We start from the raw sequence: 63,729 nt of genomic DNA, 5'->3' as shown, positions 1-63,729 counted from the left end.
TCTGAGAGTGGCTACACAGATTGTACACTCTCAGAGTTGCAGTCAGGGGTGTCACAAGGGGGGGGGGGGGGGGAAGAGGGACTGAGTTACTAGGGCCCAAGGTGGAGGGGCCTGGATTTTATACTTTAGCTATTGAAAAATAGCAGATATACAAGCTGACAGCGCGTCAGTACCGTGCTGCAAGCTTGTAGATCTGCTATTTTTGAAAAGTTGTGAAAATGTGTGCAAATCTATATATTATATTTTTTAAGCGAACATTTGTAACTCAAGTGTTGCTTCTGGGGGGTCCCTGGAACTAAATATTTTGAGATGGGGGTCTGTGGCCAAATACCTATAATTGTGGGGCTGTCCTGGACATGAAAAAATGTGAGCACCACTGACATAGAAACATAGGTTTAAAAAAAAAATATATATATTTCAAGGATTTGAAATAATCAAAGACTTGCACACATTTTCACGATTTTTCAAAAATAGCAGATCTACAAGCTTGCATCGCGGCACTTGGTGCTGCACTGTGAGCTTGTATATCTGCTATTTTTCAATAGTTAACCCAGTACCCAGGGCCTGGAATTTGGTGCGACACCCCTGGTTACAGTGTTTATCTATCAGCAGATAAAAGCAGACAATGAAGCGTCCAGTAGATGCAGCATGGCAGGATGGCGTAGGAGGCGCTTCAGTCTCAATCCATTTATCCTGCTGAAGGGTCCTTGAGCGAAGATGAGCCAAACTAAATCTACTGCTCACTCATTAGAAATGGTTCAAAATGAGCACGTCAGCGAAATATCCCTGAAATATGAATGTGTACGTACGGTATATGAAGCTGATGAATTACAACGGGAACTGGGCCACCTCGTTGCTAAATTTGAAAGAGCGAAAACGTGTTCCATCCCACCTGAAGTGAAAGTGACCATAACTGCCCCCCCCTCCCCCCCTTTAGATGTAGGCAAGGAAATCAATTACCTCTGCACCAAACCCTTTCTTAAAAACAAGCCTAAAAAGGCCCATTCCCCAAATAACAGATAAAAAAAATCTCTTTCTACAGATATTTTTCCATTCAAGTGGATGGTAGATACAGATAAAAAAATATCTATCACAGATCTTTTTTTTTATCTGTTATCTGGCCCAGTGGGAATGGGCCTTTAGTGTGGACACATTTTAAGTATTTAGTGATCCTAAAACTAACTGCTATAATCAGTATGTTCTTAGTCATTTATACTTATTATAGTATTAGTTAAAATGTTTTTACTTCAGCAATTTTTTTTTTTTTTTGTGATTTCAGGAAACGAGAGATTTCAGGTTCTACTTATGAAGAGTGTTTCGAAAAGGACCATGTGGTTTATAGTTGCGTGCCTATGTGTCTCACACGAAAAATAGCAGATCTACAACCTCACAGCGCATTGCACTGCGACCTGTTGTGTGCTTGTAGATCTGCTATGCTCTGCACACCAGCAGAAGCACGCAACCACTAAATCAAGCTTTCGAGTCTTTCCCAGTTGTCATTGTCTCCATCAGAGACCATGTGTGTGTGTGTGTGTGTGTGTGTGTGTGTGTGTGTGTGTGTGTGTGTGTGTGTGTGTGTGTGTGTGCGTGCGTGCGTGCATGCGTGCGTGCGTGCGCATGCGTGCGTGTGTGTGTGTCCCCTTGTAAGTTGTAGGGTGTCTGCTGTGATTCTTACATTCCCATGATGCAGCTCTGCATACCAAGCCCTAAACCACAGCCCAAACAGGTGTGTGATTGTGTCTGTGTGCATTTGTGTGCACATGTGCTCAATGTATGACTATGGGAACACACACACAGTAAATCATCATCAGTGTTCAATGAATGCTGCGAGTGAACAAATGGATACATTAACACACTGGTAAAATTTAGTATTAGTATTTCAAAACATATAAAAAAGAAAAGAAATCCACGAAAAGCTAAGATTTTCAATGTAATTTCATTAATAAATAAAAGAAAAATCTAAGAAATTCCATAAATTAGAAAACCAATGTCTAAGAAGTAGTAAAAACAGACGTTCTACTAGCTCACACTTAGCTAGATCTGCTGTTTTTTGTTTGTGTCAAATAGTGTATATTCTAAAGATAAGATATAGATAGAGATAAAATAGATAGAAAGACAAACTGTGAGGGGCACGGTGGCTAGAAGGTCCTGGGTTCGATTCCCGCCGGGGGAAGTTGTGGGCGCTGGGGGCGTGTTCCTCCACCCGTGTCATCAGCACCCACACCCTAGGTGGGGTTGGCGATAGGGCCTTTCTGTGTTGAGTTTGCATGTTCTCCCCGTGTCTCCTTGGGCATAGGCCCTCACACAAAAACATGCAGTAGTCCTGGTTTCTATACTACCTCCCCCTAGCCAGCCGGGTGCTCCCCAATGTCCCCTGGCGCGGCAGGGGGAGAGCGGAAACCAGGACTACAGGTTAGGTAGTCACTGGGTGAGAAAAATGGGTTACAAAAACCATGGGATAAAAAGACAAACTGTACTGTTTGTCAGTGGTTTTCAAAGTGGGGTCCGGGCGGGTCCCCCCAGGGATTCCCAACGAAATTAGTTAGGCTAATATAGCATCTGTTTAACCACTTTAACCCTATTTTATAAAGAATTGAGTAAGAGCTGGAATAATTTTCAAAAGGCCTTAATGCAAATCTTCTCTTATGGGGATCCTGGAACAAAATATTTTAAACAGGGATCCGTGGGCAAGTACATACGTAATTACGCATGTATTTGGGTGTCCTTGACATGAAAATGTTTGAGAACCACTGCTGTGTATGTGCATGCGGTGTGGGTGTAGGTGTGAGTGCATGGGTGCGTGGGTGTATATGTGTGTGACTGTGTGTGTGCGTGTGTGTGATGTTGCAAGCCACCAAACCATTCTTCAACCCCACCCTTGCCCAAACAGAGTAAGGAGCGCCTCCTGGGCAAATATTTAAAGTCAAAACAGTCCGGGCCCATAAAAAGCTGGGTGGTGGTGGTGTCGGCGGTGGTGGAGTGGAGGGGAGGGGAGGGGTGGCGCTGGTGTGGCTACATCTGTCAGGGGGAGAGGAGGAGGGGGGCGAGAGATGAGAGAAGAGGAATGGGAGGGGAGAGGCAGCAGCTGCCGAAACGAGTCTGGACACTGTTGACGCCAACACCTGTCTGTACTGGAGACACACACACAGCAAATGTCCAGCCAGCCAGCTATAGCCACAGCACGTGCACGCACGCACGCACACACACACACATACATGCACACACATATACGCTCATTGATACTGTATATTGATAGGTTATATTTTGTACACTCAAGAGTTTAAAGGAACACTGAAGATTGTCTTGTGTACATGCACATATTTTGGACCACACACACATAAAAGGTGGTCCCTGGCTGACAGAGAGCTATCTGTCCATCTATGTGCGTGTGTGTGTGTGTGTGTGTGTGTGTGTGTGTGTGTGTGTGTGTGTGTGTGTGTGTGTGTGCGTGCGTGCGTGCGTGCGTGCGTGCGTGCGTGCGTGTGTGTGTCTAATATCACGCTATTATCTATTTTTATGTAGCAATAGAATTCATTATTCACACACATAAAAGACACGCAGACACAAAGGCACACACACACACACACACACACACACACACACACACACACACACACACACACATACACACACACACCTAGCCCAGTGTAGTTTACCACACCCCTCTCCTCTGGCTGACCCCCATCTGCTGCCTCCCTGGGGAGTGCGAGAGTGTGTGTGTGTGTGTGCGTGTGCGTGTGTGTGTGTGTGTGTGTGTGTGTGTGTGTGTGTGTGTGTGTGTGTGTGATGGTGGGAGGTCAGGGGAGGGGGCAAGCAGGCGTTGGCTCAGGCCGGCCCTCGGTCAACAGCTGCTAGGCTTCTCATGCTGTGGTCCTGGCCGCAGCAGGGCAGAGGGGCAGAGAGGCCGGCAGCTGGCCGGGAACAAGGCAAAAGGCTAAGGGCCAGAGAGGATAGGACCCGTTGTTGGACCAGGAGGACGCGGAAGCAGAGTTCTGGCCAAGCCTTCGACTGGGTCAGGGGGTAGAATTTGGGGCTTGTAGGCTGGCATAAAGGCCAGACATATACTTGGGGCTTTGGATGAGAGAGAGAGGAAAGGGTTTAGCAGCAGGTGACAGGGAGGTGATGAGGCCGGATATCAGCTGGTACAGGTTAGAGCAAGGGGCCCCTAGGGGGTCCTCAGAGTTACTACAGGGGGGCCTCCAAATCTTTGTGTGGTAGAAACCGTTTTTCCTCCTTTTTTATATTAACCACTTGAACTCTAGTGTCCATATTCTGAGAACTTTAGCCAAAAAATAGCAGCTCACAAAATAGCAGCTTGTAGATCGTCTATTTTTGGCAAAGAGGTTTGGTGTAGAGGGGGAAAGGAGCAGACAAAGTACAGAGTGGAAGGTCAAGTTATTAAGTATTTACGGTTCAAGTGGTTAAATATCTGAAGACACAAATTGACATGAATCCAAAATACATTGACGATTGTGCTGTCAAACAATGAAACTATACAGAATCTATGAACAGGTTGAGGGGGTCCCTGCTTCATCTCTCAACTAAGGGGTCCTTGGCCTGAAAACGTTGAAGACCCCTGGGTTAGAGCCATTTGGGTCCTATATCGATCCCGATTCTGTAGAGTCCATAACAATTACAGATGTTTTGACCAGCATTTTGGTAAAACAAAGTCAGTGAATTCAAATCAAACTTAAAAGCGTTCAATAAATTTGAACATATAACCAAATAAAAGCTAATGTGTGCCGCAAAGGGGACCATTGTGAGCTTATTGGTCTATAGATCTATTTATATATAGCACTCAAAATAGGGACACCAGGTTGAAAGTGGTTTAACATCATTAAGAACACATCGGCTGCATAATTGCCAATACCGATATTGATAAGTCCACGGACGATATATCAGAGACCAGACCAATTTAGTAATGGGGCCAGACTTCTAACCTCTAGCACAGGGATGTATCTTCCACTTCTTTCTGTGTTTATGTATTTTCATGATAAACAGGTGACACAAATTAACAATAATCTCAGGCGATACAAGACACACACAGGATATTACTTCAAAATAAAATGAACACATCGGTAAAGTAACACCCAAGTTCAATACAGAAAATAGGAAACAATACATTTTTCAAAATTTAATGTTTCGTCTATTCAAAGATTTCTATCTTCTCTTATGGGGATCCTGCAGGGACAAAGCATTTTCAAATAAGGGGTCCGTGGTCAAAGACATTGGGGGTCGTTGACATGAAAATGCTTTCGAACCACCGGTCTATTCCATTCCATGTGAGGTAGTGCGGGTAGTCTGCGGGGAGGCTGTAGGCTAGTGTGTGTGTGTTGTGTTGGAGGGACAGTAGTGCTGAGTGAGGGGGGGTGGGGGGATGACATGTGAGGAGGGTTGTAGGGGGGGGGGGGAGACAGCTGTTAACAGCCTCAGCGGTCACACAACAACAGCAGCAGCATTCACACATCTGCTGCACCCAGCCCTGTTTTACTGGCTGCCAGGCCACCGCTTCAGGGCGGGGGGTGAGGGAGAAGGAAATAGGAGGAGGGACGAGCTGCGTGTGTGTGTGTGTGTGTGTGTGTGTGTGTGTGTGTGTGTGTGTGTGTGTGTGTGTGTGTGTGTGTGTGTGTGTGTGTGTCAGAGAGAGAGTGAATAGAGGAGGTGGGGTGGGTGAGCAAGTGAGCAAAATCAACTTTATTGTCTGTCACCGAGAGACACATGACACCTGTGACTCATGCATTCCCCGAGGGAAGCTGGAGTGAAGGGACAACTGGAACAGAGCAGGCAGGCGTCACCTTGCTCAAGAGCACTTTGGCAGCTCTGTGGTGGGTGAATATGAACTGCTGGTGATCCAGCATTCACTATCAAAATTTAATCAATTGAGTCCCATTTCATAATGTACTGTATACGGTATATTCTTTTATCTGTAAATGTGCAGAATCTCTGAGTGACCTTCTGACCGATTACGGTATTATGACATCACATTTATGACAAAGGACAGAGACACAGAGATGCATATATGGGCATTAAAGGGACGCAAACAGAAAGGTACAACAGGTACAACGGGTAATGCATAACCTGATGGGCATCTGTTCCCAATGGGCATCGGCCTAGTTTCACACATTTTAAAAGATAGCAAAACAATCTCATAATGTGTTGCATCATAAAATGGAAAATAAATATTATTTTTTGAGCAGTGCAATCCACTCCTATGTTTCACTTCGTGTTAACCCAAACATTAGCACAGACCAATCAAAAGCTGTTCTGATCATGATGTCATGTAATAGGCAAACAAGAACGGGAAAGTCCCGAAAGCGCGAAGCCCGAAAGCGCGAAGTGGGGAAATGTCTCCTACCGCACCGTTAGCGCGAAGTGGGGAAATGTCTCCTACCGCACCGATATTGTATGGTAGTACAGCTCCTTGTGAACGTTGATAATATGCAGTGCTCGATATTGTATGGTAGTACAATGTCTCTCTTTTCATTCACATGCTCCACTGTGCACGCACTGAGCACGAATATGCAGTGCTGTCTGCACTCAGCTTGTCTCGCAAAATAGCTGATCTGCAAGCTCACAACACGTCGCATCCACGAGACAACGTGAGCTTGTAGATCATTTCTCTGCCTTCAGCCCTTCACAATAAGGGTCCAGGAAGATATATTGTGTGGTAGTACAATAGTTTCGACAGGGGGCACCCTTTTTCATTTAGTCAAATATATTGTGTGGTTGTGTAGTTTCTTACGGCTTAAAATGTCCTCACGCCTCCCCTCTCGTTCGCGCTAACGGTGCGGTAGGAGACATTTCCCCACTTCGCGCTTTCGGGCTTCGCGCAAAAGGTACGCACCCACAAGAACAACAGACCAATCGAACGCCAGTTTGACCATACCGTCATGGACACAGAGGCTTGCGATTGGTTTGTCAGTTTCACAACATGTTTAACAAATAAAATTGCACCGTTCACAGCCTTTGATTGGTCCGTGCTATGTAGACGTCATGGACTCATAGGAGCTGAATATTACCTGTGATCTGAGAGAGTAACCACACTTGCACAGATTGTGCTTATTGTCACAGGTCCCAGGTAACACATAGCTCACATAAGCTTAAAAAGCATTTAATAACAAAATAATTAGCACCGTACAGCCTTTTATGAGGCCATTCAAACTCATACGAGCTGAATATTACCTTTGATCTGACATAGTAACCACACTTGCACAGATTGTGCTTATTGTCACAGGTCCCAGGTAACACATAGTTCACATAAGCTAATGTGTGCCTATCAACACTGATTTGCACCGCTCACTACGCACCAGTGCGATTTCTTTTGTATAGTTGTATATATTTCAATGATAACATGTGGTTCCATCTTAAGTGCACAAAGTGAAAGTGCACAGTGATTTTAACCAGCCTTAAGCAATTTAACCATAAGATATAGTGATCATGCCAACAGATGACTGACATGGGTGTTATGTTATGGAATGAGACTGCTCATGCATTTTTATTTATTTTATGAGGAAACCCTCTTCTCTGACACACGACAAGTCTAAACCCAAAGCACCCGTGACTAACCAAACAAGAAGAGAGAGCCAGAGAGACATTTCCCCTTTTTTTCAAGTAATGATAACTGTGAAGATAAGTGGGATGCAAACAGGCAAGCAGGCCTGTATGCATGTTAACTCACTCCACAGAGAAATAAACATGCTCTACCATCCCACTCCATCTATTTGCTACATTGTAAAATCCTGAGTGTTTTGGGCTATTTAACAAGTGGAACCAAATGCCACTTGTACACTCAGAGTTAAATAGACACCATGGGAAAACATTGGGCCACACAGGACAATTTACACAGCAGCGAAAAAGCATGCAACAGCTACAGTAGCAAGAACAGCAGTGGTTCTCAAAGTGGATTCCAGGGACTCTCTGGGTTCCTTTAGGGGTGTCTTTGACCCATACAAGTCTGTAACTTTGACAGTGTACAAATGGAACCAAATGGTCCATTTGGTTCCATTTGTATACTGTCAGAGTTAAGGGGAGACCTTCAAATTTGAAAGTTTGAGAAACACTGTTCTACAGCATACTGAAATGATATCATGTAATCATCACGCCAAAGTGGTTTCTGAGAAAAGATGTAAAGGTGCACAGAGAGAGAGGAGACTAGTAAGGACATTGAGAGATGAACACATACAGTCACACAACATGCACTGTAAAGGGTCCATTTGGTTAGAGTTACAAATACTGAGAGGATTTTACTGCGTGGCTTAAATGTTCTATTGTCATGTAGAGGCCTTTGTGTCCGAGGTGTCTGCTGTCCTGGGAACACAAAAGGAACACCACTGTGCATAAGAATAGACATAGGGGAGAGCGGGGTAAACTGAGACACCGGGTAAACTGAGACGCTCCATTTATCTTGGCAATGGAACACATTTGTGGCCATGTGACCATTATATTTTCAAGCCCCTTGAATTTCCCACTTGTCATGAAAAGAGAGACCTGATAGTGCTGTAGAAAACATGCTTTTTTCACAAAAATGTGTTTTTTGCATGTAAAAGTAAATTTTCTTGCTGTCAACATAATCAGCTGTTGTGTCAAAGCAAATTGATGCAGGGAGAACATTTTATATCATACATGTTGATGAACTACCAACTTATAAATCCATGTGATAGATGCTAGCTGAAGATTACCCTGAATTGATAAAAATATCCCTTTTCCCAAAATGTGGCTGTGGGGTAAAGTGAGACAATTGCTTCGGGGTAAAGTGAGACTATCCTTAACATGAAAGACAGGGAGAAAGCTGTAAAAACCTAATTAAAGGGTGTACCAAACTAGTCTCAATTGATTCTTATGTATTTTCCCCTGTAGAATCCATTTTTGATATATATTTCTTTGTATTGTGCATAATTAATGAGATAATTAGCATATTTGACTAAATATGCGAATGATTTCATTAGTTATGCACAATACAACAATATACTTTGCAGAAATAGATTCTACAGGAAGAATTACATAAGGATCAACTGAGGAAAGTTTGGTAAACCCTTCTATACATTTTTTATAGGGTTTTTAGTTTTTTCCTTCTGCCCATGTGTCACATTATTTGACACATGGGTGGAAATGACAGGACAAAGCCTATTAAAAGAATGTCTGCTATGTACATTTTTGTATTGCGCATATTTAACCCGGTTAACCGGGTTTTTGTGTTTTTATGGTAGTTTTAAAGTGAAAAAAGTGAGTGGATCACTTTACCCCGTTGATTTCTCTGGTCTGTCTCAGTTTACCCCGGTCCTGGGGTAAACTGAGACACAAGACCACTTTTTTTTAAAACAATCATATTTTCTCTGCCTTTTGTCTTGAATATGTTCTGATAACTTCCATTGTTAGGAAACATCCCAAATTACTGGGAAATGTGTATATTTTTACTGATATATCTTTTAGTTCGCCTCTAGGGGAGAAAATGTAAAAAGTGTCTCAGTTTACCCCGCTCTCCCCTACATAGAGAAGTGGTGCAGAAAAGACACCGTTTGTGGGGCATCTATGGATCTCTGTGCATGTGGGCGCCAGCATGTGTGTCTCCCAGGGCTGGGCGATATGGACAAAATCAAATATCGCTATATTTTTTTGAAAATATCGAATATGTCGATATGATATTGTGAAGATAATACAAAAATAGTTCTCTGAAATGTTCCAAAATAGCACATCTACAAGCTCACAATGCGTTGTAAATGCGACACATTTTTTTTTATGAATAAAACAAGGCAGACAACACCTATCCAAAATCCCAGACGACATCTAGTCTCATATCACTATATTGATATAACCACTTACCTGTAAATCCCAGCGTCTGTATAGGGGAAACCTTCACAGGAAATAGCTGATCAAAATGTTAAAGATGTTTAATGTAGAGCAAAAACAGAAGAGACACTAGTATAGAGACCAGAGGGACTTCCCTCACAATCAATATATTGCGTACTACCCAACCCTAGTGTCTCCTCCAACAACTGCAGTCGGCTGAAGAGTAACTGGAACGCTAGTCCCAAAACACTGTCGCCCCCATTTTCTTCGTGGACCACACACACCCAGTGGTTCTTCTATTCCAGTGGTTCTCAAACTTGGGGCCGGTACCCCAAGTGGGGTCCCCAAATTATTTTGTGGGGTCCCCAGATGTGGTAAACAAACCAACACAGAGTATAAGTGTATACAGGGTATCTGCACATTTATAAAGTGACAATTTAAGGACTTTAGAGACCGTTTTAATACCAAACTGGCCAAACTGTCAAATATTAAGCAAGCAAGAGGCGAACATTGTGAAAATAGTTGATTTACATGCTCACGCGTTGCGAGGCGTTGTGAGCATGTAGATCTGCTATTTTCACCATATTTATCTGTGGAACCGAGTCACAGTAATACCTACAATTCCAAGTGCTTGTCAGGGTGGGGGTCCCCAGTTCAAATATGTTTATTTTGGGGGTCGCGGCCTAAAAAGGTTTGAGAACTCCTGTTCTATTCGTTTTACAAGGTTTAGGTTAGGTTAGGTTATAAGCATACTGTAGTTTTGCCAGGGTTACGTTTAGAAATACTTGGTGGCGACCATTCCGAGGTCATCGGAATTTGACCCCGAGGCGAGCAGGTTTTGGGGGCGAACGTTTTGTGTTCAGCTGAAGAAGGATGAATTTGGTTGTCCATTAACTCTGTTTCCTCTGCCAGAACAATGCAGAGGCTGGAGCAGGACAAAGAGCCTTCACTGTGTGATTCAAATGTGACAGGGGGGGGAGTGTGGGGGGGTAGAGGTGAATTGGAGAGGCGAGTTCGTGTTGAAGGGACATCACGCGAGTTGGCTGATGAGGGGTGAGGCCTGTGTGTTGCGATGCCGCCGCGACTCGACCCAAATCGCCAGGCCCCCCGACCACAGGGCAGGGCAGCGGTGCCCGCAGGCCTGCTGAGGCGGGCACTAACCACTCATCAGCATAGTCACACAGTTCTGGGGAAGTCTAGGCCCGGTGCCAGCTGCCACTGTGTGTGTGTGTGTGTGTGTGTGTGTGTGTGTGTGTGTGTGTGTGTGTGTGTGTGTGTGTGTGTGTGTGTGTGTGTGTGTGTGTGTGTGTGCGTGCGTGCGTGTGTTGCATGGACAATGTTGAATGGTTGTCACTGACCTGGAGCGCATTCATGCATGCATGTGTGTGTGTGTGTGTGTGTGCATATGTGCACACGCCTGCGTGTGTGTTTGTTTCAAGGTGACACAATCTATTCAACAGGATGACCTTAATTCTGGATTGGCGTGAAGTTCGGCCAAGCAGTTTGTACACAAGGCCCCCACCCCGCCCCCCCAAAGGTCCGGTTTCACAGCCGCCATTCTCTCTTTCACATCAGCACTATCGTTGTTTAACCACCCTCTTTTCATGTCTTAGGGCCTCTAGAATAGCTGTGTGTGTGTGTGCGTGAGTGTGTGCGTGTGTGTGTGTGTGTGTGTGTGTGTGTGTGTGTGTGTGTGAGTGTGTCTGTGCACGCGTGTATGTGTGAGAGAGAGAGTGAGATGTCTTTAGATCTTGTGGGTGCATTCAGATGTAGGCAAATGCGAGAGGAAGCTTTGGGCAGAGGCAGGGAAATGAGCTCCAGGTGATGCTGTGGTGTAGGCCTACTTCTACATGTGGTCATGGAGAATATTAATAGAACACACTGAAACACACACAAGGTCAAGGACACACCAACAGGTGTGTGTGTGTGTGTGTGTGTGTGTGTGTGTGTGTGTGTGTGTGTGTGAGAGAGGGTCAAGGACACTCAACAGTGGTTCTTGTATGTTGTATTTGTTTTACTGAAGTTAAGGTAGGGCATTCAACAAGTATTCGAATATTCGAATATCAAAGTCACTATTCGACGTTGTTCACCAAAGTCGAATATTTGCTTTTTTTTTCTCTCTTTAAAAAAGATTATAGTTTATCAAGCTTGGCTAGATAGGAAGTCATAAGAATGAGTTGTCAATGCCCCTGGTGGATGAATTTGTTTGTTATTTGCTCTATACCAGGGCTTCTCAAGCCTTCTTAGGCCCTGACCCCCAAAATAAACATATTTGAACTGGGGACCCCCACCCTGACAAGCACTTGGAATTGTAGGTATTATATTTAATGTGACTCGGTTCCGCAGAGAAATATTGTGAAAATAGCAGATCTACATGCTCACAACGCCTCGCGTTGCGAGGCGTTGTGAGCATGTATATCGTCTATTTTCACAGAGGCGTTGTGAGCATGTAGATCGTCTATTTTCACAATGTTCGCCTTTTGCTTACTTAATATTTGACAGTTTGGCCAGTCCTGTCGAATATTCGAATACTTTGAGGTCGAATAATTCGAATACTAAAAATCACTATTCGTGAATGCCCTAGGTTAAGGTTAGGAATAATGTTATTTTTAGGCATAGTTTTACTGATGTTAGGTTTAGGAATATCTGGTGGCGACCATTCCGAGGTGTATTCATTTATTATATTTATCACATAAATAAAGATTTATTTATATTACGGTATATTGCTTCATTAATTTATTTTGATTTACTATAATTTTACACTATTCTAGCCTATAAATTCTGTGTTGTAAAACGTCCTTGCTTGCCATGGCTAAATAGTATTTTTGATAGGTTTCATTTTGAACAGTCTTTTGTACTGTCTGATAGACATGTGAACATGACAAATGGCTGGTGAGGAAAATACCTGGCTTTCAAGTAACATTATTTCCTCAATGTGTGTTCCTGCTTCTCAGATTCCTGTGGACAGACCCAATCTGGTCTAGGCCTACTTTATGTTAACTGGCCACAGAGACCGACTTTCAACGCTCATTCACGGCTGAATGGCTCCCTCTAGTGTTTATGTAAGGAACAATGTAAGCTGGTAGGCCTACTAAAGCTTACAAGTAGAGGCAAAACCTCCAATATTAACAAACTTTTGTGTGTGTGTGTGTGTGTGTGTTCCCTTGACTGGTTAGTATAATGACTCTTGCAAGGAGTACTATACAAACAATGTTGAATAATCATGAACACGCACCACGCACAGACACACGCCAAGGCACAATACATGCTCATTCTCTCACAAGCACATGTACGTACACACTCACAATGTCAAAGCATACTGAAGTGAACACCATATTGTTTACTGGCTACAATAACAGCAGTAAGGTACCATATTACAGTACATATATTTACATGTACAGACCTAACACAGTAGCATGTGTACAGTGCATAACTCAACTCGGTAGACAAAACCCAGAGGAAGAGAGACTGACATATTTGTGCAAATGTGCGTTTGTATCCATGGGCGGCACCATAATAGCTACAATCAGTTGGATCGATGGAAGTTGAAAGTGGGTTGGAGTCTGGTTTTAATGGTGGATCTGGAGTGCCAGTTTGAACTTTACCCCGTTCCTTGAACATAACATTTCTCCTCTGGTTTGTTTTGATGGCCCAAGCATACAAATAGGTATGAAATCTTAACTGCACAATTACATTTTTCCTCATGCAAAATATCCTTGTATTACTGACCATATGGTATCCCCGAGGTACTGGCTTAACAATTCAGGAAACTTTAATCACAAGAATATCTCGACACCACACACTTGGATTTGGAAATTAGCTTTAAGCTTGCAGGTCACAGCTTTTCAGCCAGAACCTTTACAGAGTTCAATGTCATAAAAATTAACCAATTTCTTAAAATTACCATGGCCACAAATATCAATATTATATCATCATGAAGTGAGACATATGGAACTGTATTCACACTGTATGTTACAGGTTGTATGACCTTTCATACACGCTCCACGAGACAGTCTGGTCAAGCAACCCAGTCTGGGTTAGAGGCCATACAATTTGAGCCAATAAAGACAATATGCAGTTGAAGGCCCACAGCGTCAATCTTAGCTCTTAAATAAATAAATCCCCTTAAATGTTAACATTTGTCCTGCCAACATAGTTGAAAAACGAAATAAGCTATTTCAACCAAGTAGTCACTCTGCTTGCAACTTCACCCAAACACATCTCATACACAATTCTTTAACGCACCTAAAACCTCTTTCATGCAAATGCACCTGTATTTGGCTTTGTGTAGTCTTGTAAAGGGACTGGCAATGTTTTAAAAGGTGCCATTAATGAGATTACACAGAAGCCACGCAACATAGAACCACTGTATGTGTGTGTGAGACTAGGGCCAATCTGGCCCATTCTGCTATGTATTTGTGTGGCGTGTTTATCGAGTCTATGTACACATTCATTAGTCTTAACCGGGTGCCAAGGCAAAGTCTGCCCTGAAGACACAGGACAGGGTAGCACGAGAGAGAAATTAGGATAGAGCAGGAAAGAATGGAGAAACCCACACAAACATTTCTTAGCAACTTAACAGTTTGAAATGTGGCAGCTTAACAAAACCCCAAAAAGAGACCATGTCACAGGGAATCAACCTTCCACAATACTGCATAGAGCCTAAAGAACAAGCCAACTCCATGCTACTTCTTGATAAAACTCAAGTCTGAAAAAGAATCTATTACTAGAAAATCTATGTTATTTTAACACCGACATCTTTGTTTCTCAAAACGATGCAATGGATTTGGGAAGGGGGATAACATAGCTTGGAGGTACATGGTTTACAGGCAACAGTAACTGGGTAGTGAGCAGCGTAATTATGAAGATTATTTTTAAATCCCTTTCATTCCATATCCAGTGCAAACATTTTCTACCAGACAGCATTTGGTACTATATATGCAAGGCAAACATAAGACATGGATTAAATATCATTTGATATCCCTTACTTTGAGAGACAGCCGCTGATGCCCCCGTCGGCTCTTGCTGCTTACTTTGTGCAATTTCTATATGAAGTTCTAAACCCAAACAGGCATCTTGCTTAATGTTTACCCAGCAATCAAAAACAGCCAGACTGGGATCGAAACTCATGACCTTTCTTTTCACTAAACTGATTAGTTGCTTACAAACATTTGATTATTAATCTTCTGTTGACTGTTTGATAAATTATTCATTTAATTATTTCACTCAATAAAGAATTAAGTCTGGGTACATTTCTTCCCCAAAAACATTTCTCTGACAGACAAACGCACACACACACACACACACACACACACACACACACACACACACACACACACACACACACACACACACACACACACACACACACACACACACACACACACACACACACACACACACACACACACGCACGCGCACACACACATACAAAATGGTACTGCCGCACCCAATATTAATCAAAGCAAAGGAGTAACTCTAAAGTGAAAATAGGCTTAATATTACGTAACATAAAATACATGTTGTGGCTAATGATTCTGTGAACTCGGCCCTGAGAATGGCACTTCAAAATGTTCACAATTTTTGAATTAGCGTCTGCCTAAAATATTACAAATAAATGGAATAGAAATCTTTCTACTAGTAAAATGGCACTGAGATACATTCCACTGCTTTCTCTGTTAAGGTCATACAATGGAGCTTTTTGAATATCCCTGTTAAAATGTACATCTGTATTAGTAAGAAAGGTCACAACAAACTGGCCCAAGGGACAGCTGGGGTAATTTGGGCTCGGACCAGCACAAAAATCACTGTATGGAATAAATGGATCCTAGTGTTTCTCTGCTAAAGTTAAAGTCTCCTTCTAGCAAATGTATCTTCCTGTTTTTAGCCCTCAAGTTCTCTATAAAACCATTTAAGCCATTTACCTTTTCAAGACAAGCTTCAAATGTATAAATCAGAAACAGCTGAAAAAAAGACTTTCAGGCTAAGGTTCTGATAGTCAAGCCAGTTGTCTATAGGTGTTCACCGTTAACAGCACAAGGGATAGCGAGTACCTTAGACCCTGTATATTGGTAAATGAGAATCTCAGTTGTTGGCATAACAAATATTGTGACAAAGGTTTAGTCCAGATTTTTCTTCAGCGGCCATTTGTCACATTATGGGGAGATGTCTGAAGTTAATGGACACGAAAATGGCTTGCCAGCACTGGTGGCTTTCTTCATTGGAGCCAATATGGAGAGAGGGCGAGATCATTTAGTGACCTACAACCGGGTCGCAACGCGGTCGGTTGTTTTCAGCGACCGGGTCGCAAAAAGTACCAACCGGGCCGGTAAATCACCGACCGTGCCGCTAAATCGAGCGACCGGGTCGCTAAATCGAACGACCGGGACGCTAAAGCCACCTACCGGGACGCTAAATCCATCAACTGGGTCGCTAAATCGACCAACCGGGACGATAAAGCCAACGACCGGGTGATTTACCAGCCCGGTCGGTTGATTTAGCGACCCGGTCGCTGAAAACTACCGACCACGTTGCGACCCGGTTGTAGGTCGCTAAATGATCTTGCTCTTACTGCCAATATGTATGGCTAGGTGCAAAACATTAGGCTAATTGTCAGGTGAACTTAATTACCAATAAAGAGATGTTCTGCGTATCCATCTGGGATAGGCTAAATGCAGTGGGCCAACTGAACCCATGAGGATAAATAAAGTATAACTTAACTTTATCCCCACATTGTGACAAGTGCCTGACACATACGGTAATTATTTAAAATATCAAGGGACCAGCTGTGCCAAGCAGAACAGAACAGGACAAATCCTAGTGTCTCATAAGAACCTATAGAGCACCATTTAACATGGCTTACAACAGAATGGCACAGCGTGGTTTCCAACATACACAGCAACGATTAACACAAATACACTTGGAGCAACAGCCGACAACCAACCCACGCTCCGTGGGCAGTTTCTGTAGGGAAGCAATCCTCTTGTGTGTGAGTAGCGGAATCCTTCCCTTGAAGTCCTTGAAAGTTCAGCGGCACCGGTACGTCTGTGCGCGAGAGCACTGAATGGCTATGACATGCACAGGGGCGAATAAAAGACAAAGGCAATGATCCGAGGGTGCGTGGCAGAAAGGGTAAGATGCCGTCCTCTTAGGTTTTCAACAGAATCTGTTGGAGGAGTCTGATGTCAGACTAGCAGTCCGACATAGGGGTGTAACTGTAACAGTGGATGTGAAGGCCATATCCCAACCTCTGTGGTGTAGAGCCGAGAAAGGCGAGGCCGGCCGCGTATAGGGAGTGTTACGTAGCGCGCGGTTTGTTCTTCGCTGCATGTCCCCTTTTCGTTTTTGTCCCGCCTAAAACAGCTGGATCATGGATTCCCTGGACTTCCCCACGCCAATCCATTTCACTGAGGAGAACAGAACCAACATGTACACACAGGTTACACTTCATTGCTGGGCCGTAACGTAACATTGCACAGAAAGGGCTTGAGTATGCGTGTTATTTGATCAAATATTCGACTTTTTAATTAAAAAAAATACGGAAAACTCAAACATTTCTGATTCCTCTGATAACACTGTAAAGAACATGGTTGTTTTTGCATATTTTTACATGTTTGTGTGTGTGTTTGTTTGTGTACCTGGCACTCCAACATGTTCCTCGATGTAGCAGATGTATTTCTGGGCATTTTCCGGCAGATCCTCAAAGGTCCTGGCGGCCGACGTGTCGCTCTTCCAGCCGGGCAGTGTCTCATACTGGACATCCACGCGCTGCAGCACCTCCTGGTTGGCTAGAATGGGAAGAACATAACATCTCAGAATGGCACACAAGGAATTCAAGTCACTCAAACCAGTGGTCCTCAACCTTTTCAGGCTGCGACTCCCAAAATAATCATATTTTAACTGGGGACCCCCCACCCTGACGAGCATTAAGAGTTGAGGCATTACATTTTGTATAACACGGTTCTATTGTGAAAATAGTCTGCCTCTAATATTTCACAATTTGGCCAATGTTTCATTTGTCATTTTAGAGGTATTAAAAAGTCCTTAAATTGTCACTTTAGAAATGTGCAGATACCCTCTATACACTTAAATGTTATGTTGGTTTGTTTACTGTTGAGTCAGAAAACAATGTTGCACATTAGATCATCTGGGGACCCTCCAAAATTATTTGGGGACCTCGACCCACAGGTTGAGAAACACTGACTCAAACGGCAGCAGAGCCGTTTATTAATTTGCTAGTAGAGCCCACTTTCAAACTGCCGTCCCTATTTTGGGCATATCATAGAAGAAAAGTTTACAAAATTGTTTGTGTGTTTTCTGTGTTGAGAGCCCAGCAGGTTTACAATAACTATTTCAGACGGAGCCCTATGTAATTTACAACAAGTAGCAAAAATAGCCAATCTAGCTCACAATGCGTTCGATAGTAGACTGGCTGTTTAAAGAGAGTTGTCTCAGTAAATTACCTAACTTTTCATTCTTATGGAATTAATGTACACAGCTGCTGTGTAAACGACAGGGTTTAAAACCCTTGGCTTAGGCCTACGGTATACACACCTGGGAAGTGAGGTATAATTTCGTCGTCCACTTTATAAGCAACGCCCACTTTGATCTCAGAGAACATGTCCAGGATGTCCAGTTTAGTGACGCAAAGCCTGGAGGACAAGAGTGGATATGAAGTTCAAACACACGCACACACACAGTATATATACAGTAACCCTAATGCTAACCCTAAACCTAAAATAGCATATAAAGAAGTACAATGGAATAACACACAAATACGGTATAAACAATAAAACACGTAGGGGTCTTCAACAGGGGGTCCTTAGAGTTACTACAGGGGGTCCTCCAATCTTTGTGTGATAGAAACTTTTTTTCTCCTTTTTTATATGAACTACTTAAATCCTAGCATCCATATTCGGAGAACTTTAGCCAAAAAAGCAGATCTATAAGCTTGTTGTGAGCTTGTAGATCGGCAAAAAGTGAAAGGTCAAGTTTATCAAGTATTAACAGTTCAAGTGGTTAAATATCTGAAAACACAAATTGACATGAAACCAAAATATATGGATGATTGTGCTGTCAAACGATGAAACTATATGCAATCTATGAAAAGGTTGTGGGGGTCCATGCTTCATCTCTCTCTCAATTAAGGGGTACCAGACCCCTGGTATAAACAATATAACACGCTACAGACATACATGTACAGAGAACTCACGCGGTGAAGCCGTTGATCATGTGGGCGTATTTGATGAGCACCAGATCAAGCCAACCGCATCTCCTCTTCCTGCCTGTGGTCACGCCCACCTCCTTCCCCTTGGTCTGAAGTAGCTCTCCAATCTCCTACAGAAGACCACAGGACAAAAGGTTTGCTCCACTACATTCTTTGTGGTACAGTACCTTTACCCAGCTGACCAGTCTGTATAAGCTGCATTAAACAATGGAGTGTTGTTCATTCCCTGTTTATAAGCGAAGCAGTAATGTTGTTGGATCAAACCAGATTACTTTTTGGTTAAGTCATTATGCCATCATAGTGGCATAATGACAAACAGCTACACATTGCTGGCTATGAATCACCAGTGAGATACAGTATACTAATATGTAAACTTCTTGCCGGCATCTTCCATGCACTTTGGGACGTGGGTTATGGGTTATTTCCCCAAGTAAAGTCTGCAACAATGCAGACATAAATTGTGCATATAGGGCACACAAAGTCTGTCCTCTGAATTTAGCCCATCCTAAGTATTAGGAGCAGTGGAAGGCGCAGGGACCAGCTCAAGCTTCTAGGCCAGTGCCTTGGTCAAGGACAGTTCCTAACATGCGTAAATTTGTATATCTGTACTTTTGGTGTGGGGACAAATCAGCGCACCAGAAAGACATTCCTGTGAATACAGGGAGAAAACAGGAAGAGCGCAGTGGGGTTTGAACCCAGGACATGGCATGTACTGAAGTTAACTTTATAACATGCTCTGTGTGGCAGTCAGTCCAGTAGATGGTGCTGTTTTAAAACAAACTTATGTTTGGCTACTTCAGGGGTCTCTTGGATTCACATTGTGAAATGTGAATTCATGTCTTCCTTTGAGCATGGAAAATATTAGGCTGTCAGAGTAAAGGCCCATTCCCACTGGGCCAGATAACAGATAAAAAAAATCTCTTTCTCCAGATATGTTTCCATTCAAGTGGATGGTAGATACAGATAAACAAAATATCTGTCACAGATATATCTTTTTTTTTTTAATCTGTGACAGATATTTCTTTTTATCTGTATGTACCATCCACTTGAATGGAAAAATATCTGGAGAAAGAGATTTTTTATATGTTATCTGGCCCAGTGGGAATGGGCCTTAAGACCTCCTAATGAAAAATATGAATACATTCTTTGTACAAATTAGGGCATTAAAAACAAACAAACAAAAAAAGCAAAGATGGAGATACATGGTTTATACAATAATGGGTGTCTGTGTGTGTGTTTGTTTGTGTGTGTGTGTTCCCTTACGTTGCATTGCTCTGAAGGAAAAGCTCCGATGCCCACCCTGGTGGTATAGGCCTTGACCACCCCGTAGACCTCGCCAACGTTCTGAGGGGGCATGCCCAGGCCCGTGCACACGCCGCCTACCGTGCAGTTAGATGACGTCACAAACGGGTATGTACCTGCAAAGGAAAACAGAGCGGTCAAACCCTGGTGGAGAAACTGCCATGTCATGTGACAGTGTCGCAAGCCGAAAATAGTTGATTCTACAAGCTCAGATGCAATGCTTATTTGTGAGCTTGTACCGGTAGATAAGCAATTTTTGACAGACACACGATGGAATATAAATTAAGCAGAAATGTTCTTCCCGAATATAACAAGGGCTAGGGAGAGAGATGAAGGAGTTACATACAATTAAATATAAAATGTATTTAAGAGGACGTTACTGGGTGCATGGTCTAGAAAGGTTATTTTAATTAATTACCAGCACACACATTGTCCTCCAGATACTTAAATTGATACGTAACAAACCAAAAATACATACACATTTCAGCAAGCCTGTTATACAATATGAGATTATAGAACACTGAAGAGGGCTTTGTGCTCAAACTCTCCCTTTCTTTCTCCTTTTTTTTTTTTTTTTTGCTATCCGTGCCAGATTTTACATCATTGCACAACACATGGAGGCAGCAGATTTCAAGGCTGAGATATGCAACATGTGCACTGACATGAACTGGTGGAGTGAGGCGTGCTTGCGTTCCACACGAGAGGATTTCGTTTCTCACTGGTCATTTTCATAAAAGCAAGGAATGAGCAGGACTTGGGGAGGTGTGCTGTGGACTCAAGGTTGTTTCCATGCAAAGCCCTGTGTCGTGTTGACAGTGCAGAGTGACTCGATTGTGTGTGCCTACTGCCTGCCCAGACTTGTCCATTGGACTGGCCTAATCCGTATCCATCTCCTGCCACTGTCAAGGACAGCTCTGACCTGTCTGTCACCTCTGGCCAACATGTCCCCATCACAACTGCTTCAACAGCCCTCAAATTGTTATCTAACCAGTGGTAGAACAAGTACTCAAATGTTTTACTTAAGTAAAAGTATCAATACTGCAATATAGAAATACTCTGTTAGGGTGCCCTCACACCAAAATACCTAGAGTGGAATCCGCCAATGCATTTCAATGAGAATGGAGCGTACTGGCAAAAAACGCTCCATTCTCATTGAAACACATTGGCGGATTCCACTCTGGTATTTTGGTGTGAGGGCAGCCTTACAAGTACAAGTCCGGAATTAAAAATGTACTTAGGTAAAGATACAAAAGTATTGGCATCAAAATGTACTTAAAGTACCAAAGCTAAAAGTATGTCCTATTTCAAGTTTTAAAATGTAAATTTAGCAGATCTACAAGCTCACAATGCATCGCATCGCGACGCCATTTTCAAATGAAAAGCTGAAATGTATATAGGGCTGAAATGCTTAATGTATGTTTTGTAATAATAATCAAAATCTACAAAGTAATTTGTAACTAATGTATTCAAATAATAAATGTAAATACATGTAGTGGAGTAAAATACAAAATTTGCATCTGAGATGTAGTGGAGTAGAAGTAAAAGTATTGGAAATTGGAAATACTCAAATTAAGTACAAATACCTAAAAATAGTACTTAAAGGGGCACTCCACCACTTTTCAACCTATGTTCATATAATTGGTCCTCACTCAATAATAAACTGCAGGCTTTCTATTCCTGAAAAGTAGCAATTTTAAAGTGGAAGCCATTGTTCTCGCGATAATAAAAATCTAAATATATATTTCTTTTTGGGAAAATGATGATGTCACAAGACGATGGATTCTGAACTTCCCACAGCTCTCCTAGGAGACTTGGACTGAGTAGAAAAAAAATGTGATATTTTATCATGAACATTAGTGAGGACCTATTATATGAAGACAGGTTGAAAAGTGGTGAAGTAAGTACAGTACCACTGTATCTAACCCACCATCATATCCAGTTTGCAAAACCAGTCAAGCTTGATGAGCTAAAATATGTTGGCCGACACTTGCCTGGGTTAATTGGCCTGTAAATAACTAAGCTGTTTCTAAAGAATGAACCACACACCTGTCAACTGCCAGCACACTGAATGCTCAGTTGAGTTGAGCGTAATTCGAGTCTGGTTTTGTTGTCTGTACAACCGGATTGGACAGGGTGCCTCAGGTGACAGCCACTTAATGGATGAGTGAAAACACCCAAAAATGTATTGCATACAAGTAGGTGTGGTATAGACCATGCCAGAGACTAAAGTCATTACATAATATATTATATAATCTATTGTTAACAATGTACTTATTGAAAGGCAGATTTCGGAATAAAAAGGTATACACTCTATCAAGTTCCTCGATCAATACATTATTTAAACAAATAATATGTAAACGTAAAGAAACCACATGGGGCTTGATCTAGGATGCAGTTTATTTCTGCCCAGTAACTGGTATTTTAAGTGTTAGACTTCTGACCAACACATGATCAAGAGGAAGAAGTCACAGAGGAATAGAGTGGAGATCACTTTTGTGAATTATTGTCTGTAACACTATTGTAAAGCAGCTATATTAGTGTTTGGCAGACTGCTACAAGGCTGTGTGCATAAGACTGTGATTTTTAATCACAAGATATACCCTGGCAGAATGCTAAGAGCAACATATACTGTACTATGTGTGCTGTTATGACAACGACTGTGTCAGACCTTGACTGTAATTTAATCTGCTCACTGCCGTCAGGCTTCTGGATAAAAACATGTCTGTTTTCTGTTTTCAAACATACTGTAATGTCTGGGAGGCTTGTATGTGCTGTGGAGGCTGATAACAGTCATTATCTGAATAAAATTAGGTTCAAACGAGAGCAAGTTTTTTTTTTCTGACTTACAAAATGTTTAACGGACCAACACACTCACATTGGTGCAGGGTGCATTTGTGTTCATGCACATTACAGGTTGATGTCGTAAAGGTCTTAACAGGGAGCATGCACGTCAACTGTGGACGCCATATCACTGTAGTAGCTGTTAAGTCAACTCACCATCTCTATTAGTTCCAAGCAGGCTTTTTCAAAGCGCATCATGTAACGCAAGTGTTATTGTAGAATTGTTATAAGTAGAATTTTATCAGGTGGACCCCTTTGGGTCATTTGGTTCCATTTGTACACTCTTGTACACTCCAAAATTAACACTGAGTATTTTACAGTGTATGTGTGCTGCCACAGTCATGGAGTACTGACCGAAGTCGATGTCTAGCAGCGCAGCATTGGCCCCTTCCACCAGGATCTTCTTAGGGGGGCCGTGAAGAGCCTCGTACATATAGTACACGCCATCTCTCACCATGGGCTTAATCCTCTCCACATAGTCCTACATACACAAACACAAAATGTTATTCCAAGTAGGGTGTTGTTTTGTTTTGTTTCATTCACGTTCTGTATTTCAATGGTTCTCAACCTTTGGTTCGCAAATTATTTCGGGGAGGTCCCCAGATGATCAACTTAATGTGAACATTGTTTTCTCACTCAACAGTAAACAAACCGACATAAAGTTTAAGTGTATAGAGGGTATCTGCACATTTCGAGTGTGACAATTTAAGGACTTAACATTGGCCAAACTGTCAAATATTTGAGTTAGAAATTGTGAAAATAGCCGATCTACATGCTCACAACGCCATCTACTATTTTCACAATAGAACCGTGTTATACGAAATGTAATGCCTCAACTCTTAGCGCTCGTATAGGGTGGGGGGTCCCCAGTTAAAATATGATTATTTTGGGGGTCGCAGCCTGAAAAGGTTGTGAATCACTGCTGTATTTGATCATCATTACCTTTAGTCTGAGTAGCTCTCCCTCTATGTCGATCTCCAACGTGGGGTACATGGACTTGTACTGCTGGGCCAGTGCCTTATACCTGCAACACAACAAGTCACGATCATCAATACTTAATGTTCTGTGTCTGTTTCTCTCTCACTGTGCAAGCACGCACGGACACACACGCAATTTGGGATTGCCAGCACAATTCAATTACCAGTACTTTAAACCATAATCGAGTACACTTAAAGCTGCAATTTACTTAGGTTCAAAAACACCAGAGTAGAGTGGATGCTATGTGTTTGCAAGTGAAAACACCTTAAGACTGGATGTGGCTTAAAAGGGGCAAAGCAGCTTTAAAGCCAGAGATGTGACTGTGCTCTTGTGCAGTGGTGTGACACAATACATTCACAAATGTATTGTGAAATGGGACATTCTGCATAATGACTACTTTAGGTACATTTTGATGCCAATACTTTAGTACTTTTACTGAAATAAACTTTAAATTCCTTAGTTCTACTTTCTTCTACATTGCAGTATTGATACTTTTACTTAAGTATAAAATGTGAGTATTCTTTCCACCACTGCTCTTGTGCTTTGGGATCAGAGATGTAACTGTGCTGTTGTGGTCTGACACCAGAGATATGAACGCTCTTGTGCTTTAAAGCCAGAGATATGTGACTGCAGTGCTCTAGTGCTCTGGGACCTGAGATGTGACTGTGCTCTTTTGCTGTGGGACAGACCTTTCTGAGAACTGATCAAAGTCAGCCAGCAGGTCACATATCCTGAGGCCACTTCGCGCCGCCTTGGCCGAGTACACTGGACCAATCCCCTTCTTCGTTGTTCCCAGGCTGAAAGGGGCAGAGAGAGTTACAAATAAATAAAGAGCCAGTTAAAACATATGACCTTCAATTAAATTAAGTAATTTAACATTCCAACTGTCCTCTTGTGACACACTCACCTACAGTATATCATTAAAGTCAGGCAGAAATCTTATATCTCCAGAGTTCTATATTGTTTTATTGTAAATTAATTAATAACACCCTGCTTCAACATACAACAGTCACGCAAATGTAACAGAAACGTGATATGATGCGACGTGTTGTGAGCTGGTAGCGCTGCTATTATTGCGACGTTGGTCGCATTTACTATAAAAACCTCCAGATCCTGTGCGTACGTTGCACGTGACACCTCATCCCAGCTTAGCAGAAGGATATAGCTGACCTGTCCCGACATCACAATGATGTTGCAAATTAATTCCGTCCTTGTCTGACATCATATACCTATGACGTCTGTCATCATACAATCCCTTTTATGCCCATATATGGAGATCCCTGATGTCATGTCATCAATAGTCACACTTGCAAATGAATACCGTCCTTGTCCCTTTATGCCCATATACGGAGATCCCTGAAATAGTGGCTCTCCATCTACGTCTCTATTCCAGTATTTCTTTGTCCCATGAATCAAAGGCCCTGCGTACACATAACCCCCCCTCCGCCTGAGCAGAACTGCAAAGCTGCAACACTGAACTCTTTTCCTTATATGATGTGACAGAGGAGTGTTGCATCTCCTCATCCTCCTTTCTGCTGACCCCATCTCATCCTGCTTTCTGCTGTCTCACTTCTAGGTGGCTACAAGTAGTCACTATGCCTGGTACTCAGCCACAGTGTTGAATTAGTCTTGGGTCGCGTGCCCCGCCGCCCCATATCTTTTCTGAGCAGAGGTCTCGCCTCTCACTCAAACCGGACATGCATTGATCCCAAAACCCCCAAGTTCACATCTCGCCAACGCTTTAGTGTCATAACAGGGTGTTTTAACAAAGAAACAAGCCTATATGCATATCAATAATAGACCTGTATAGTAGGTGGTAAGCGACGTGTGCGGGACATCTCTAGATAAGCGACCCCCCAAACATTGAATCACCAATGCACCACTGCTCAGCCCGCCAATTATCACAATCTGCTGAAAGCTTACAACGACTGGTCGGCTCAGACACGCTTGTAAGACACACACACACACACACACACACACACACACACACACACACACACACACACACACACACACACACACACACACACACACACACACACACACACACACACACACACACACACACACACACACACACAGTAGCTGGATGGATGTGTGGGGCTTTGGCTGTTGAGCCAGTAAAGACCACACAGCTCAAGCCAGGAATGCTCTGGGTCCTCTTGGCTTATTGCTCCATACAAGGGGGCTTAACATTCCCCACATTATATGTGTGCTTACAGTTTACTGTCTGCTTAGTGTGTTATAAACAGAATAAATAGTGCAACACTGACATATAGTGATTACAAAGATGCTGCAGAACTAGCCATGAGATTAATATAATGGCCTTGGACAGAAATTGCATCCATATATCATCTCATATCACTCGTTGACTCCCTAACCGTTCCCGGTTTGGTTCCCGGGCCGGCCGGAACCATTGGCAGAATGTCATCCCATACTCTCTCCACTGCCACTGCCCCCCCTGTTGTTGTAACGTGCACAACTGCACATCTTTAAAACAGACTGTAATGGCCACACTATTAGCTATAGGCCTACTACTGTACAAGTCCAACTCAATATTTCTTGAGGAAATGCAAACATTGAAGTGTCAACCTGCTTATCAGGCACGTTTCAGTCTAATCAGGGCTTAATGATGAAGCATTTCATCGACATCTGTCCCTAAGGGTGCAGATGTTAGTGCACCAGAGGTAGCGGAAAGACATTTCTGTGCTTTATGCACAGTCCAGGTTTAAAGGACATCAATATCAAATTAATAGGTGAATTAACTGGCAGTAAATGACGCACTCTGCTCCTCCTCTGTACAGGATGAGTCACCACACTCACAGAGAGAATACACGGAAGAATGAGTCAACCCCGTCCTGGCTTTTTTGGAGACAAACAGGAAGATGTGAAAAGTCTCAAGGTTCATTTTATCCCTTCCACTTAAAATATGGCCTGGTATTCCTACAAATGACAGTCTGACAAGGATGCCAGTTGGTGCAAGACCCTGGACTGGGATCACTGTGGTGTCACTGTTATTGTTAAATGTGTATTTCTTTTGGCATTTCTTTGTTATCTTGATAGGACAGTGAACAGAGCAATAGGAAGAGCGGGAGTGATATAGAATTAAAAGCCTTGGGTCGTATTTGAAACTATAGCCTGATATGGACCTCCTTACACTAACCACGGACTGACCACAGACTTATCACAGCCCAGCCAAACAGAGGCTTACCTGAGATATTCTCTGGCAAAACCGGGACATGCTAGCTTTATGAGACTGACCGGCACATGAGAATAGTTTGAGCAATGGGCGTCCAGAAGCGCAAATGCTGCCATAGGCCAAACCAGAAGTGATTTCAAGAACACTGTTTGCCGCAAGCGATTGTAATAAACACCATTTACTTTCAACGTTAGTTCTGGAACAGTTTTTTTTTTTTTACCAAAAGTTCAGATTTTGTTCAATTGATATATTTCATTCATATCCTACACTGGAGCCTGGACTCTGCAGTGGCTGTGGGGATTTGCATTTGCCACCACATCTCTTTACCGCTTGCTACCGCTTGCAAATGTTTAAGCTCAAACGTAGACAGAGGTATTTTCCAATACAATCGCGAACGTACAGTATGCAAATGTTGCGCAATAGCTTGTTGAACGCACTTCACAACATATTTCACAATTTGCTGCTGTGGGTGGGCTATGTACAAGTATGCATGCCTGGGCAGCTCCTGACACCTATCCCTATGAAGATGTAGAGTTAACCAGTGACACACACGCTAAAAAAACACAGACTAAACATTTTAACAGAGATGCTTATTGACAGATGTCTTAGCCCACAGGCTTTCAGAGTGGGGGCAGCGGCCCCCGGGATGAACACCAGGGGGCATCGTTGGAAAGGAAGGGAAAATGAAAAGGCGGGGGGGAGGTGTCGTCCCTATTTTTTGGCATGTCAAGTTGTCAAAAGCAGTGGTTCTCAACCTTTTCAGGCCGTGACCCCCAAAATAATCACATTTTAACTGGGTACCCCCCCACCCTGATGAGCACTAAGAGCTGAGGCATTACATTTTGTATAACACGGTTCTATTGTGAAAATAGCAGATCTACATGCTCACAGCATGTATATCGGCTATTTTCTCAATTTCTACCTTTAATATTTGACAATATGGCCATGTTTATTTTTTATTTTTAGAGGTATTAAAAGGGTCTTAAAAGTGTTAAAATTGCCATTTTAGAAATGTGCTTGTTTACTGTTGAGTGAGAAAACAATGTTTCACATTAAGCTAATCATCTGGGGACCCCCCAAAATAATTTGGGGACCCCCCTGGGGGTCCCGACCCACAGGTTGAGAACCACTGGTCAAAAGCCACTTTGAGGGGGAACGCAGCCAAAGGCTAGGGCCATTTGGGGGTCCTTGTCATAGAAAGGTTTGTGAACCCCTGTCATAGCACGGCCTCTAGAGGCCAAATCCCATGTCTTGTGTCAGATGTGGCAATCGTTAGCGATGGCAGGTTTCTTACTTCTTGCCTGCTTGCTCTTGTCTCTGCTGCTCCTGAACGCCATCGACCGCTTGGTGGAAGTCAAACACTGGAGGAGGCAGAGAGAGGACACTCACACTCACACACCGCAGAGAAGACAGCGCACACTCACTCTAACACACAAACACACAAACACACACGTACATACAAGTGCCTACACTCTCAACAAACCCACACACACACACAAAAAGTGTGAAAGACCTTGTGGAACTTACCGATATGCGCTCTATCAGAGATGATTAACCTATCCGCCCAGCCTTCAAGACCTACAAGCAAGCACACACACAAACACACACACGTACGTGTCAAACTCTTTGACAGAAAACCGCCATGTTTTGTTTTTGCCATCTGGTTTTGTCGCAAGACATGTATGTCACCCACCTTTCCCTTTGCGTTCATTCTTCGCTGCCTCTTCAAACAGGCCTGGGAGATGGATCACTACCCCGTTACCTGAAATCACAAAGTTTTGAGTCTCTGATTATTCAGAAGGATAGTGAAGTCAATACTATGTTATGTACAATAGCTATCTACAATACAAGGATTACATAAATGAGTGAACTGTTGTAATGACGCTGTCCATTTGTCTGTTTATATGTATGTATATGTATGTATATGTATGTATATTGTATTTCTCTCTGCCAACAGATTTGTCCTCCAGAAGATGCTTGACTAGGTTTTCCACTGAGTAGTAATCAAGAAGAACCGAAGGAAGAGCAGGAGATAATAAAATACACGGATGCTCAAGGCTAAAAGAGCACTATACAATATTAAAAAGACATCTCTTTGGTGGGTGACTGAGTCATTATCTGATGAATGGCATTTTGTCTGTTTCCTTCCAATGGCACAATTTAAAGAATAGAATTCCTCTAATGGCCAATTCAGATAGATTACAGAAGTTTTAGAGTAGCCATTAGAATGGCTAGTAGGCCAAACTCAGGTTTTAGTATAACAGTATAACATGACATGGACAGGTGTAAAAGAGTTTATTATAGCTCTATTATTAACTTCTAGTCCTCATAAAGAGCTTGCTGATTAGCAGCTGGACCCATAGTAATTATAACCGTCGATTATCTTAGCAGGTTCCGTAAACAATTACCATGTTGTTGTTTTTTTGTACGTTGGAAATTGTACTTGTATGTATTGATTTCATTTTACTGTATGTCTGTGCTACCCCTCCCAACACATGGCACACACACATTTACACTCAGGACCACAATTTATTTTGTGTTTTATCCTTTTGACAGATATGTACAAATATATATTTGTGTATTTTTGTCAATAGAAAACATCAACCAAAAAAAGCACATCATTTCATAACATTGTGTGCATAAAATAAGAAAATAAGCATTGATTACGCTATTATTGTAATCCTGAGTGCAGACAAATGGCTCGCTCCTATCTGCTACAAATGGTGTGCTATTTTTAGGACAAACTAGTTTTGAAATGAATCGATAAGTCTGCCAAAACAGTGGCAGTGCTCCACAAGGTCAGGTTTTATATTACTCTACTAAATTGAATTAAACAGAACACAATCAAACAGAAGTTTTGAATATCCAAAAACTCCACACCCACACACACAGAATATATATATAATAATAATAATAATCATAATCATTAATCGTAATCGTAGTATAGCTATGCTTTCAATTATACATTTAATCAATGTGATTAATTTAGGGGAAGAAATATTGTAATAAAGTACAGAATGATGGTAAATGCAAGATATCTCAGTCTATGCATCGAAGCTCAGTATAGTCTGGTTATGCAATATTTTATAATTTGCATGACAGGTCAACTCCAGGAACTCCCCATTGAAGCTGGCAATCACTGGCAGCTGTGTTATGGAAGCTATAATATACGCAAAGCCATGATATTAGGCTTAATAGGCCTATATCACACAGCTATGAGTGTTTAACACATTTTGCCAACAACACCCATAGGTAGCATAATATAATCACAATATACCACAGCCTCTCATGTATTATTACTTAATTGCTAAATCATATACCGGTATGATCAATATAGCTCAGCAAACACAGAGCAGGTTTTAGTTTACCAAATATCGGGATCAAACTCCCAGAAAACTGCATGTTTGCTGCCACTCTTGCTTATTTTAAAACACAACTAAAGACCTTTCTGTTTGCAGCTACCTTTGATTGAGTTATTTCTTTTTTCTCTTGCGTTGCATGTTTTCTAAATGGCATGTGTTACAAATTATAATCAACCATATGTGCCAAGATAATGTGGAGAACCACCTGATAAAATGCTGACTCACTATTCAGCTATGTATGTTGAAGTATTGGCAACTAAGCTCCTGTATGCGTCTATAGTATACTCTCCATGGTAAACTGCAGATGTGAGGATGGCTCAGAGCCAGAGAAAGAAAACAACTTTGACAGAATGAAACCATTAGCTAATTAAGTTACTGCAGATGAGTGGACCTGTTGTATGCTGCAGGCTGACTCAGTCGAGAATGATGCTCAGTCTTATTGTATACTAGTAACGCCTAAAATGGAGCCTGCACTTCAGCAAAGCTGAAATTTTCCCCAATCGATTGAGCAAGAAAACTGCAAGGCAGGTTGACGACCTACACATGCATGTGGCGTGTATGAATGCATAACTGGGTGTGTGAGGAATGCCTGAGAGTCAATGCATGCACAAATATAATACTTGTGTGGGTGTGTTACACACCAATGAATCCGGTGACCTTGGGGTTGATGATTCCGCTGGGTAGGAGGTGGAAGTCATACTCCACTGAATCAACCACCACTGTGTGCCCTGCATTGTTACCGCCCTGCGCAGAGAGAGAGAGAGAGAGAGAGACAAATAGAGGGACAGGGAAAGACAAAGTTAATGGAATTTCTGACAGTTTGTTTAGATGAACTTGAAAGACAGGTTCGTACCAGTTGTTGAGCAGCAGCAACAAGCAGTAAGCGGGCAAGCAGCTGTAGTAGAGTGCAGTGTACTCCACTGTGGCCTGCAATGTCCTGATTTCATAGACATCACACCTATTTTAGGTCTTTTGTTTTATATACAATTATGGTAAAAAGGAAATAGAAACATGTAAAAATGTTCACTACCTATAATTAGTTCAGGTTTACCCAGCCATCATTGAGAGCATTTTCACCTAATCCATACCAGTCACACATGCAAACAACTGCACTGCATGATATGATAGTCAGCAAATCATCATGAGTTAAATCTCTATTATCACAAAGGCATAATCACTAGGGCAGGTAAAGTAATCTCAATCTCTGCCACCTCTCAGTCTGCCCTCCACCTCTTCTAACTGACGCTCTCTGGGAGGCATTACATCTCTGTCCACCAAATAACCCCCACTGCATCAAGGACTCTGAACACCTTGACAGATGTACTACATGCACTTAAGAGTAGGTAGGACATTCATGTCTCCTAACGTTGTCTTGTGACAGTCAGTGAATACTTTCCGTTGTGCTAGTTTAAAGTGATATTGATAATTGTCTACTGTATGTTTGATGTTGCTGAGATGAGCTAACCTGTCATCGTTCCCACAAATTTAGAGTAGCCATTAGCCAATACATTTGATCCCTTTTTTCTCCCAAATGAACTTGTTGAGCAAATTAACCTGCCCAGCACCCACACATTTCTGTGTTGTCACTGCTATTGTACACTATTTTGTGAGGAGCCCCCACTGAGGGGGTGTAGTGTCTCCTGTTCAACACCTCCCACTGCCCAAGCCTGTAGGAGTGGCTATCGCAGCGACACAAATCATCTGTCTGTCAGACAGCTGGGCCAATAGGCACAAACAATTAGTTTTTCTGGCTCTAGTCTGTGCTACAATTAAAAGGCCCATAAATCAGGAAGTGCAACACTGATTGAAAACATTGAGACAGCACAAGTGGCTTCAGATCTTGTGTGGCGGTTGTGAAATAATAGTGTAACAGCAGAAACATTGAGTTGTAGGACAGGAATGTTACAAACCTGATGTGCTACACTGTTCTGTACTAAAGGTCAATGATGACAAACACTCTATATTGTTCCCTTCCCATTGGTTATTTTCCCTTTTTTACATAATAAGGCTTAAGTGATTAAGACCAGAAAAAGTGACAGCAAGAGTTTTTCTCAAACATGACAGACATACTTCTGTGAAAATAGACTGTAGATTACCTATGTAAACATGCACAAGATGCAAATCTTTTTAACATTGTTTTTGCCACTTTGCCCTGTATAGTCAATACACGCTATCATTTTTCTCTGTATTGTGGTGTCTATTGCTTCGGCCACATTGTCAGGCAACCAAAATCATTTTGGTGCTTCCATTCTGAAAGTCTGTTTTCGAAATTCGACGTGAAGAATTTAGTATTTACTATTTACATATGCTGACAACGCAGAATGACTACAGTAGTTCTGCAGGGGTCTTCAACGTTTTCAGGCCAAGGACCCCTTAGTTGAGAGAGAGATGAAGCAGGGACCCTCACAACCTTTTCATAGATTCTATATAGTTTCATCGTTTGGCAGCACAATCAGTGTATTTTGGTTTCATATCAATTAGTGTTTTCAGATATTTAACCACTTCAGCCGTCATTACCTAACAAACTTGACCTTTCACTCTGTACTTAGTCTGCCCTTTTATGTTGCATGTATGTTTCCCTCTTCTGACAACCAGTCCACTGTTTACTTGCTTCCCACCTGCTCATCACCCCAGTCAGCCTGCCTGAGCCTGTCCCATCTTGTGACCGCCATGTGCTTCTTCCGTGCTGTTAACCTGTGGCTATAAATCAAGCAATGGGTGTCCGTGTCAACTGCGTGCCCTGGGGGGTTATTCCTGGCCACGGCAGTAGGCTACTCTGAGGCAACACAGGTTGGAGGAACGAGGGCAGATGCCTCTGTCGTTTTAGATACTTTTACTACGTGTCCATCAAAGCACCCTCCCCCAGACCCAGAGGACCCATGCCTGACCATCCCATATCCCCAATGTGGGACAGCTACACTTGTGGAGTCCTGGATCACCTGCTACTGTGTGGCTTCATAAATGCACTGTACATTGTGTTTGGGGATTATGCAAAAATATCTGAAAACTTTCCATATCAGTAAGCTCATGTAGTAGGGAGTACAGGTAGTGACTCTGGTTTGCAACAATTTAAACCAAACTAAACAAGAGCCCTTTGCTGAACTACTCTTTGTATGCCAAGGATTCTTGTGTAAGGCATTTACTGTATGTGTTTATGTTTCATATGTAAATGTGTCACAATTTGGTCACTTTTAACTGATTGTTACCGGCAGGTCTCCGTGGTTGATGTGTTTGATAGGTAGGGATGCAACAGTTAATCGAAGTAATCAATTTAAGTGATTATATATACATATCCTTCTCGAAAAATTAGAATATTGTGTGAAAAAGCATTGCAGATGCCATAGCACCCCAAATCATAACTGACTTCGGAAACTTCCCACTGTTTTCAAACAACTCTGACTTCACTTCAGAAGGTTGACATTTCGCTAGGGTTAGTTTTGAGTGGTTTCGTGTAATTGCGACCGTAGGTCGCATTTACTATCAAACCCTGCACAAAGTGTAAGTCCGTCTGTCTGTCACACCTCACACGTCACACTCTTGCTCTGCTCATATCTCCGCAACCGTTGCCCCGATCCATGCCAAATTTTGCACACACGCTCCTTGCCTGCCAAACTACAACCTCCAAGGACCCCCGGAGCTCCAGGGACCCCCAGGTCCCTGGGGGACCCCCAGATGTAAAAAATGACCAAATGTGCTAAACTGACCAAATGACCACCCCAACGGGGCTGCTCACGGGGAATTCCCGGGGACCACCGACTCCTGGTGCTCCAGAACGGATGCAAAAGTGGTGGCGCCCCCAGTGGAGGACCCCCTACACTGCAGCTCACATAAAATGCCGTAACTCCGGCTAGGAGCGACCGGGACAGCCGGGGCCGGTACCTATTCGTCCGCCTTGGCGGCGCGGAGACCCCACCCCTCATTTCTCACATGGCCCTCTTCTAGCACCACCATGAGGCCGATTCTTGCAAAACACATTTTTGGACACTGCTCCTACAATTTTTGCCCTAAAATCACGCAAATCGGTACACAGTATGTCTACACTCATCCCATCAACATGAATCTCTCCCATATAGCGCCACCTCCAGGCCGATTTGTAAAAACACATTTTTGGACACTGCTCCTACAGATTTGCCCTAAAATCACGAAAATCACTACACAGTATGTCTACACTCATGTCATCAACATGGATCAGGAAGATTTTGGCAAAAAAACATTTTGCCCTATTTGTGGAGATAAGTGACCTACGGTCGCTTATCTCCCGATTAGGGAGTCTTACTGGTAGTGTAATATTTTGAAAAATTGACTTTTGAAATTCATGAGATGTATGCCATAACAATTCAAAATTTTAACAAAAAAAGGGTTGGAATAATTCACTGAATGTCCAATGTATCTAGAATATATGAAGGTTTCAAGAAATATATGACGGTTTCAAGAAAATGTACTTTTACACAATATTCAAATTTTTCGAGAAGGATCTGTATATATATAAAATATTAAAATCATTTAATAAAATCTAATTAAACTTTTGATTTCTCCTTTGGAGAGAGGAGTTGATACACATGCTGACCTGGAGACGTCTTTTGTTTTATTTGCATGTCAGACAGAATAGAGAAAAAAGAAAAAAACACAGATCAACTACTCCAAACAAAGAGAGAGATCCTGGATTGTTCCATTCTTCCGCAAACACAATGCACCAGCAGTTAGTACGCTTGCATGATATGGAATAACTGAGTTACAGAGACAGAGGGCTAGGTACTGTATAAGAGGGTGTGTGCACTGTGTCTCGTAATGTCTTCATCTCAGAGCTGCCTTCATAAAGCTTGATGTAGAAAATAATAACTATCGTTACAGTAAAATACTATAGAAACTCTGAGACCTTAATACCATCAACATAATCACTCTATATGTTCTAAATCTAGGCGTCAAGCCTTTTACAGAGCCATATTGAGTCAACAAATCATACAGGGAAGGAACTGGTGACATATACTGTAGCAGAAATATGGCCCATGCGGGATATGGTTTGAGATGGTGAAGAAAGCCTTTTTAGCCACAACAGTGCTGACAGGTGGCCTGCAGGAGCACAGCCATGGGGCTGTGACCCTCTCTAGGGATGGTTACGGGGCATGACCCAAGTTAGACTGAAACAACAACAATGTCCCGATTTGGGAGACTGTATGAAACTGGTACTGCATACAATGGAGGGCTGGAACGTAGCAACGCACACAACTGTGTTTGCAATCGCAAGCCATTGGGGAAGGTGATCTCTGTCGCTGCACTCACTGTCTGGCAACTCCTACAGGTTGGTCTGTGCGCCTTGTTCAGCAGGGAGCAGAACTAGGTCGGATAGTGTCAGTGTGTTCCTCCAAAAAATGCACTACACCCTCCCGCTGAAACTCCTCAGTGTCAGGTGAATTAGCTGGTGTATCCAAGGGGACTTAGTTGAATGGACACTCTCCCAACGACCAGGGTTAGAAGTGACAGACACTGTACACGTGAGGTGGTAGTGGTGGGAGGTGGGTGGCATAACAACTAAAGTGGGAGGGAAAATGTAAAATGTTACAATCATGATGCATGGCATTCTAGGCTCATACACACATGTATGGTGTAGCAAGTACACCACTGAACAAGACTGTTTTTATTATAACATAAAGACTATATGCATTACTGAATTCATGTGTGCAGTATATGTAGCACTCATTCCCTCCGTTTACCTCATTAGGGAAGCGTGGAAATACATTCAGTATATAGCCAACGCCCAACTCCAAACCTCAAGATGAGTTGTAGTTATCTATCTATAAATGCGAGAAGTCTCTGCGTGTGTGTGTGTGTGTTTGTAATCCGCGTATCTCGAGAACCGTTCGTCCCACCGGCTTCAGATTCGGCACGCGCGTTCCCCGCCGCGGCACGGAGTGCAGTGCCGGGTCTCGACCCGACCCGACGCGCGGTTTTCCCGAACCGGCGCGAAACGTTCGGAATCTCCTTATGCGGGGTTGATTGTTGACATCAGGCTGTTTCTGAGGAAATCGGCGAAAGCTCTGACTCATTGTGACATCACTTCATAAAAGGCTCTGACATCACGTACGCCACATGAGTCAACAAAAAATCTCTGTGAGTGTGACATCACGTACGCCACATGAGTCAACAAAAAATCTCTGTGAGTGTGTATGTATGTAGGTAATCCGCGTATCTCGAGAACCGTTCGTCCCACGGGCACGCGTGTTCTCCATATATGGGCATAAAATGAATGCCCCCATATGAGAACCGTTCGTCCCACGGGCACGCGCGTTCTCCATATATGGGCATAAAATGAATGCCCCCATATATGGGCATAAAATGGATAAAGGGACACAGACAGACAGATTCAGAGATCTCCATATATGGGCGTGAAATGGACGCAAACCCGAACCGGCGCGAAACGTTCGGAATCTCCTTATGCGGGGTTGATTGTTGACATCAGGCTGTTTCTGAGGAAATCGGCGAAAGCTCTGACTCATTGTGACATCACTTCATAAAAGGCTCTGACATCACGTACGCCACATGAGTCAACAAAAAATCTCTGTGAGTGTGTATGTATGTAGGTAATCCGCGTATCTCGAGAACCGTTCGTCCCACGGGCACGCGCGTTCTCCATATATGGGCATAAAATGAATGCCCCCATATGAGAACCGTTCGTCCCACGGGCACGCGCGTTCTCCATATATGGGCATAAAATGAATGCCCCCATATATGGGCATAAAATGGATAAAGGGACACAGACAGACAGATTCAGAGATCTCCATATATGGGCGTGAAATGGACGCAAATAGACAGATATCTCCATATATGGGCATATCATTGTGACATCACTTCATAAAAGGCTCTGACATCACGTACGCCACATGAGTCAACAAAAAATCTCTGTGAGTGTGTATGTATGTAGGTAATCCGCGTATCTCGAGAACCGTTCGTCCCACCGGCACGCGCGTTCTCCATATATGGGCATAAAATGAATGCCCCCATATGAGAACCGTTCGTCCCACGGGCACGCGCATTCTCCATATATGGGCATAAAATGAATGCCCCCATATATGGGCATAAAATGGATAAAGGGACACAGACAGACAGATTCAGAGAACTCCATATATGGGCGTGAAATGGACGCAAACCCGAACCGGCGCGAAACGTTCGGAATCTCCTTATGCGGGGTTGATTGTTGACATCAGGCTGTTTCTGAGGAAATCGGCGAAAGCTCTGACTCATTGTGACATCACTTCATAAAAGGCTCTGACATCACGTACGCCACATGAGTCAACAAAAAATCTCTGTGAGTGTGTATGTATGTAGGTAATCCGCGTATCTCGAGAACCGTTCGTCCCACGGGCACGCGCGTTCTCCATATATGGGCATAAAATGAATGCCCCCATATGAGAACCGTTCGTCCCACGGGCACGCGCGTTCTCCATATATGGGCATAAAATGAATGCCCCCATATATGGGCATAAAATGGATAAAGGGACACAGACAGACAGATTCAGAGATCTCCATATATGGGCGTGAAATGGACGCAAATAGACAGATATCTCCATATATGGGCATATATGGGCATAAAATGGACCCAGAACTATATGGACGCAAATGGCATATATGGGCATAAAATTTACGCAGAATCACAAAGATCTCCATATACGGGCATAAAGGGACACAGACAGACACACAGACAGACGGATACAGAGATCTCCATAAATGGGCATAAAATGGACGCAAATGGCATATATGGGCATAAAATGTACGCAGAATCACAAAGATCTCCATATACGGGCATAAAGGGACACAGACAGACAGATTCAGAGATCTCCATATATGGGCGTGAAATGGACGCAAATAGACAGATATCTCCATATATGGGCATATATGGGCATAAAATGGACCCAGAACTATATCTGCAGTGATCTCCATATATGGACATAAAATGGACGCTGACAGACAGACAGATAACAGATATCTCCATATATGGGCATAAATGGACACAGGCAAACAGATGGTCAAAACGGGTCCTATGACAACAGGTATAATGGGGTTTGCATTAAAGGGCGGGGCATTCATTCCCTATTTACATTGTTCTGAGTTGGCCAGGTCGCCGACTAGACGCTGGGCCGCCCGAAGGGCGGCCCAGCTTCTAGTCTGAATAATGCTACTGCCCCCTAACCTTGACTGCCCCCTGCACTTTAACCTAAAACCCCCACGTGCACTCTGAGTTCTTAGAGAGGTGTTTGCTGTAAGGAACACCCGTTGGGAAGTGCTGGCGAGGCTTGTTTTATAAAAAGATGAACACAATCTCATCCAACATGTAAGCTATTGCTCCCTCGCCCGTCAAGCCCACCGACTTACTGCAACACATTATATGCCCCACCCACCCCCCCATCCCCAACACACACACACCCCATGAGAGAGAAGGGGCATGTGTGAGCTGTGCAGCAATGCTGCCAGTAAGTGGTTTATTTTTACACGGCTCCATCCTTGGCGAGCCCAGCAGCAGTGACAGCTCCTTGGCTGTAGAGAATCTTTGCAATGTCAACCTGTTATCAATGCCATGCATAGTGTCAAAGAGGGAAGACTATAGAGACCTGTTAAGCTGCAAGGGGTTCAAATGGAACCAGTAAACTACCATGGTCCTCCTGGGAACGGGTTTCATTCCCCGTTGCTGGGCTGAACCCAAGCAAACCTCAAACACTTCTCAAAGGTATCTTGATTTTGTAGATTTTTCTTGTAGGTTTTATTCATTCATTATGCAAACTGATATATATATATATATATATATATATATATATATATATATATATGCCTTTGCCGTTATTAGGGCTTGACTAATCTCTAAAAATGTTCAGTTTGCAATGCCGAATGGATTCCACTGGAGTTGGCATGGTTCAAGTGTCTTGATCAAGGCTAGTAGAAGAGTAATGAATGCAAACAGAGCATCAATGTAACTTCCTTGGGCGGTATTTCCGGCAGTTCCGGTTATACATTCTAAGTAGCAGGTGTGTCGCGGATCGTGGAATTTTACATCTCTCTTTTCAATATCAATAGATTATTCAAGCAAGCACTATAGACTACAGTAATTGCTTGACGAGTGGATAAATGTGAATTACGATGTTTTGCAAACAAACAAGCTCTCTCATTCCCCTCTCCTGACCCCACCCCCTATGACGTAAGGGCAAAATTGCCACCATGTGAATATGATAAATTCCTTGTCTATCAAAATTGCCACCATGTGAATATGATAAATTCCTTGTCTATCAAAACAATTATAAATAAATAATAATAATAATAATCACATTCTCCCACTACTGTAGGCAAAACAAGACATCTTAACAAGGGCATTCTGATTCAGTTTTGTCATCATGTCCAGTGAGTTGTATCCATCGACTAGTAAATAGGCTATGTATTTTTACACTCTGATGTCGATGTAACGGCAGGCTGTTCAGCCGTTAGAAGATCTTGCTCTGGAAAATCTGTATAGACACAGCAATGGGAAGCATGGGCATGGGGCTGAGCAGATTTCAAAGAGCAAAAGGAAGTGCCAAGGTATTTCATCAACCCTGGCATGAGCTCAAAGAGGGGAGCCCGAAATCTTAGAAGATGCTTAAGCTGGGCTGGAAAGCAATATACACTAACATACAACGCATGTTATTTTCAGGCCTTGTTATGACTCTCAACTCAAGACTATCACACGTGAATCACTGTGTATGTACAACTTGCCAATGAGAGATTATACAGCTGTAACAGAGTTACACCAGCAGTACTGACCTAATAACATTTTAATAATTGAAAAAGTTACACATGCGTGACTTAATAAACACCCATACACTGACTCTGGTTCGATGGGGCAATTTTGACACCAGATTTTTCTGTGTAGATAGATGCCAGTCAGTTATGTATTTATTATTTGACTAATGTTTCAGCCATAGCCTTTGTCCGGGTCAGGTTTCTCCTTTTTATTTGTTCTCTGTTTGACATGCTTAGCTGCATGTTATCACATGTTTTAGGTCACCCCCTCCCAACCAGGCTCTGTCTGCAATGATAATTAAATATCATCGCAGACAGAGCTTGGTTTTTATGATAAGCATGAAGCATGATTATTTATACTTCTGCTGCCAAAAATAGCAATAGATATACAAGCTCATGTGAGTGTAGGGCTCCCACAGTTCATTAGAAGCCAGGGCAAAACCAGTGAAAGCAAACCAGCAAAAGAGATGTAATAGGCTCAGGCTGTCAACACGCAAGGATGAACTCTAGACTGTAGGATAGGGCCTACTAGATTACTACATTAAACCTAATGTGTGTAGCTCAATACATTGATTAACCCTAATGTGTTTTTGCTTCATTGCTTCCTCTGATCATGTTACACCACAATTGGTAACCTAACAAATTTAGTGAGGGGGTCCAAATTCACGTGTGTGTGCTGCACAGGGGCGTCATTTGGGCCTCCAGGGTGTTGCCTTGGCAACACCCTAGCATTTCTGAGTATTTAGGGGAAAAAAGTAAGTCTCTAGTCTAGCTCATTCCTGTCAAGAGTTATGATTTTTTTAAAGAATTAACCAACTGCTCACTGGAGTCTACAGTAGGTTTCACACAGAGATCAGCTGGCGACAATTGAGTTGATTGATTGGAATGTTAAGTGATCAGCTCTCAATCGCTCTCTCTCTCTCTTGTCTCTCTCTCTGGTTGTCTGGCTATGAATATACCTGTACATAACTGCAATATCCGAACTGTACATAAGATTACACATATTAGGCTTGAAAATTAATGATGTTAAGAAAATAACTTATTTTTTCAACATTTTGAAAAATAATAATTAAAAAGGGGTTTAAAATGTATTAAAGTATTATTATTCACTGATATTCCCTTATTGTTATTAAAATAATTATTGTCCTGCATCAAACAAAATGTTTTGTAGCCATTTAGAAATTATAGCAGAGATTATCAAATGGTTTATTCTTATTGGCACTTCTTAAACAAATATCTCTCGTAGCCTACCAAATATCTTGCTGCAACTGTCATACTTGTTAGACTGTTGTGTGGGGAAAAAACACCCGAAACTGAAATAATAATAAAAAACACCCAAAACCGGATAAACCCGACATTTTTCACACAAGTGGACAAACTCCATTCCTTGCAACACCCTAGATATTGGTCAAATTACGCCTCTGTGTGTGCACAAAAATGTGGTAAGTTCTGGGAAAGTTGCCTCATCAGAATTCCCCAGGAGACAAAAAAAAATCGTTGGAGTTTCCTCAACAAGCCCCAAACTGTGAGGCTTGTTTGGTTCTTTGCAGTCAAATCATATTACATGGGTGTATTTTTGTTTTCCTTTAAAAAGGTCCATTGTTTCCATTTGACTAGCCTTGGATCAAGACCATTTATTTTACTGAGTCTGACTTTTGTTATGCTTTAAAAGGTCAGACAGAGTAGACTAGACTCGATACAAAATGCAATACATCTATGATGGTAATCTTGATCCAAAACACACAGAGTGGACTCGTGAATGTCATCCTCGTCGTTCACTCACGACAGCGAACAGATCTGTAGCACAGCTCTGGAGTTGACACAGTTTTAGACAAGTCGCCAATTTCGGTGTAACTCAACTGCCGTCAACAAAACATGGATTCACCTCCTCGAACCTGGGCCACTTTAGTTACTATGGCTGACTGACGTTTTACCTTGAGAATGAGACCCAGTCCACTCACAGCAGATGTTTTAATATGTAAATCCGGACACTGCACAATACATACCTATCACAATCTAATGACAGCGGTCTGGGTCTGGGGAGCAGCAAAGTGAAGCTAGCAAGGGATTCAAGGTGACATTAGCTGCCTAAAGATACAACAAGGCAACATACATAAATGCGGGATAGCAGCGAATTCACACCTCCAGCCTGGGCTGGGAGTTGAGCTGAGATCAGTCCAGTAGTGAACGGCGGCAGGCAGGCAGAGTCTGAGAACCAGCAGCTGTCTGGACTGATCTGCTATGCATGCTGGATGTATGTAAAACACTGAACCCGGTCTGACTCTGGACGGCACGTACTGTACTGCAACCTACCTGACATCTGCACACCATGTCCGCGTCCTGTGACAGGAGATCCACCACTTTCCCTTTCCCCTCGTCGCCCCACTGAGCCCCCAGCACCACGGTCACTCTGTTGCCGACGCTCGGCCTGCATGGTGGTCCGTCGTTCTCTGTGGTGGTGGTGGTGGTGCTGCTGCTGCTGCCGTCGCCGTTCTGCTGGGCCCCCGCGGAGGCTCCCTCACACCCGCTTTCCGACATGTCTTTCGGTGGCCGTGACTGACTGACTGACTGACTGACTGACTGGCTGCTGCTGCTGCTGCGCTGTTCGTTCGTTCTCTCTCTCTCTCCCTCTCCCTCTGTTTCCCGCTGGAGATTTCGGTCTGTGCTCACTGCTAATGCTTACTGTACACGACTGACACGCCCACTACCGGGATGCGTGCGTTCAGCGTGCCTCACTGTACAGTTCGACAACAGGCCCTGCCTGACTGCAATGTGTGCATGAGCCTGAGCCATGATATGAACTGCATACTGCAGTCAGGGCCAGGGGTAGCAGACAGACTTGTCTCATCAGGCTCCACACAGCAAGCAATACCATACTACCATGGCAATATGGCATCCAGTAAACCTTTTAATTTCAAATATCCCCAGGCAGTTTGACATGCATTAGGCTACTCTGCTACTCCCAATAACTCAAAGCCCCCCTTTCCACCAAAATAACTGGTTGGCTCTAGAATTTTTCAGAATCACTCAACACAGGTTCAATATTAGGTGGGAAAAAGAACTGAACGGTTCAACCCCGGTGGAAAAGGGGTCAGAGAGTGTAATCAACAGTTACAGATCTGAAAGTTTCCATTTGGTTCCTAACTATGAATAAGCTGGGGAGTGGGTACCTCACTTTGGGAACCACTGCAGTATAATGGATGGATGGGTGATTTTATGTTGTCATTGAATATTATAAGTGTACAACAAAATTATTTTCATGGCATCAACCCAATGCAAAAAGAGCGATATTTAGTTTGTAAGGTGCCCATGCCGAGAAGCGACTGAGAATGTCAATGCATGAATCATGCATTGACAAGAACAGGCTGTTGACAACTACATAGAGTTGCATTGCATAATAAACCCCTCATTACAAAGACAAAAGCACATTTGAGAGTTCAGTGATGTAAAAACCATAGTCTACACTAAGTGGAAAACAGTTATATCACATTTTTATGTTAAGATGAGTCATCTTTGACCATATCACCCGATCTACTATGCAAAGTGGGTGACTGCATCATGTGTCAGTGTGGCATACACCAAGAATGCTTGACCCACATTGCTTTATCTTATAGCTATGGTCAGCAGGAAACCTGAGACAGAAATGGTATAACCGCATGTAACATATTTGTTGTATTTGGAAAACATACTGTACGGTAACTGTGAAATATATTGTCTTTAGTATGGGACAACTGAATATCAGACGTGTGTAAGTGAGTGGGGTAGTGAGTATACAGATCATTAGTGTGTGTCCAAGGTCACCAAACTCTTCAGCACTGCAGCTGTAACAGTCAGCAGAGGAGGAGGAGAAGGCGACGACCACCATATTCCCCACTTTCCAGAAGGTCTGCCTCAAAACTCAGCTGGAGCCCTCATTGAATGCCATTTTGATTATGCTTGCAGCTCTTGGTTCTCCAATGTCACTAAAAACTATAAGCTTCAGACCTCTCAAAACAAACTGATAAGACTATACTGTTCTGCCGTAAGCCCATGGCCCACCTTCTGTAATTCCAACACTCTTTGCTATTTAGGGATGGCTCAGGGTAGAAGACAGGCTTAAGCAAATATCACTGGGATTTGTATTTTGATAGTAAAGACTAAAGAGAAAGTGCCTTTAAACCTGTCAAACTACTTCCCCAAAGTGAGTGACACCCACAACAGCCACAACACTTGAGGTGTGATCTGGTACCACCCAAATTTAGAAACGTGGGAAAGTTCTCATTCTACTGCTCTGCCACCAAAATGTGGAATGCCCTGACACCATCTATTAAAGAATGTGTAACACATGGTTTCTTTCAAAACTGGCCTGAAAAAACATCTACCAGGAGATCACAAGGGGAGGTAAACGTAAATGACAACAACGGACAAACAGGAACAGCTAAAACAAATATCACTCAGCATTAAAGTTGACATACTGTATGTATAGCGTTTGAATATGTTTATATTATTGTGTTAATTATGTATGCTACATAGGACCACAATGGAAACAAGGCCCCAGGACCCTTTTGTGTTATCCTTTTAGCTTTCATGTCTGGACCACGTGCTGTTCAGACAGATAAAGTATTGTTAGGGGATTTCTATCATACAGTGATATTCAAGATTCATATTGTACATTGTGTGTACTGTGTACGTATTTGAGTAAATGCTCAGACACATGTTCATTGGTCAGATAGACTAAAGACACCTTTGAGATTAAGAATCTCTTTTGCAAAAAGTGATACATACAAATACACAAAATCAACATAAAACCCAATAAACAGAACAGAGGTAAAGACGTCTATAATGCCAGGACATGACATGAGCAGGCAGTGGTCAAGTAGTCCTTTATCCTATTTTTAAAAACAGACATTCTGACAAGAATACCCAGTTTAAGATGAGTCTGTAGCTTACACCAAGATGATGCTGCAAAGTTGTGCAAACACATGATTTCTTCATCACTGTCTGGCAAGAATACCAGTAGAGTCGCCGAAATGAAGGTCGCCCGGAATGGTCGCCGACAAGTGTCGCCGACGTGTTTGGAATAGTCGCCTGGCGTTATAGAAAACTCATCCAGGCAGTGAGAAATCTCATCGAGAATGGTCGCCGACGTGTTTGGAATAGTCGCCTATATTTATAAACCATTATAGACAACAAAGGTATAAAGGGAGTGAGTGAGTGAGTGAGTGAGTGAGTGAGTGAGTGGGGTAGGCCTATATATTTATAAACCATTATAGCCTACTTAGCATTTAAAACTCTGATGCCCAAAATAGACAACAAAGGGAGCGAGTGTAGGCTACCCTACCCATATGTCACCCATTCACACGTTACAGTAGTATACTACTACATGTTTTGTACCTGTGCTATTTAGAGAAACTATAGGGTCTAAGCTTTATAACTGTACAAGCTGGCTGCTGGCAACTTTGTCTCTGACCAACGACTACAACGTATTGGATGCACAGATCGCTTCGTTGGGATTAAAACCGCTCGTAGTCCTACCATAGTGGTGCGGTGGTACGTGGCTTTGGAAATAAACGTCATGAAACTTTACCTTTTTCTATGCAAACTTCTAATAAAGTCTTCAATCAATCCATTTCATCCTCCATGACACAAACTACTTTAACCGAGCCTATGCTCGCGCCTCCGACCAAGACGACACGAGGAAAACAGTGTGCATGCACTCCGTGCAGCTGTCAGTGTGTGCCAGGGACGTGCAGAGAATGTTAGAGAGGCAGGGGCTGACACTTCTAAAAGAGGTCAATTCTTTCAACATACTTGCATTCAAGTTCAGGAGCTGCATTCAGGTATATGGCACGGAAAAGGGCGTTTGCATTTCTTTCACCATAGTAAAAAAAACGCATTCATGGTCTAGACTGGAGAGCAGTAATGGCGAGTGCCAATGTGCGGCCGGAGGGCACTTTTTACCAGTGGATAAATGGGCAGGGGCTCAAGCCCCTTTGATGTCTAATGTGTGCACGTGCCACTATGTGCTGAGTCGCGGCTCGCAACATGATGCTGTCAGACAGTAAAATAAAACTTTGTGGATATAGTTTGATATAATTAGGCCTACATTTCTGTTGATGTTTCAACCAAGGGACGAGTTTATTTTATTTGTGATTCCCCCAAAACACTCATGATAGCTGATACAACAGAAGTAAATGACATTTCACAGAAGATCTTTTTAATTAAAATGGTCGGATATTTTCACTACTTCATAATTATATTTTTTTATTTATGGAATTTCTTGTGATGTGTTTGCTTGACTGAAAATAATAATAGGCCTACATAATCAAGCGGTCGATCGGTGAACTGATGCACAGAGGAGGCATATAGCCTACACACTGGACCCATTGTACTATAGGCCTAGCTATAGCCTAGCTTTTGTCTTGAAATAAAAGATAATTTGACAGACAACAGCCTGCATACTGACCATAATGGAATGTTATTGCAGTCGGGGTTAGGCTATATTTCTTGCAAAAGATTTTAAGACAACGGGTGTGTCCGCATAACCTTATATAACGAAGTTGCTTTCATACTAGCTTTTTATTTAGTGAACTAAAACAATATTTGACAGATATGACTACCGGTAGCTTATACATTTTAGTTATGAATTGGAATGTTATATTATAGCAATTGATGCAACAATGATGTGTGGAACTGAAGTATATCTGATCAGACAATAACGCATAATAATTCAGAATAATATCAACTGTAATAATAGTGTGGAATTGGAGCAAATGGCTGTGTAAGACAGCCTCTAGTCCAAACCTCTACCAAGGCAAGACGAGACCAGATTAGGCTTGTTTGTGTTTCAACTGAGTTCTAAATCCTGCTCTTTGTTTAAATGGCCACCTGTGGACCCTAAAGTCATAAAAGACAGTGAGACCCCAGGATATATGTTGATAAGGGCGTCAACAGAGCAGCTGTTAAAAGCGTGTCTTGTCTTATCTGGGAACACATTTCAAAATACAGGGTAACCTTATACTAGTTAAATAATCGATAAGTTGGTGAAATGTGGTTAAACACACAGTTGAGTTAATCATATCCTATCGGTGATGATTCTGTGACATTCAAGAGAGACTATACATGCTGATCTTGTCTTCTTGACATACAGTAATTCTTAAACTGTACCTTTAGCATTTAAGGTTTGCTTTACTTTTAAATGGTAGGATGCAAACACATGTTTTAAGGGCTTAGGTTTATATAAGTGAGATAGGCCTATACAGTATATGCATTGCACATTAAAGTAGACATTACATTAAGAGTGAGTTAGGTTTAGGTCTGACATGAGATCTTGACATGAGACACATGGTAGGGTAATCTATTTTGGGAAGTCCCCACAGGCAGCGGAAAACTACAGGCCATCTCCAAGCCAGATCTTTCGTTAGATTGGGGACAACTGCCTGCACCTTTGACCTGGTCAGAAGATGAGACCATAGATTTAGACCCCTCCTCTGCTTTTCCCCCAATGCTTGTGTAAGATGTATAAAATGGGACTGCAAAATGTATCTTAGTTAGTAGAAGAGAGAGACCCGGCGAGAGGGCTGGAAGGGCTGTCAGAAAGCTGGTAGCCCCTGCTTCAGCAGAATGCATTGACTCATGGAACGAATACTCTGTCAATAAATGGAACAAGGAACAACTCTACAACACTGCTGTCTTCATCTTTCCTCCCCAGTCCTTCCTGGACCTTATAGAAATTCAGTCTAATCAAGAAGTCTAATTTAGGAACTACATAATGGTACCCAAACCCTGATATACAACAGAATGATGCCGAAACCCTTATTGATGGGGTTTTTTTGGGACTCCACACAGAAGAACTTCAGGAGGGCGCGAGGAGGACTTTGATGGTGATGGCGTTCGGTATTTTTGTTCCGGTTGGACTTTTTGGCTGTGAGTATAGTGGCATATGCTGAGGACAGTCAGTTTGAGAGTAGGCCCTCGGTCATTTTTATGTCGAGATGTTTTATTAGTCACTCTGGTGATAATTTTTCTAGTTACTTGTGTATTAGACCTACGTTTTGTCTAGTCACTTGTGTGTTGGACCGGTTAGCGTAGGGTTTAGTCATTTTTTATTGGGTTTTGGGGGGTATATTTTCCACATTTTTTTCCACGTTTTTTTCACATTTATTCTCTTTTTTTTTCATTCACTCTCCTTTGTTCAATGTTTAGGTTTCTGATTTTTGTAAAGCAAGACTGAGGGCTGCTACCTCTTAATTTAACAGTAGGACAATTTTGTTGTCTTTCTGTGAATTTACCTAATTCAGCAGTTCCGTTTCGGCTAGAATAATTTGAAACTTTTTCATTGAACAATCCTTTTCCCTTCTTTTCTTGTGTGTGTGTCGGTTGTCTGTTATTGGGCTTGGTATGTATGATAGAGGTTTATTCTTTATGTCTGGTATATAGAGGGGATGTTCTCTTTGTGTGAATGTGAGTGAGTGCGGAGGAACAAAGGCCGCGCATAGGCTGCATACAGTAATCAGGGGTTTCTGCAGGTCAGCTTTTGCTTTGAGCTTGGCTATAGGTTACATTTGGGGTAAATTATAGTTTATTTGGAGTATTGATTTAAGTTGTCGAGATATATTTGTGATATCTCGAAGAGGGGAGGGTATAGGTATAGATCGTAACAATATCATTTATTTATTGGGATTTATTGGGATTGTAAAGGAAGTAATTCATTCATTCATTCATGCAATGGGGTTTTAATGTGGGATAAACATTTTGAAGACAAAGGTTACACTTTAACAGAAGTAATTATTCAGTAGGTAACTAAAAGTAACAGACAGTAGACTAGGATATCTATCTTGATAATTTTATTGGGATTTCAAATTTAAGGGGTTAACTTTCAGATTAAAAGTAGTGAGTAATTACATTGGGAACAAATGGTCAATGTTTGTGTATGAGTGAGAGTGTTAGGGAATGAGTTGAGTGGGAAGGAGTGAGTAAGGTTAGGGTCTTTTAATCTTTGAGACTAGGCTGTTCTGTAATCTCTTCCTTCATTTTTCTTCTTTGTGTGAAAGAGTCTTGTGAGTTGAGCAGTAAGAGACAGCTTGTTACAGAGGCCTGTATGCAAATGAGTGTGTGAGTGTGTGTGTGTGTGTGTGTGTGTGTGTGGTTGAAGACATTGGCCCCCAATGCAAATGAGTGTGGGTGTGAGTGAGTGCGCCTGCAGGCAGTGCAGGGGACATACTGTGACTGCTGACCCCCGACCTGTGTCTGTGATATATGTGTGTGAGTGAGATCTGAATGAATGTGGGACTATCTCTCTCTTTATCTTTCACTTTCTCTACTATTATTACTTTTGTAAACAAGACACCATCACTTTTTTTGTCTTCGTTTATTTTTTACTCATTTAGTTTTTAAGATGGATTCTGAGAAAGTTATGACGCCGGCAGAGGTCATACAGGAAAGTAGCACAGTTTTTAATGGTGTTTTAGAACTTTCTAAAAAATGGGCACGACGTTGGCAAGACATTTGGTTCGACCAGGGAACATTTGAGATAGAGCGCATTAGGAAAATGCAAATTCTGGTCAGCACGTATAGAGCAGGTCAGAAGACAGCAAAGCGGACAGAGAAGCGTCGTGTCGAGTTGGCCGTTTTAGCATTATTTTTTAGAGAGGCACAGCGGCTGATCCGCCCCCTCGAAGAAAAGGAAGTATGCAAATCTGCTTCTCTGCATGTGACCTCACATCTGTCAGCATGTGAAGAGCCACCACTTTTTCCACCTACGCATCCCTATTTTTTTCAACCTGAGCCTCTGCCATGCTTGTCACAGCCACAGAGGGCAGAGAGCAGGCCGCCTCCCAGTATAGAGACATTGACACTGACAGCACGAGGAGAAGAGTCTCCATCAGGAGAGGAGAAGCAGCAAGCTACGACCGCAGCAGCAGTAGCGGTACCTTTTGGACTGAGCACCAGGACGAATCATGGAGAGAAGGAGTCAGCGATGACACCAGCAGATCTACCGGAACCAAGCAGAACAGGCCGCAGCCTGCACAAGAGAAAGGTGAATACTACAGTGCGAGGAGCTGCTGACCGCCGCAGCAAGGACAGCCGACACAGTGATTACAGCAGACACCACAGTGAGGAGAGTGCTCACCGTGAGTGCGACAGAGGACATTGGCATGCCTGCCATGTTGGCAGGAAGTGCACAGAACGTTCCTGTCTACCGGACGACACCAGCCCGGCTGAGGAAGATTCTACGGAGTCTAGAGTGGACAGAGACAGTGACAGTGACAGCGATGATGAGGAGAAGAGAAACCTTTTTGAAACTTTGATCGCTATTGGCAAAAAGTTGAAGAGACACCAGAAAGCTTGTGCCCGCTTGACTAAACAACTGAGTCAGCTTTCAGCGGCAGAAACTGAGCTAACAATGACTTTTGATGACATTTTGTGGAAGATTAAGAAGTCAGGTGTTCACCGAAGAAGTATGACTGAGGAGAGTCAAAACCTAATGAACCCTCAGGAGACGAGGAAGCGCAGAAGAACAGATGACGACCACTGTCAAACTACCAAGCGTGTCATCAGAAGAGCAAGCGCACCACAGAGCAGGAGTCCTGAACCGAGACAGGAGGATGAAAGGAGGTCTCAATACGCTGTGAAACAAGCACCAGTGTTCCTCAGAGACCAGATTCTGGACTATAAGCCATTGTCAAGCATGGAGGTTCTACACCTTGAGCGTCATTTGCCAAATCTTGAAGAAGGAGCTTGCGGATGGCTTAACAAGTTGGAGAAGCTTGTCTTGGATATTCCATTAGCGATGGGTGATTTTAAGAGGCTAGTTACACGTGCTACTGGACCCACTGGAGAACAGGTGTTGACTGACATCTTGACCGAAGCAGGACTACCTCAATACATCGAGAATGGAGAATATGACGCAGTCCCTTTCGCCGAGCACAGGGGTGTGCTGGGGCGTGCGTTTAGTGTCCACTATCCGTGGAATAGGACCTTGGATTCTGTAGTTATTGACCCACTGCGAGAGGAGGAAGACCCAAATAACTACATTTCCAGAGTGTACGAGCAGTGGGCAGATTTAACAGGAAGAAATGCTACCCGGAGTGACATTGATGAAGCCCTGGTTAGATCAAAAATCATGCAGGGACTACCAGAAGCGATGACATCTGAGCTTGAGCTTGTATGGGAACTTTCTGCAATGAACATTAAATCCTATACGAAACAGGTGGCACACACTGTGAATTTAGTCCGAAAGAGAGATGCCAACGAGAAGTTGCAGGCTATGACTATAAAAAGGAAGTTGCAAGAAGCCCAACTGGCAGAAATCATGGAGAAACGACGACAACAAGAAGGAAGTCAGCCATTGCCATGCGCTGAGACTGTCAGCTACCAGCACACAGAACAAGTGGTGCCGCAGTATGCAACAGTTCCGGAGTATGATGCCTACCGAACAAACCAGTTCCAGAGGCTACAACAGATCCCATCGTATTATGCAGGATGCTACACCTGTGGAGCGATGACCCATTTCACAAGGGATTGTGAAACTGTGCGTCCACCTTTCCCACGGCAGCAGAGACGACGAGGGAAATTGAAAGCACCCTGTTATATTTGTCACAAGAGAACGCACTTCTGGAGACAGTGCAACCGGAAAGAGGAACAGTGTCCACCTTGGAGATTAGCTGCCCAACAGAAGGAGAGGATGGAGCCGAGCCGTCAGATGGGTCTATTCTACAGACAGAATTCAAATAACTGGAGGGAGGTTGACTATGGTGACCTACAGTGGAGGAAGCCAGCCATAGAAGGAGATGCTGCGATAATGGATCCAACCCAGGTAGCAGAGCCTGGCACCGATTGGCGAGACATGGACAGTTTGAGATGAAGATGAGAGACGAGAGGAGCACTCCACGCCCCTTCCCCTGAAAGAAGAAAGATGACAGTTCCTTGCCCCGCCCCCAGTGTCACTTTTGACACAACCATGCCATCTAAAGCCCCCTTTCAGTGCTATCCTGTGGCACGTGTGTCCTTCACACTCTATCCCTATGCTCTAACTAATTTCTAACTCTCTAACTATCCTTCTTTCTCTTTTTCCGTCAGTATGGCCAAAGTAAAGCGCATATATTTTTGTGTGCATTTTGTACATGAAGACAAAGAAGAAGATCATTTTTCGCGTTTTTCCTTTTTTAAAGTTTAAGAAAAGACATTCATGTTGCGTTTAGTCTCAGGAAAAGAAACTTATGAAGTGTGTGTCTATGATGTTACAGGTACAATTCCGAAAATTCCCCTACAATCATGGCAGATAACATTTTGGCCATGCCCAAAAGAAGGTGGATAGGGAATACTTGTTTCTAGTTCGGTGTGTATGAATTTTACCATGTCTGGCTTACTTTTGCATTCATGAAGGTATTATTCATCTGCATCCTACTAGGGGCGGCAATTCAAACTACATTGGATTATGATGTTCCTGTACAGTCACGGACTCCCATAACTCATATACCTTAGGTTGTTCAAATACTTTTGATGTTCTGAATTGTGTTGTAGTTGTTTCACTGCCCAGAGGGGACAGCCAACTGCTATACAATTTGACCATCCTATTATGTGTTTTTATTAAGATGATGATGACGATCTTGTTTTATTCAATATTTTGTTTGGGTTTAGTTAAGTAATCGTGATAGTCTAATTGTTCTATAGTTTGTTACTGCCCATAGCGACAGAGAACTGTGTTACAATCAGATTAATCTGGAGTTTAACACGGATGGATGGAGGGAATCATTTTTTAGAACAATGTAACTTTAAGCTGTAATATGTATGTAGACCAGTGGTTACCATGTATGTCTGATCAGTTGGGTGTCATAATATGTAGTCATATTATGAAGAGGGGATGTGAAGTATATCTGATCAGACAATAACGCATAATAATTCAGAATAATATCAACTGTAATAATAGTGTGGAATTGGAGCAAATGGCTGTGTAAGACAGCCTCTAGTCCAAACCTCTACCAAGGCAAGACGAGACCAGATTAGGCTTGTTTGTGTTTCAACTGAGTTCTAAATCCTGCTCTTTGTTTAAATGGCCACCTGTGGACCCTAAAGTCATAAAAGACAGTGAGACCCCAGGATATATGTTGATAAGGGCGTCAACAGAGCAGCTGTTAAAAGCGTGTCTTGTCTTATCTGGGAACACATTTCAAAATACAGGGTAACCTTATACTAGTTAAATAATCGATAAGTTGGTGAAATGTGGTTAAACACACAGTTGAGTTAATCATATCCTATCGGTGATGATTCTGTGACATTCAAGAGAGACTATACATGCTGATCTTGTCTTCTTGACATACAGTAATTCTTAAACTGTACCTTTAGCATTTAAGGTTTGCTTTACTTTTAAATGGTAGGATGCAAACACATGTTTTAAGGGCTTAGGTTTATATAAGTGAGATAGGCCTATACAGTATATGCATTGCACATTAAAGTAGACATTACATTAAGAGTGAGTTAGGTTTAGGTCTGACATGAGATCTTGACATGAGACACATGGTAGGGTAATCTATTTTGGGAAGTCCCCACAGGCAGCGGAAAACTACAGGCCATCTCCAAGCCAGATCTTTCGTTAGATTGGGGACAACTGCCTGCACCTTTGACCTGGTCAGAAGATGAGACCATAGATTTAGACCCCTCCTCTGCTTTTCCCCCAATGCTTGTGTAAGATGTATAAAATGGGACTGCAAAATGTATCTTAGTTAGTAGAAGAGAGAGACCCGGCGAGAGGGCTGGAAGGGCTGTCAGAAAGCTGGTAGCCCCTGCTTCAGCAGAATGCATTGACTCATGGAACGAATACTCTGTCAATAAATGGAACAAGGAACAACTCTACAACACTGCTGTCTTCATCTTTCCTCCCCAGTCCTTCCTGGACCTTATAGAAATTCAGTCTAATCAAGAAGTCTAATTTAGGAACTACATAATGGTACCCAAACCCTGATATACAACAGAACACTAATGGAGAGACATGGCACGCATTCCGCGTCGTGCGTAATGCCATCCAGCCCATTTAATTGCGTTTTGCCATTGCCATATGGACAGAGAGATTTCTCACACGGGGCCATGTAGAAGTAATCAAAGCCATCAGCTGTAGCCTGTAAATGATCAGTCAATCAATTAAAAGGGTACCCACGTCCGTTTAGTTTGGCAGGTCCTGTGCAGGGCTGCAGGCTGAGTTTCAATTGTTTTTTACCGTCATATCAGACAGCGATTTATCTCCGACACAAATTGCCTATTATAGGCCTATTGTAATAGCCTACAATAATTGGCTGGGATGTAGGCCTAATATTACAATAAGTGTGATGATGTGAACTCTAAACGTTCCCCTAATCCCTAACTCTTGACGCAAAGCTATAAGATTCATGTGATATCCTATATAATGTCAGGTCTAAGTTGTGACATTTAGTACATTATTTCTATTTGATACCAGTGACATGCAGTGACATGCATTCTGAGACTCTCTCAGAATGCATTGATTTAATCGAATCTTAGAAAAAAGAAAGAAAAAAATTCTGCGCCTATTCTCATTTAATACTATTTCATTCTGGCCTGGGATTGTTTTCTTAATAGGCCTATGATTGTTGAATGTCCATACAAAATGCACTTTGTATTTAGGCCTACTTTGAATTTCAAAGTGGGCTATTAATCTTTCTGTTTGGTGAAACAGATACTTGACTGTGCACATTTCAATATGATGTCAAATGCCACTTTGCTGCTTTGTCCATATGCGCTTAGGAAGCAAAGTAAGAGTAAGACACCAGTTTCATTCGAACATGGCTCGTCAATTATGAAGCGATTTAAAAAAATAAAACGTCACCTCATTCATTGGAAAGCCCCACTTCCATGACCAATGACTGTAGCCTATATATAGTAGTGTTCCTATTAAATCTAAATATTTAAACGTTGGCTGATCTACCAGCTCTACAGACTCCTGTCCCAAAACTGACATTTCCTGATTCTCAAAGCTCTGAGCTTTGGTTGGCAGCTTGTAGATCGGCTATTTTCAAATAAACTAGGACTTATTAAGTGGATTGATTATGTATGTTTGTTAATGTCATCTATTAGTGATCTAAAAGCACAGTATTTTTATGTGTGCCCATTGTCTCTCTCTCTCTCTCTCTCTCTCTCTCTCTCTCTCTCTTGCTTTTAGATCACTAATAGATGACATTAACAAACATACATAATCAATCCACTTAATTGATTACTTCTACATGGCCCCGTATAGAGAAATCTCTCTGTCCATATGGCAATGGCAAAACGCAATTAAATGGGCTGGATGGCATTACGCACGACGCGTAATGCGTGCCATGTCTCTCCATTAGTGTTCCACACATCATTGTTGCATCAATTGCTATAATATAACACCCCTTGTCTTAAAATCTTTTGCAAATTAAAAAGATCTTCTGTGAAATGTAATTTACTTCTGTTGTATCAGCTATCATGAGTGTTTTATATGGATATGGGGGAATCACAAACTCGTCCCTTGGTTGAAACATCAACAGAAATGTAGGCCTAATTATATCAAACTAGACCTATATCTATAGCCTACATTTTTATTTTACTGTCTGACAGGCATCATGTTGCGAGCCGCGACTCAGCACATAGTGGCATCGTTTGTGTCATGGAGGATGAAATGGATTGATTGAAGACTTTATAGTTTGCATAGAAAAAGGTAAAGTGTCATGACGTTTATTTCCAAAGCCACGTCGTTGCGAGCCGCGACTCAGCACATAGTGGCATCGTTTGTGTCATGGAGGATGAAATGGATTGATTGAAGACTTTATAGTTTGCATAGAAAAAGGTAAAGTGTCATGACGTTTATTTCCAAAGCCACGTCGTTGCGAGCCGCGACTCAGCACATAGTGGCATCGTTTGTGTCATGGAGGATGAAATGGATTGATTGAAGACTTTATAGTTTGCATAGAAAAAGGTAAAGTGTCATGACGTTTATTTCCAAAGCCACGTCGTTGCGAGCCGCGACTCAGCACATAGTGGCATCGTTTGTGTCATGGAGGATGAAATGGATTGATTGAAGACTTTATAAGTTTGCATAGAAAAAGGTAAAGTGTCATGACGTTTATTTCCAAAGCCACGTCGTTGCGAGCCGCGACTCAGCACATAGTGGCATCGTTTGTGTCATGGAGGATGAAATGGATTGATTGAAGACTTTATAGTTTGCATAGAAAAAGGTGTCATGACGTTTATTTCCAAAGCCACGTCGTTGCGAGCCGCGACTCAGCACATAGTGGCATCGTTTGTGTCATGGAGGATGAAATGGATTGATTGAAGACTTTATAGTTTGCATAGAAAAAGGTAAAGTGTCATGACGTTTATTTCCAAAGCCACGTCGTTGCGAGCCGCGACTCAGCACATAGTGGCATCGTTTGTGTCATGGAGGATGAAATGGATTGATTGAAGACTTTATAGTTTGCATAGAAAAAGGTAAAGTGTCATGACGTTTATTTCCAAAGCCACGTCCTACCACCGCACCACTGTGGTAGGACTACGAGCGGTTTTAATCCCAACGAAGCGATCTGTGCAGTCAGACGTGCTGCTATTAAATCTGCAGATCCAATACGTTTGTTTCTCTCGCAAATGACAATCTGGCAACACCACTGGCTGGCTGCTGCTGCGTCTCTGATTTCCTCTATCCCAACATAACCGCAATTTAGCTCATGTGTTTAAAGCAACAGTTGAGGGGCCAGGATGTTTAACAGAAGACAGGTACAGCTACAGTTATAAGCTTATGTAACGTGTGAATGGGTGACATATGAACACTCACTTGAATACTGGGCATCAGAGTTTTAAATGCTAAGTAGGCTACACTCACACTCACTCACTCACTCACTCACTCACTCACTCACTCCCTTCCTTTATACCTTGTTGTCTATAATGGTATAAATATAGGCGACTAAGTAGGCTACACTCACTTGAATACCCCTCACTCACTCACTCACTCACTCACTCACTCCCTTTATACCTTGTTGTCTATAATGGTATAAAAATAGGCGACTATTCCAAAAACGTCGGCGACACTGTCGGCGACATTTAAAAGCTGTCGGCGACAATTCCAAATCAGGCAGGCGAGAATTCCACCGAAATTGGTGAGCCTTCCTCGGCGACTCTTCCACGTTTTCCGGCGACCTTCATTTCGGCGAGATTACCTGTTACCGCCTGAACTGCTATATTAAGAGTCATGCAACATGATGATATTTGGAAGGGTCACACTGTACTGACCAGTTACTGGAATGTGTACAGGTCACTAAAGGTCTGATTTAAATTAAGATGGGAAGGAGACAGGAAAAATATGAGGATATCAACATGGATGCTGAGGCTGGATGCATGACGCTCAAATGATTAAAACACATTGTGAAAGAGGGTAATTAAGCAACCAGGAACTATATGGGAGCCGCCACCGCAGCTCGCTCTTGCGCTTTCTTAGATAAGCTGACCTATAACTAATGTTTCTCTCCTCGAAAGATTCCAGCACAGTATTCAATCAAGCAATGTAGAAAATAAACATGAGTTTACCTTATGTGGTAGTATTGTCCCAAGCCTCGGCCAGGGAGGCAGAGAATGAGATTATGTTTTTATGAAATCCGTAAAAAAGTCAGAGAGTGAGTCTGAAATTTTATCCATTCTAAATAGTAAAATTAATGGTTAATGTCAATTCATTCTTAATGGTTAATTAACCTTTAACGAGTAAAACATTCTAAATAGTCATCCCTATGTGTAACCAACCATCCAAGAGTAGATATTTTTAAACATTTATTCTTACAGTGGTATATGGATGTGTTCCAGGGGCCATAAGAAAGCTCCCAGGGGCCATGTTTGGCTCACAGGGCCACCAGTTGAATATCACTGGACTAAACCATGGCCCCAACAACTGACTCACAGGCCAACAGCTCCATCTAGAGCCCACACAGTCTTCTATGCGCACTAACAACTGTAGAGGGCAGTGTCCCGTTAGTCCCATCGTTAGTCCAGCAAAAAACAATGTTGCACTAATATTGGTGACCTATCGCAATCGCATACAGTGAGCCCAGAGGAAACGTTTTCCCGGGAAATCCCCATATCCTGGGAAACCCCTGGCCCTGTGTCACTAATGTACGCACTCATAGGTAGTTTGGTGTGAGTGACCGTACCCTAACTTGGCCTACCTGTCTGAGTATTTCTACATATTCAGTATTTTCTGTATTGATCATACTTTTACTCAAAACATGCGAGTACTTTTTCCACCACTGGAGCCAAGGCAACAGTCTGGCTCGCGAGACTAATATGCGTGTGACACACATTCAGGCTCATTTATTTATCTTCCGGTACTCATTTTCCGGGTTCCGGGGAGAGTTGAGGGTTTTCTTTCTACCAAAACACAACACTTATAAAAATGTCTAAAACTGAAATACTGAAAGCATTCGTCAATGAGCGACTGACAGCCACCGCCGTGGAGATATTTGGAGCGTTTGAAAGGACGATAATAGAGTATGAAAATGAGCTCTTTCGGTCAAAACAGGAGATTGAACGTCAAAGAAAGCTGCTGTTGACGCAAAGTGTTCTGCAAACAGCATCAGGTAAGTCTACATGGCCGATGCAGCAATGTGGGCCTATAATTATGATTGATTTAGGGAGACATTATTTTATTTTAAATCTGTATATTTCAACAGTGCACTTTTATGACTGCATCTATGTTATCCCTTTTGGCCCTTTACTTTACATGTTGATTTCAGTAAAGAGCTTGGATTTGGGCTACATTGTGGCAAAATGCAGACAATATTATGAAACATTGAATATCGATTTCCTGTAATGATGTAGTTAGTAGGTAATGAGGCAGTGCCTGCCTGCCTGTTAACAGTAGTCACTAGTAGTTACATGGACCTATGTAATAAGTCAGTGGTTTTCAACCAGTAGTTCGAGGACCACCAGTGGTCATTGAAGGGTGTTCCAGGTGGTCTACAGCTAAATGATGGAGAGTTGGTAACCAAATGAACCCTTATAGATCTTTAACTCGAGAGTGTAAAATGAAATGATGTGTATTCATTTTACACTCTCAAGAGTTTAAAATGTTGTTAAACATCTGCATTGCTTAATTTACAAAAGGTCGACTATACAATTAGAGAATGTAAAATAATTGTTATTTTGATTGACCTGTCATCTCTCCTGTGGTACAAACATCAACACAGCATGGACTTGTGGACAAAATCCTATCCCACACAACAACAAAACATTCTTGGGTCAAGTCTTGGGTGTGAGATGCTAAATCTCATCAAATGGTGTTCCGTGGCTCAAATGCGGAATAAATAACGGGCCTTGACACCTTGACAAAAGGTTGTAAAAACACTGTAATAATAAGTAGTCCGTAGAGACTCCCGTTTCCCAAGCCATGTGATGTGGGCCAGATACTGTCTGTAGCTAGCCTGAAAATGGTTTTGGATAACTCAACCCAGACTCTACTATGGTAAAAGTGAGCATGCCCACCATTCAGAACACAGTAGACTGACAGAGACACAGAGCGGATGATCTCTCACCGCAAATTGCAATAAAGAGATCAGACAACAGATTATTTCTGCAGCAAAGTCTATGTGGGCAGCAATTCGCAGGTTATGCTTCTAAGCAAGCAGCCCCTGTCAATAACTTTTCTATTTATAGCAGTGGGTCAGTATGACAAAAACACTTTGGGATCTTTTAAAGGAGAATTATGAGGATGAACTTTGTCGATGATGGCAGAGGATCCAATGTCAAATATAGTTGCTTGCTGCATGATAGGTTTAAACTACAAATCAGGTCTGATAATACAGGCTGTTCATTTATTTTCTCTTTGATTAATTGTGTAATTAAAGACACTTTCCCCACATGGTTGTTAACAGGACAAGTAAAGACCTCTTTATTTTAACCTACAAATCCCTATGATGTGAAGCAACATGTTTGGAATAAAATGTATACTTTATTCTAATAATTTAAGGCTTTTATGCCTTTATTGATAGGACAGGTACTGTAAGTAGACTGACAGGAAATGGGAAGAGAGAGCAGTGACACTCAGCAAAGGTTGTCTGGATCTGGATTCAACTGGTGGTCGCCGGTGTGGTGGCCAAATGTTTATATTATTAGAAATGCTAAGGCCTCTTACACTCTCTCTCTCTCTCTCTCTCTCTCTCTCTCTCTCTCTCTCTCTCTCTCTCTCTCTCTCTCCTCACCAGGCTCCTCTCAGGACTGTAAAGATGAGGTCTTCCCTGAACAGCAACATTGTGAGCAGGAGCAGGGCCCCAGATCACCCCAGAGATCCCCAGATCTCCCTCGCGTGAAAGAGGAACATCAGGACCTCTGGAGCAGTGAGCAGGGAGAGCCCCTTCAAGAGGTTAGGGAAGCTACAACCCTCTACCTCTCTGCTTCGGTGAAAAATGAACCTTTGCCACCTCACATGCCAAACTACGAAAACCAAGGGCAGCTTCATGAGATGCAGGAAACAGAAATGATACGGTACTCACTGCAGCCACTGTCTGCTGCTTCACAACCCCATATTCAAAACGGCGATTGTGAGATTGAACGCTCGCCATCAAGTCTAAATCAATCCGAATTGGTGCCAGCTCCGACAGTGAATGGACAGAGGACTCCTGGCAACGCTAGTAAATTGGTGCCCAGTGGTAGGACGGACACGTCTAATCATTGTTGCCATTTGTGTGGGAAGTCTTTCTCCTATAAACGATACTTGGTCAATCACGTTAATCGCATACATTCAAATTACGGCGAGGTCCTTTGCGGCGTGTGTGGAAACAGTTTTGAATCCACGGCCGATCTCGCTGCCCACGTCAAATCACACATGGACACGAGAAATTGTCAGGTTTGCAACAGACATTTCCTCAGCGTCACCGCTTTGACGGATCACATGGCCAGTCACGTCGGGGTGAAATTGCACTGCTGTCCCATTTGCGGCAAGGAATGTAGCCGGAGCGGGGATCTGAAAATACATATGAGGATTCACACGGGGGAGAAACCCTACTGCTGCTCTTTGTGCCAGAAGGCCTTCACCCACAGCGGGCATCTGAAGAAGCACATGAGAACACACACAGGAGAGAGACCCTACAAGTGTGAGGTCTGTGGCAGAGACTTCATTCAGAGTGTACACCTTAAGTACCATTTAATGACTCACAATCAAACAAGATGAACATAATACAGCAGGGTTCCCCAATAGGCAGCCCGCGGGCCATTTGCGGCCCGCGGGGGGCTACTGTCTGGCCCCCACCAACCCCAGTAATAATGGTGGTATAAGAGCAGCAACAACACTAGTATATCGCCATTGTCGGGTGGAAAACCTGTATCTCAAAATGTGTACGTTCTTTCGCAAAGTAAAGCTCTGCTTCATCAAACAAGGCATGAAGCAGGCATGAAGCAGATCGGCTGTTTTCAATAGTTTAAATCATTTTTAAAATGATAAATGCAAAACGAACGGTTTTGGACATACAAGATTTTCACCCGACAACGACGATATCTGAACTGTCTCTGGAGTAGCGGGAACGCCACCGTCACCCCCTGCAATGTTGTGGCCCTCGGCTTGGTACCCTAGACATGATTTGTCCCTTGGGGAAAACTAATTGGGGAACCCTGTAATACAGTATTAACTCTTTTACCGCTATGTACGTTAACGTTCGCCCCATTCTGGCGAGTTATTGTTGCCAATACGAACGCTCGTTCTATTACCTTGTTTGAGCACTGTAAGCTGACGAGGGGTCGCGCGGGTGTGTACAGTAAAAACAGCTCCCGTAACGCTGCTCTCAAATCTCCACCACACACAAACAGTAATGGATGGCCAAGTCACTTCCTGGCTGTTTTCTGTGGACCTGATCTAGAAAATGCATTTCTGCGCGCTGAACTCAGGGCGAGGGAAGTGCCATTTGCACATTCATTCATTGCATTTGGCTGCCCCCTGTCAGTTTGGCTGGTTTACAGCTCTAATTGAATATTTAAAAAAGAATCTTTGAGAAATAATGCGTAGATAATTTTCTATAACGTCGCAAAGGTAAGCTACTTTTTGATGGTAGTAGCACAAATAAATAAATAATAAGGCAGTAAAAGAGTCAAAAACGGTTTACATGAAACCGATGGATTTTTAGTTATCGCGGTAAATACATCACTGTTTACAGGCGGTATCACGGTACCTCCCTCAAAAAGTTGTTTTAAATGGAAAAAAGAAGAAATAAAATGAAATAAATACAAAATAATATTTTTAAAATACATTTTTAAAATATAATAGCAGTTATCAACTCGACACCATTGTATGAATTACACAACCGTGGTATTGTGGTTATTGCACCGTGCTCTTCAGTGTGTCGAGCTCTTACTCCGTTTTTGGTGGGCTGGATGCGATTGTCCAACACTCAACACTTAGAACACATTGGGACGTTGTTATACAGTACTATACAATAACATGTTGCACAGTCACAGTAATTGTCAAAGACAAAGATTGGGGGAAAATAGTTGTTTATGAATTAGTTCCTGTAAACATATACATAGAAATGAGGAAAGTATTGTATGAATAGATAAATATGGAAGAACAAATTCTTAGAATGACAACCTGTAGCTGTTCCGCAGCTCCAGCTCTAAGGCCAGCATGGCCAGCTTACTGCTGTATGTAATCTACTGTATGCCGTGCAACTAACATACATTTGTATACTGTTTTGCAAACTGGAGCTTGACCCCACGTCAACGTGGGGAGAACGTGCAGACACAGAAAGGCACCAGTCTGCCCCGGTCAATGTGAACGCAGTACCTTTTGCTAAGACACTAATGTGTTAACCTTTGACCCACCCTGGTGTGGTTCAGCACAATGAAGACAAGAGCATCGGAAGACTCATTGCAATAGTTACTGCTGTATTGGGCCTTTGAAACAACTACATTTTTGCCGAGTTTGAGATTTAGCTGTGTCATTTTAATCAGGAGATTGAACTGCTAATGGCTGGTAGCTTCTATGCCGCCGCCTTTTTAAAGAAAATATATTGTGTGAGAATGTATTGTTACATTTTGTATAAAATAAAGTTGCATGAATGATTTGACTTTGTCCTTGCTTCCTTGCTCCCTTCTCTCCTTACTTCTCATCTTGTCACTTCTTAAGAACTACTAAAACCGAAACCTAAAAGCTGTTTATTAACATAGTCATTGCCTTAACCTCAAGCTTACACATACAGGAGACCCTCCCATCCCTGCAGGACTCCTACACTAGAACATGTTTGAGTAAAAGCTCAAATGATTTTAAAGGACTCGCATCATTCTAGCAATGGACT

The 63,729-nt window shown here is 42.6% G+C and overlaps 1 protein-coding gene across 1 annotated transcript; it reads right to left on the bottom strand.

Annotated features, from left to right (window-relative positions):
* Positions 1 to 16,396: 16,396 nt before the first annotated feature.
* On the bottom strand, positions 16,397 to 43,029 carry LOC308296558 (adenylosuccinate synthetase isozyme 2). The gene is made up of 13 exons (XM_080739853.1): positions 42,770 to 43,029; positions 31,336 to 31,438; positions 29,026 to 29,094; positions 28,860 to 28,910; positions 28,627 to 28,693; positions 24,823 to 24,930; positions 24,098 to 24,179; positions 23,510 to 23,636; positions 20,276 to 20,430; positions 18,998 to 19,122; positions 18,340 to 18,437; positions 17,424 to 17,573; positions 16,397 to 17,192 (listed from the first exon to the last, which is right to left on the bottom strand). The coding sequence occupies exons 1-13, from the start codon at positions 42,992 to 42,994 to the stop codon at positions 17,140 to 17,142; spliced, it is 1,413 nt and encodes a 470-aa protein (XP_080595979.1). The 5' UTR covers positions 42,995 to 43,029; the 3' UTR covers positions 16,397 to 17,139.
* Positions 43,030 to 63,729: the final 20,700 nt, after the last annotated feature.

This window comes from Nannobrachium achirus (genome assembly GCF_963921795.1).
Source record: "Nannobrachium achirus genome assembly, chromosome: 13".
Taxonomy (NCBI): Eukaryota; Metazoa; Chordata; class Actinopteri; order Myctophiformes; family Myctophidae; genus Nannobrachium; species Nannobrachium achirus.
This window is presented reverse-complemented; position numbering and strand designations above follow the sequence as displayed.

Excerpts from the sequence above, each read along its gene's own strand:
- LOC308296558 (XM_080739853.1), bottom strand. The coding sequence starts at position 42,994 with ATGTCGGAAAGCGGGTGTGAGGGAGCCTCCGCGGGGGCCCAGCAGAAC. Across the intron at positions 23,637-24,097 it reads GAGAGCTACTCAGACTAAAG|GACTATGTGGAGAGGATTAA; the intron begins GTAATGATGATC and ends TTGTGTATGTAG. Across the intron at positions 20,431-23,509 it reads GCTGCTAGACATCGACTTCG|GTACATACCCGTTTGTGACG; the intron begins GTCAGTACTCCA and ends TTTCCTTTGCAG.